The sequence below is a fragment of the Salvia hispanica genome, chromosome 6 (assembly GCF_023119035.1).
Source record: "Salvia hispanica cultivar TCC Black 2014 chromosome 6, UniMelb_Shisp_WGS_1.0, whole genome shotgun sequence".
Lineage (NCBI taxonomy): Eukaryota > Viridiplantae > Streptophyta > Magnoliopsida > Lamiales > Lamiaceae > Salvia > Salvia hispanica.
Window position 1 is genome coordinate 3,948,034 of NC_062970.1, and position 70,728 is coordinate 4,018,761.

The 70,728-nt window shown below is 35.7% G+C and overlaps 9 protein-coding genes and 1 long non-coding RNA gene across 14 annotated transcripts in view; 6 read left to right on the plus strand and 4 right to left on the minus strand.

The window, feature by feature from the left end:
- Positions 1 to 8,080: 8,080 nt before the first annotated feature.
- Positions 8,081 to 11,148, plus strand: LOC125193771 (probable LRR receptor-like serine/threonine-protein kinase At3g47570). Its single transcript, XM_048091646.1, has 2 exons — positions 8,081 to 10,706; positions 10,808 to 11,148. The coding sequence occupies exons 1-2, from the start codon at positions 8,081 to 8,083 to the stop codon at positions 11,146 to 11,148; spliced, it is 2,967 nt and encodes a 988-aa protein (XP_047947603.1).
- Positions 11,149 to 12,753: 1,605 nt separating this feature from the next.
- On the minus strand, positions 12,754 to 13,789 carry LOC125193774. The gene is made up of 2 exons (XM_048091648.1): positions 13,133 to 13,789; positions 12,754 to 13,083 (listed from the first exon to the last, which is right to left on the minus strand). The coding sequence occupies exons 1-2, from the start codon at positions 13,787 to 13,789 to the stop codon at positions 12,754 to 12,756; spliced, it is 987 nt and encodes a 328-aa protein (XP_047947605.1).
- An 837-nt stretch (positions 13,790 to 14,626) lies between these two features.
- On the minus strand, positions 14,627 to 16,893 carry LOC125193775 (adenosylhomocysteinase). The gene is made up of 2 exons (XM_048091649.1): positions 16,108 to 16,893; positions 14,627 to 15,657 (listed from the first exon to the last, which is right to left on the minus strand). Exons 1-2 carry the CDS (start codon positions 16,816 to 16,818, stop codon positions 14,911 to 14,913), a joined length of 1,458 nt encoding a protein of 485 aa, XP_047947606.1. The 5' UTR covers positions 16,819 to 16,893; the 3' UTR covers positions 14,627 to 14,910.
- Positions 16,894 to 24,953: 8,060 nt separating this feature from the next.
- On the plus strand, positions 24,954 to 27,929 carry LOC125194130 (serine hydroxymethyltransferase 4-like). The gene is made up of 4 exons (XM_048092180.1): positions 24,954 to 25,691; positions 26,366 to 26,756; positions 26,849 to 26,950; positions 27,443 to 27,929. The coding sequence occupies exons 1-4, from the start codon at positions 25,014 to 25,016 to the stop codon at positions 27,685 to 27,687; spliced, it is 1,416 nt and encodes a 471-aa protein (XP_047948137.1). The 5' UTR covers positions 24,954 to 25,013; the 3' UTR covers positions 27,688 to 27,929.
- Positions 27,930 to 31,806: 3,877 nt separating this feature from the next.
- Positions 31,807 to 34,088, minus strand: LOC125192706. Its single transcript, XR_007171457.1, has 3 exons — positions 33,798 to 34,088; positions 32,424 to 32,561; positions 31,807 to 32,207 (listed from the first exon to the last, which is right to left on the minus strand). It is a non-coding gene; the product is annotated as an uncharacterized LOC125192706 (long non-coding RNA).
- Positions 34,089 to 36,814: 2,726 nt separating this feature from the next.
- LOC125193776 (protein trichome birefringence-like 34) lies at positions 36,815 to 38,437 on the plus strand. The gene is made up of 5 exons (XM_048091650.1): positions 36,815 to 37,140; positions 37,222 to 37,396; positions 37,473 to 37,666; positions 37,804 to 37,968; positions 38,104 to 38,437. The coding sequence occupies exons 1-5, from the start codon at positions 36,815 to 36,817 to the stop codon at positions 38,435 to 38,437; spliced, it is 1,194 nt and encodes a 397-aa protein (XP_047947607.1).
- A 1,551-nt stretch (positions 38,438 to 39,988) lies between these two features.
- Positions 39,989 to 45,204, plus strand: LOC125196504 (Werner Syndrome-like exonuclease). 2 transcript variants are annotated; one of them, XM_048095037.1, is made up of 7 exons: positions 39,989 to 40,277; positions 40,357 to 40,703; positions 40,895 to 41,050; positions 42,694 to 42,824; positions 42,928 to 43,086; positions 44,544 to 44,654; positions 44,808 to 45,204. In XM_048095037.1, the coding sequence occupies exons 1-7, from the start codon at positions 40,234 to 40,236 to the stop codon at positions 44,865 to 44,867; spliced, it is 1,008 nt and encodes a 335-aa protein (XP_047950994.1). In that variant the 5' UTR covers positions 39,989 to 40,233; the 3' UTR covers positions 44,868 to 45,204. The 2 variants fall into 2 exon arrangements, with proteins under 2 accessions (XP_047950994.1, XP_047950995.1); XM_048095038.1 differs by having other exon boundaries at positions 40,362 to 40,703.
- A 14,572-nt stretch (positions 45,205 to 59,776) lies between these two features.
- LOC125194218 (UDP-glucuronate 4-epimerase 6-like) lies at positions 59,777 to 61,746 on the plus strand. Its single transcript, XM_048092325.1, has 2 exons — positions 59,777 to 60,399; positions 60,567 to 61,746. Exons 1-2 carry the CDS (start codon positions 59,926 to 59,928, stop codon positions 61,458 to 61,460), a joined length of 1,368 nt encoding a protein of 455 aa, XP_047948282.1. The 5' UTR covers positions 59,777 to 59,925; the 3' UTR covers positions 61,461 to 61,746.
- A 2,697-nt stretch (positions 61,747 to 64,443) lies between these two features.
- Positions 64,444 to 66,423, minus strand: LOC125192174 (glycine-rich RNA-binding protein 4, mitochondrial-like). 2 transcript variants are annotated; one of them, XM_048089679.1, is made up of 6 exons: positions 66,322 to 66,423; positions 66,035 to 66,169; positions 65,866 to 65,934; positions 65,055 to 65,161; positions 64,676 to 64,742; positions 64,444 to 64,596 (listed from the first exon to the last, which is right to left on the minus strand). In XM_048089679.1, exons 2-6 carry the CDS (start codon positions 66,156 to 66,158, stop codon positions 64,571 to 64,573), a joined length of 393 nt encoding a protein of 130 aa, XP_047945636.1. In that variant the 5' UTR covers positions 66,159 to 66,169; positions 66,322 to 66,423; the 3' UTR covers positions 64,444 to 64,570. The 2 variants fall into 2 exon arrangements, with proteins under 2 accessions (XP_047945636.1, XP_047945635.1); XM_048089678.1 differs by having other exon boundaries at positions 64,444 to 64,742.
- Positions 66,424 to 69,633: 3,210 nt separating this feature from the next.
- The window catches only part of LOC125196217 (6,7,8-trihydroxycoumarin synthase-like), a 1,937-nt gene continuing 842 nt past the window's right edge, over positions 69,634 to 70,728 (plus strand). The window contains exons 1-2 of one of the 3 annotated variants that reach the window (XM_048094641.1): positions 69,634 to 70,524; positions 70,622 to 70,636. In XM_048094641.1, coding sequence (XP_047950598.1) covers positions 69,673 to 70,524; positions 70,622 to 70,636 — 867 coding nt within the window. In that variant the 5' untranslated portion in view covers positions 69,634 to 69,672. Of the gene's footprint in view, positions 70,555 to 70,621; positions 70,641 to 70,728 lie in introns of all 3 variants that reach the window. The other 2 variants (XM_048094642.1, XM_048094640.1) reach the window with 2 other exon arrangements.

Sequence of the window (70,728 nt, forward strand, 5' to 3'; positions counted from 1 at the left end):
AAATTTCAGCTCTCACAAGCTGTAGGAATTTTCGAATTCCTCTCCTATTCCAAAAAGGATTTCTTCTGTCTTCTTTATTTAAGTCCTAGTATTCTAGTAAGATCAGCCCACACTGATATTGGGATACAGTTCGGGAACCAGAGAGAAGATTTGTGGTTTAGTACTCAAAGCATCACGTGGAGAAGAAGCTAGCCATCTTCAATTCTTTGGAGAATTAATTAGGTATTTTTCTGCTCCGTAGAAAAGCATGTTTTAGGTTTCAATATTCTTAAAGCATGATTAATTCAAGTTATGAGCATGATACATGTGATAATTACGCGAATAGCTTTTGTCTAAATAATCTGCTAAATAGATCTGATTATTATGTGATTTTAATCGCAATTGTTGAACATTCTAGCTGGTTGCTTCTTCGTCAATTGTAGTCGTAATTGTGTTGTTTTTACTGTAAGCATGTACGTCTTTTGCAGTTTATATGGTGAGGTGTTTAGTTGTTTCTTAATAACAATCTTAATCGTAATTGTTGAACATTCTAGTTGGTTGCTTCTTCGTCAATTGTAGTCGTAATTGTGTTGTTTTTACTATAAGCATATACGTCTTTTGCAGTTTATATTAATGTTTTTATCTTGTATTAAGATTAAAGAAATACATATCTGAATATAATAAATACTCCTCCCTCCATCCCAAGATATTAGACTCATTTCTTTTGGCACAAGAATTTAGGAGGTGTTATTTAGTAGTGTAAGTGAAGTTGGTAATAAAGTAAATTTTCACCATAAATAGAAATGGCTCAAGTATATTGGGGCCCCCCAAAGTGGAATATGAGTCTAATATCTTGGGATGGGATGGGGAGGATACTAAAATTGAATAAAACGTTAGGGAGTATACCCCGTACAAAATTAAAGTACTGTAATCTATAGCAACATGAAAAAGCATGCGTAGGTACATCCAAAAAGCATAAAAATTAATTGAGGTAGATAACAGAATAGTACTATATCCCACATGCACAATTCAGATATAAAGTGTTAAAAGATTAGTACCCAACCCAATCCCAATGTCCAGGCGGAACAAATCACCTACTCAATAAATGGTGCATGAGTGTGGAGTAGGAATTGTACTCTATAATCACAATAAAATAAAATGGACCCACCATCACTTATAAAAATTGCTCATGTTTATAAGATTATTTTATTTTGTTGTGAGTGTGGTGTAGGAATGGTGCACCATTTGTGGAGTATGTGATACGCTCCAGTGAAAGTGGGGATTAATGTTGTTTTGTTGAACATTTTAATTGCTTCTTCGTATCAGTTGCCTTAAAGATGATAATCAAGAGGGGTATAGGTAGATTGGTGAGACATTTGGATGTAGAAAGTAGAGATGTATTTCTTAGGGTTGGGTAGGTACGATATACCTTTCCGAAACTATACCTTACCGTAAATTCGATATGTGAAAAAATCACACCTTTACCTTACCGAACTTTACGGTATATCGAACTTTGATATACCTTATTTTCGGTATGGTGAAATTTTATACCGATACTATACCTCATTTTCGGTATATTGTACTGAAGTTTGGTATACCGCACTTTTGCTGTAAACCTGACTTTCAACATCAATGAAAATAGGTAATTTGAGTTTTTAGAATATTATTTATATTTTATAATTTTAAATTTTTATTCATAATTATATTTATATTTCACAATAAATTTCATAATCTAAAAATATACTATAAAATATATTTTATATATAATTATATTTGTATTTTACAGTATATACCTTAATTTACGGTATATACTGAATTCCGGTATGCAGCGGTATACCGCGGTATATGAAAGTTCATACCGTTACCTTATCGAGAGATTTCGGTAAGGTACCATACCGTACCAAAAATCATGGTATACCAAAAATCTCTGATACTCAACAGTCTCAACTTGTCAAGAAATTCTTTGAATACTTTAGGACTCAGCGCCTTGGTCAGAATGTCCGCAAGTTGTTCCTTAGATCAGACGAAAGGGAATTCGATAATGTCACTTTCAAGTTTCTCTTTGATAAAGTAACGATCGACCTCGACATGCTTAGTTCCTTTCCTGAAATGCTGATAGTTGCTTTATTGTAAAAAAAATGACTTTTCCGCGTAGGTGAAAAGTCAATTTTTGTTACCAAATCTCCTAAACCAAAGTATTTCCATCAGGTCATTTTAGATCCTTCGAATTTATGCTTTCGCACTTGATAGGGCTACAACTTTATACTTCTTACTCCTCCAAGTGACTAAGTTACCCCCAATAAATGTAAAGTATCATCTAGTAAATTTTCTGTCAACTGGCTTGCTTGCTCAATCAGCATTGGTGTAGCCATCAATTTTCAAGTCTTCATTTTTTTATAAGAAAACCCCATAACTAGTTGTCCCATTTAGGTAACTTACAATCCTCATGGCGGCATCCATATGTTTTTCTTGCGGCTGGTGCATGAATTGACTAACAAATCCAACTGCATGTGTGATGTAGGGCCTAGTGTGAGAAATGTAGAAGAGTTTTCCTACTAATTGTTGGTATTTCTCACGGTCTGTAGGCTTAGCTCCATCCACAATCTTCAGTCCAAGGTTAGGTACCATTGGAGTTTCGGCGGGCTTACAGTCTAGTTGGCCTGTTTCGGCAAGCATGTCAAGTACATATTTCTTCTGCCTTAGGAATATTCTGTGCTTCGATCTTAACACTTCAATTCCTAGAAAATACTTCATTGCTCTCAAATCCTTCATCTCTAACTCCTTGAAGAGGTTCTTCTAAAGATTTTGGATTTCTTCGACATAAATGATTAAACATGTCATTTTGCCACTGCCGGGACTGGTAGACCGGTAACCCCCCAATCACCCATTGGGAGACAAAGTCTATCGGCCCAGCTTAGATGGGTTGGCCGATGCTGGGGATGCCGCTGGGGATGGTGGAGAGGACGCCGACGAGTGAGCCGGGCCGCGTGTTCAAACTTCAAGCTGGAAGTTTTTTTTTTTTTTAATTGTAGTAGTTTTTTTTATTGAAATATGTTTGAACTTTCTCTATTTTTTTTTTCAATTTATTAATTTTGTATTTGTCATATTTGATAAAATGAATGAAATGAGAGGGCTATGATGTGTTGTTGCTAGGCTGTTGTTGGGCTAAAGGGTATTAGCTAGGCTGTTGGAAGGGCATGATGATGTGACAGAAGAAGTTTTGGGTTGCACTGTTGCTAGACTATTGTTAGACTATTTTTCACTACTGTGGATGCACTTACTCTATTCAGCATTATCATTTATAGTGTGTAACATGAATGCAGCACCAAATGTAATAGGTGATTTCAAGGAGTGAACATGGAGCAACTAGATTGCATATTTTCGGTCAATGATAAATTTATTAGCATCACATACATAGAATAATTATATTTTTTTTACTATTTTAATACTATTTCTATCATTTTTCAACTATTTTGATTTGATTTTGTTTATGTTTTAGACCATCCAAAATTTCTCTCCGGCCACTATGACACTTATTTCCTTTTTATTTATTCTCGGATGATATTCATTTCTCTTTTCTATCAACTACACCATTTTTCTATCACATGACATTTATTTGTTTCTCCCATGCATGTGTATATATATATATTTAGGATTATATCAACTATTGATCATTGGATCTCGAATGAAATAGCAAGATGAGTAAATTATGGATGTGCAATACATTTCACAAAAGAAATTAGCAAGAAACTAGCAGTTAGTAAGAGTAAATTATGGATGCCTATACATTTCACAAAAGAAATTAGCAGAGAATGCGACTTAGTTTTAGAAATGGTGATAGAGAGAATGATAGATAAATTACAAAATAAAAAGGGAAATTTCAAAAGCAAAGTTTGTGATGCTGTGGTCAATTTTAGTTCCCATCTCCCAGTGTGTGTGATATAGGTAGGGACGTCAATTCAACTCGAAACCCGTGGGCTGGCCCGAACAACCCGGTAATATGAGCGGGTTAGGGCTGTAATTTTATCACCCGAATACAAAATGGGCTAAATGGGTTGGCGGGTTAAACGGGTTGGCCCGCACGGGTTGCGGGTCGGCCCGATGGGTTGTGAGTTTTAATTATAAAATATTAAGTTTTAGGGGTTTTTTATATTTTTGAATCCTCAATCTTCATTCTACACAATCATTAGTCTTATTCAATCTTCATTCTATACTTTTTCACTCGATTCCACAATATCAGCTTTCAAGTTCCATCTCAACTCATTATTGCACCGTCCCATCATCTGCTACTAGTGTCTTACCACCACCAAAGCCAATCAAGATAAAATTAAGAACTAACCCTCAAAAACTTAATTTATTTATCATTTTAATAATGATTCATGTAAGATATGATTTTTAATTTTCATAAAGAATTAGTTACAAACAATGCCATAATAATGACACGAACACAAGCTTTAATTTATATTGTAGTTGATCGAGATGAAAGGCTTCTTTTCAAGTATTATTGAAGAAAACTATGAAAATTCGAAGATTTTATATGATTATAAACTAAAAAGAAGAAAGTATCTAAAATTTAAAATCATTTGATAGAAGAAAATTTTAATACAAAGAGATTATTTTCGAAAGCTTTTAGGCCCGAATAGTCCGATGGGTTAGCCCAAAACCCGACGGGTTAGGATTAGGGTTGAAAATTTATGACCCGAAAAATCCATAACCCGAATGGCCCGCACCCAAATAGCTCGGTGACCCGAGAGGGCTGGCCCGAACCCGCACGGGTTAGCCCGATTGACCTCCTCCCTAGATATAGGAATTCATTTTCATATTACATCTTATTTTTAAAGTTTTGATCAGCACTTCTCTCTCTCCTATTATTTGTCATTAATTACCTGTATTAGAATACTAATTAGGATTATCAAAATCTTAGTTAAGATGATTATATATCAATTGTAGTCGTTAAATGCAATCCTCATACCTCTTTCGGTTTCATGCATACTAATGGTTATCACTATTCTCAATTTCACGTAATAAAGAATTGTAAAAGAACTTTTTGAATAATTAAATTATAGTAATAAAAATTAATAAAAAAGAGAAAAATGGGAAATATATATTAAAGCTACCGAGCAACAAAGTTATATTGAATTATCGTGAATTATGTGAGAATCATGAATCGAAATAATAATTTATATACTATGATTTTGAAGAAAGATTAGGATTCTCGTTAATTAGGAGTACTATCTTTTGATAAAGAAGACTTTGATTTGATTTTCATTAATTGATATATGCATATATTCGTTTAAAATAATACTATTAGCTAGGATATGTAATATATAGTCAAAATATAAATTGTAATTATGGAAAAAAAAACATAGGAGAAATATAGCATAGAGATTAATTAGAGACATTATGTCTCAAAATCATTACCCTAATAATCTGCTAAATATTTATAACAAATTGAAAAAATATGGAAGGTATAATATCTTTTTTTAATTGATAATATTCCTTAATCTTCCTAGACAAACCACTACTAATCATTTCCATACATAAAAATCGAATTAAATACATTAGAATATATAAATAGAAGAGGCAGAAATTTTAAGTTCATATCATTAGCAAAACCAAGCACCATTTCATCAATGGCTTCATCAAACAGATTGTCTCAAAGCATTAATGTTATTTTCTTTCTTCTATCCATTTGGAGCACTCCTCAAGTCCATTGCCAAAGCAACATATTTTCAATTTCTGATTTTGGTGCCATTTCCAATGCCCAAACAGATAGCAAACAGGTACATATACCACTTATTTATCTATATTCTAGTATTTTGTTATATATATATAAGTCCAACTTAAAATTAAACATTTTGACTTCAGCACGAGATTTTATACAATATTATTTTGCGATTTTAACGCAGGCTATTTTAAATGCATGGAGCAAATCTTGTGCAACTAATGGGGGCACAATTGTTGTTCCAAAGGGAAATTATCTACTAAGTAATGTTGAATTACTAGGGCCATGTGTTGGCACCACCAAATTTGTACTAGATGGAACCCTAATTGCCCCCAACGTCCCTACTCCCAACATCGACTACTGGATCAGGTTCCGCGGTCTCGATAGCCTCTCCGTATCTGGCACAGGCACCTTAGATGGAAACGGAGCCTCCTATTGGAAAACCAACCACCCCGACATGATAACGGTACATCCCTTACTCCTCTCTAATAAAAAATTCAATTTTTACATCATTTTTTAGTATACGTCTCATAAAATTTTTGGAGCAGCTAAATAGTACACACGTATATTAACCCTAATAACGATCCTAACCCTAACCCTAACCCTAATTTACAGTCAATGGTGTTTGAGCATGTAAACGGCGTGAGCATAAGCGATATCCATTCCATCAACAGCAAAAAGTTCCATTTCAGCATCCACAACTGCAACGGCGTAGCCATCACCAACATCCACGCCACGGCCCCGGCCAACAGCCCCAACACGGACGGCATCCACCTCCAAGCCTCCAGCACCATCACAATCTCCGGTTCCAGCTTTGCCACCGGAGACGATTGCATCTCCATAGGAGAAGGAGTAACCAACGTGAACATCACTCAAGTCAACTGTGGGCCCGGCCACGGCATCAGCATTGGCTCCCTAGGGAAGTATCCGAATGAGAAGGAAGTCCGTTCAATTCGTGTCACCAATTGCAATTTCACAGGCACGCAAAACGGGCTGAGGATCAAGACGTTTGGGCCTTCGCCACCGGGCCTTGTTTCGGATGTCAGATTTGAGGGCATTAGGGTGAATAATGTGGACAATCCGATCATCATCGACCAGCATTACTGCCCACACTCGGCATGCAATGGCGATTCGAGTGTTTCGATACAAGGTGTGAAGTTTATCGACGTTCGGGGCACATCGAGTGCACTGGTTGGGGTGAAGGTTATATGCAGCAGATTGCAGCCGTGCAAAGACATTGAGTTGACAGGAGTTAGCTTGACATACAATGGGCAGCCAACTACTGCAGTTTGCTCTTCAGTTAATCTTAACTTTATTGGAATTAATCAGATTCCTTCAACTTGTTCATGAGATTATGTATTACCCCTCACTTACTTATAGTCTCACAGGTGTGGTAGCTTTGTTTTTTTATTTCTAGCATATGTGACAAGTATTGGTGGACCAAGGGAGTATTTTATAAAAACAGTATCTAAAATAAAATAAAAATAAAAATAACAATACCATCCATCCTACACAAATTAGGATCGATGGTTAATTTTCTTGAGTCAAATTCAAGCTTATGAAAGTATTTTTTTTTAAATGATGGAATTGATGGTTGCATAATCTATCGTTTAGGTCAGAACTTCTAAGTCAATTCTGAACTACGATTTTATATTCATAACTGAAACAGTAATTGATTAATTAATGGTGTGAGAATATAAAGTGGTTTTATAATATTGTGACCATAAAGACGAACGACAAGATGGTATGTTTATGATCTGTTAAGATTTAGTAGTTTATTGTTATTATTATAAAGATGGAATAGTTTATTGTTATAAATATAAAGATTGAGTAGTTATTGTTGTTATTATAACCTCTTTTGTCTATGACCTTTGCTATTTTGATATGCAACGGTCAAAGTAACGTTTTTGTGCATTATTTGCAAACTATATATATAGTATATACATATAATCATATTATTGGTGTAATTGAGTTTATGACTTTAGGTCTAAGAGATACTCACTTTATTACTAGGCCATTCATAAAAGACAAAGTAAATAGTTTTTAGTTAATCATATTGATATATAGTAGAACTGAATTTATGACAATCATATTACAATTATATTTAGTTTTACTAGTATTACATCACAATCATATTTATCAGTTAATTTTCTGTCCCCATTTAATCATCCAACCAATTATATCTGTCAAAGCTCAAATAAATGAAGTGGCAAATTGAGATACAATACATTATCTTAATCAAAGTCAACTTACTGAAATAAATGCAACATTATGGAGCTATTTCCAAAAGAAACAAAAAAATTAAAATTTACAACTATAAGTAGGCATACCTACATTGCATCTATCATCCAAACCAAATCCAACTATCTAGCATTCATGGCAACACCTTCACTCCTTCGTTCATTTCCAATTCTAATCAACATCTTCTATTCCATAATCTTCCTTCAACATACATCATGCCTCAACAACCAAACCGATTTAGATTCTCTACTAGCAATCAAATCCGCCATCACCAATGACCCATTCGGAGCTCTCGATTCTTGGAACGAAACGACGCCCTTTTGCCTTTGGAACGGCATCCAATGCGGCCACAAGCACAACGATAGAGTCGTTGGAATAAACTTGAAGTCTCGAGGCTTGGTTGGATCCCTCTCTCCTCACATAGGTAACCTCTCATTCCTTAGAACACTTCATCTCCATAACAACACATTTCATGGCCCCATCCCTCAACAAATTGGCCTCTTAACAAGGCTCCAATCCCTCATTCTTGAAAACAATTCCTTTGTAGGTGAAATACCTAAAAACTTATCTCAATGCTCCAATCTTTTTCATCTAAGTTTGGCAGATAATGAGCTCTCCGGCACCATACCACCCGATCTCGGGTCGCTGTCAAAGCTCAAAGCCCTAGTTTTATCTAGAAATAGTCTACAAGGGACAATCCCTCCATCTATAGGAAACCTTACATCATTGAAACAAATTTCTTTACTAAGTTGTGGGTTGATAGGAGAAATCCCATCATCATTTTCACAACTTCAAAGACTCACATTTGTACAATTAAGTGACAACTTTTTTACCGGAAATATTCCATCTCCTCTCTTTAACATGTCATCTATTAAATATTTCTTCATTGCATCTAATGAACTTAGTGGAATATTGCCCAATACCTTAGGTGTCACACTTCCTAATTTAGAAGGCCTATATTTGTGGGGCAACAACTTTAGTGGTCCAATCCCAATCTCCATAGCAAACGCCTCACTTCTTGCACACATAGACCTCTCTTTGAACCATTTCGAAGGACAACTCCCACGAGTTGGTGCCTTAACTCTTCTCCAATCCTTCATCTTCGAGTCCAATCTTCTTGTAGACGACATGAGCTTCATCACCTCGTTGATCAATTCGACCAAGTTGGAAGCCATCGGTGTGTCCTACAACAAGTTGAGTGGCTCCTTGCCCGACTCCATTGCCAATCTCTCTACTCGGCTTAGTTCCTTATTCATTAAAGAAAATAGGATTCAAGGGAGAATTCCTATAGGCATTGGCAACCTCATTGACCTAACTAGCTTTGATTTTTCTTACAATGAATTCCATGGTCCGATTCCAACCACCTTTGCAAAGCTCTCATCTTTGATCGAATTTAATGGACGTGGGAATAGATTGACAAATTCACTTCCAAATTCATTTGGGAACTTCACTTCTTTAAGCACTTTAGACTTGTCTGAAAATAGGTTTTGGGGTAACTTGCCTTCAAGCCTTGGGAATTGCACCAATTTGGGGAACTTGGATCTCTCATCCAACAATTTTACTGGCTTAGTGCCTCAAGAAATTATGTCCCTTTCATCACTTTCTATAGCGCTCAATCTCTCTCACAATAACTTTGAGGGTTTGATCCCTTTTGAGGTTGGTCAATTGAGGAATCTTGGGACATTAGATTTCTCACACAATAGATTTTCCGGATTGATTCCGGAATCTTTAGGACAATGCACGAGCTTACAAAAACTTCATCTTGAGGAGAATCTACTACAAGGAGGGATTCCTGCAGGAATGAGTTCTTTAAAAGGTTTACAAGATTTGGATCTTTCAAGAAACGATCTTTCTGGGATGATCCCAGGTTTCTTGGGGAATCTTGATCTTGAAAGGTTGAATCTATCATACAATAAGCTGCAAGGAGAGGTCCCAACAATGGGTGTTTTCAAGAACAAATCTTTAGTTTCTGTTGATGGGAACAAACTCTGTGGAGGGATTCCTGAGCTGAATCTTCCTCCTTGTTCACACATTAGAAAGAATTCAACTTTGCTTAAGATCTTGATCCCGACTGTGGTTGTTGGGGGCGTAGGCCTCGCGTTGTTGATCATATTCATTGCTTGGAAGCAAATGAAATCGCATAGGAATGTGACTTCTGCAACCCATTTCACTGGCATTGAGATCATGAGGCTTTCCTACAACGATCTCATGAAAGCAACTGAAGGGTTTTCTGAGGCTAATATGGTTGGATTTGGGAGATTCGGGTCGGTTTACAAAGGGATTCTTGAAGATGGGGAGACACAAGTTGCAGTGAAAGTGCTAAATCTGTCAGTTAGAGGAGCCTCAAAGAGCTTCTTTGCAGAATGCAATTCTTTGAAGAATGTGAGGCATAGGAATGTGTTGAAGATATTGAGTGTGTGTGAGAGCATAGACTTCCAAGGGAATGAATTCAAAGCATTAGTTTATGAGTTTAAGGCCAATGGGAGTCTAGAGAAGTGGTTGCATCAAAGTGGGAATCTTGAGTTGATCCAAAGGCTTAATATTGTGATTGATGTTGCTCAAGCAATTGAGTATCTTCATATTGGTATAGGTTCATGTGTGGTTCATGGAGATTTGAAGCCTAGTAACATACTTTTGGATGAAGATATGGTTGCATATGTTGGTGATTTTGGATTGGCAAAAATTATTTCGGATTTGGTTTCAACGTCGCATGAAAGTAGCTCGGTTGCGATTGCAGGTACCATAGGGTATGTTGCTCCAGGTATGGTTATCTACTTATCTTACATTTTTATGAAATATAATATTTCTACTAAATATGTTGAATTTATGTATGTCTTAGTGATTTACTATATTGGTTTTCAGAGTATGCAACCAACAACTTGATTTCCACTCAAGGAGATATATATAGTTATGGAATTCTAATCTTGGAGATGTTCACAAACAAAAGACCAACAGACGAGGAGTTTAAGGATGGTGCAAATCTTCATAGTTTTGTTAGTGATGTGTTGTCAAATCACACCACTATTACTATTGAGGAAATTGTCAGTTGGAGCATTGATCAAATCAACCCTAAAGTGAAAGATTGTTTGATAAGGATACTAAGGATTGGGGTAGCTTGTTCTAAATTTGAGCAAAGAGATAGAATGTTGATTGCCGATGTTGTCAAGGAATTGTGTAAGATAAGAAATTTCTATCTCTCTTAATTTATTCATGTATAGATTATTTTGAGAAAATTATTACATGTGAAGTCTTTTGATCCCATTTTTGGAATGTTCTTTTGCTAAGAAATCACCTCGGCTTTATTTATTGATTTTTCTTCTCTGGATTGGCTTTTAAATCTATGTATCTATATGTGCATGCATAAAAGGAGTGGTTTGACTAAATATATATGTTGTATCGATAAAATACATTAATCATTAAAAAAACTTATCTTTCTAAAAACAAAAAAACAGAGATAAATTACTTATGTAGGAAAATTTTGAAAAATAACCATAATTTAGAATGCAAAAAGAAAGGTTCTATAGCTTGAAGTCAGATGATCTAAATCTTTTGCTTTTTTAAGGACGTTTCCATTTGCTTCTCCTAATTTTAGTTAGAACGGCGAGAATAAGGACATTTCTTGCACATTAATTGGTGGGATAGTTAGAAGCACAAATTAGCATCCTTAGTTATTAAAAAAATATTATTAGTCGTTCTTCTTTTTATTGGATTTAGGAGTACAATAAATTAGCTTAGGGATAGTTTTAGCTTAAACTTCAATTAATACATTGTTCAAGCCTTATAAATTGGTTAGTTGACATTTGACAATTTGCTTTGATAGTGAATTCTACCATCAAAAAGTCAATTGTCAACTGAACTTTTTTGTGTGAAATTTCACCACTATAAATTTAGTGATATAACATAGCACAGTTTATCAGTTTATAAAATTTTCAATTTTATTTGAAATAGGCAAGAAATATTATTCAACAAATATAAAGTCTTGACATTTATATGCAAGGATATTGTGGAGTTCAAATTTATGCTTGGACCAAGCGTTGTATTGGGTTGATAAATGCGTACTCAACTATATTTTGGGCCTGAATCTAGATTCTAGGATAATGGGCCATGTATGGTTTTATCGATTAAAATATATCATATTTTTCCTAAAATATCAATAAATGCCATGACTTCAGAAAAAACCCTCTAATCTCAGTTTATATAAAAATTTTAAGTTTTCTAAAGAGATTCAGTTTTACATCAAAGAATAGAGAGTTATCTAAGAGCATCCACTATAGGTGGACAAGTTTTGGTGGACAACTTTTTTTTTTTTCCATAGCCCCATTTTATTTGTCCACAGCCCCAAAAAAAAGTGTCCGCAGCAATAGTGGACACTTTTTGGTGGACAACTTTCACTTTATTTTTCTTGTTGTATTTTTTAATTCAATCTACAAATTATCGGACTAAAAATAATTCGAGAAAAACGGCTAGTGCAATAAAATTAAAATTGAAAACTAAATTTTCGTCGGTTTAAAGTGAGAGGAAAATTACAACGAAAATTTGATCCACGGAAATCACACATGTTGTTCATGCTACGCCGCCTCCCCTACGTGTCCAGATCTCTTCAATTAAATCGACCTGGAGTTGGTCATGTGCTGTGCTCCGGCGTATATCAGCGAAACGTTGGATCAGATATTCATCACTACGTGGTACACCCATCTGTATCGGCGCGGAGGCAACACCGTGACTTGTACTTGCACCATCTTCCGGCGCCCAACGTTCTGCAGCAAATCCTTCATCTTCTATTATCATATTGTGCAATATGATACACGCTACCATGATATCCGCGACATCATCTTCGTGCCACACTCGTGCCGGGCAGCGTAGAATGGCCCATCACGCTTGGAGCACACCAAAAGCTCGCTCAACATCTTTCCTAGCGGCCTCTTGTTTGCGCGCAAAATATTGTCTCTTCGCGCCAGCCGGTTGCCAAAGTGTCTTGACGAATACGGGCCAACGAGGGTATATTCCATCTGCGCCAAATAGTATCCCCTGCGATACTGCGTGCCGTTTGCTACAAAACTGATCTCTGGACCCTCTCCCCGGCACTCATCATTGAAGATAGGCGACGATCTGCAGAACGTTGATGTCGTTGTTCGAACCTGCAACACCGAAATATGCATGCCAGATCCGCAAACGGTAGTCAGCAACGGCTTCGAGGATCATCGACGGATGTTTCTGCTTGAAACCGGTAGTGAACTGGCCTTTCCACGCCACCGGGCAGTTTCTCCACTCCCAATGCATGCAATCAATGTTGCCCATCATCCCGGGGAAACTGTGCACCGCACCGTGCATATCTAGCAGTCTCTGGCACTCATCAGGGGTTGGCTTTCGTAGGAACTCCGGACCAAAGACTTGCCGAATGCCCTTACAAAACTGCCGGAGCACAGTTAGACTAGTCGTCTCACCCATCTGTAGGTTTTCGTCGAACATATCAGCCGGTCCGGCATAGGCAAGCTGCCTAATTGTAGAGGTGCATTTCTGCAAAATAGAAAGCCCGATCCGGCCAGTGCAATCCCTCCGGAGCGTGAAGCACTCGAACCGGTCCGCCAATGTCGTCGCTATATGGGTGAATAGCGGTCGCGACATTCTGAAACGCCGACGAAAAATCTCAGCCGGGTAACGAGGCTCATCGCTAAAGTAGTCGGCCATAAGCCGCTCAGCCGCTCCGACATGGTCTCGTGGGATTGTCCGACGATGACGAATCTCACGAGGGATCGCCGCCGCCGCCGCCGCCGCCTCCTCGTCGGCCTCCCTCTGCACCTCTTGAATCAAAGAATCCCATGCTTGATTCCACAAATCATCCATAAATTGAAAAGTTTTAGAGATAGAAAATTTGGATAGAGAGTGAAGAAGTGTGTGGAGAGAAGATGAAAATGGGAGGAATATTTATAAAAAAACATTTATAAATTCGAAATAAAAAAAAAAAAAAAAAAAAAGAACCGCCGCGACCGCCGTCGCCGTGCAATAGATAGGCGCGGCGGCCGCCGCGCTTCTCTCTCATGCGGCTCGTCCTCGCCGCAAAGCCGGCGATGGCCCTTCCGCCCCAGCCAATTCGTCCGCCCCCGGGGCGGTCGCCTAGTCCACTATACGCCGGCGCGCCGCCCCTATAGTGGATGCCCTAAGAATACTGGTAAAGACATAAAATGGTATGATCATGTCTCATTGTTGTTGTTGAATTGTATTCCTTTTAAGTCTCTTTAATTATTTATATCATTCTTTTTTCTACTTTATTATCTCTTAATTTATTACTTAAATATCTTTCTTATTTTATTCTCACTTAAAAAATTAAACACTCTTCCTTGATTTTGTGTTCAAAAGAACCGCCACAACTACAGACTATTGTCATGTTACCCGCAGCAGAGGTGATTGAAGGATCAAATCTTTAACAATAATTGGTTATATTTTATACTCCTAGTATTTTATTTTATCAGCTCAATGGGTTCAATATGCACGGAGATCTTTGGCTAATTGTTATAAAGACACATGATTTTGACAATCAACCAGATGGTTAACAAAAAAAAGTAGGCAGAATATCACAATGACAATGCGGGCGAGGCAAAAGCCAAAGCCAATCGATAATACTACTCTCAGCTAAAACTGACAAATTGTTTAATTGTTTGCAAAGCTACTAAACACACTTGATTTCCGGAAAATAATAAGTAAAATTCTTCTAACATATTAGAATGATATATCATTTCATCTCCATATATATTGATATAGATGCCAAATCTGCAGGCAGCAGCTTCATCTTTTCTTAGAAAACTCTCAAAAGAAAAACAGAAAAAAAGAAATAATCAAACCACCGATGATGACCAAAGTTCAACCTCCCAACTTATTTTCTCATCAAATCAAATCCAACTCCTAAATAGCTCGATCATGATGCTGATCAAAGCGTGCTGTTTTCCCCCAACTCTCATCATCCTCGCTCAGTACCTGTAGTGAGCCGGCTTGTATGGTCCCTCAACGGGCACGCTGATGTAGTCAGCCTGGTCCTTGGACAGCTTCGTGAGCTTCGCACCGAGCTTGCCGAGGTGGAGGGCTGCGACCTTCTCGTCGAGGTGCTTGGGCAACACGTACACCTTCTTCTCGTACTTGCCGCTGCTCTTCTCGTTCCAGAGCTCGAGCTGGGCGATGACCTGGTTGGTGAACGAGCACGACATCACGAAGCTGGGATGGCCAGTGGCGCAGCCCAAGTTCATGAGACGTCCCTCGGCCAAGACAATGATGCCGGTCTTGGTGTCGGGGAACACCCAGCGGTCAGTCTGGGGCTTGATGGTGATCCTCTTCACTCCGGGGAAGGTCTCAAGGCCGTGCATGTCGATCTCGTTGTCGAAGTGGCCAATGTTGCAGACTATGGCATTGTTCTTCATCTTCCTCATGTGGTCGAGCATGATGATGTCCTTGTTTCCGGTGGTGGTGACGAAGATGTCAGCCTCGGAGACAACGTCCTCGAGGGTAAGGACCTGGAAGCCCTCCATGAGAGCCTGCAGGGCGCAGATGGGGTCGATCTCGGTCACGATCACACGGGCACCACCCTGCTTCAAGGCAGCAGCACAGCCCTTTCCGACATCTCCGTAACCACAGACAACGCCGACCTTTCCGGCGATCATAACGTCTGTGGCCCTCATCAGACCATCGGGCAATGAGTGACGGCATCCGTACAAGTTATCAAACTGCACAGATCAATAAAGTCATCAGTTAATTAGTAAAATATTATCCAAATGTTCCTTTGAAACTTGAAATGAATCATACCTCACCCTAATTATATGCTATTTGATCATAATTGGAGAAATGAATCATACTGGATCCTTCATCTATGCTATTGAATCCTAATCATACTAAACCCTAACATTTAGGCATAAATTGACTATGCAGATCTATAGATCTGGAAACAGAGTAACACGTGAAACAGAGCAATAATGGATCTACATTTTAAATTTAACGATTAGAATTGAAATGAAGATTGTTGATGCATTAAAACATAATGAATGAGATCGATATGATTTAGGTGACCTACATTGAATTAAATTATAGATCTATATAATTGAGCATATGTAGATCGTGGATCCAATGCGGCATTAAACTTCTAGATCTAGAAAAAGTAGATCTGCCAGAAATCATACCTTGCTCTTGGTGACGGAGTCATTGACATTAATGGCGGGAAAGAGAAGAGCGCCGTTAGCTTGCATCTGATACAACCTCTTAACTCCGGTGGTGGTCTCCTCAGAAACTCCAACGATTCTATCCTTCATCTTAGTGTACTTCAAGGGATCGTCCTTCAAACCGTCTCTGATGATGGTGAGCACGATCTGGAACTCAGCGTTGTCGGTGGAGGTCGGATCTGGCACCTTCCCGGTCTTAGCGTACTCCTCCTCGGCTTTCACGCCCTCGTGGATGAGGAGCGTGGTGTCGCCGCCGTCATCGACGATGAGATCGGGTCCGCCGCCGGGGCCCCAGTCGAGGGCGCGCTCGGTGCACCACCAGTACTCCTGGAGAGTCTCGCCCTTCCAGGCGAAGACGGCGGCGCTGTCGCGGGCGATGGCGGCGGCGGCGTGGTCCTGGGTGGAGAAGATGTTGCAGGAGCACCATCTGACCTCGGCGCCGAGGGCGGTGAGGGTCTCGATGAGGACGGCGGTCTGGATGGTCATGTGGAGGGATCCGGTGATTTTGGCGCCCTTGAATGGCTGGGAGGGGCCGAATTCGGTGCGGCAGGACATGAGGCCGGGCATCTCGACCTCGGCGAGCTCGATCTCGAGGCGGCCGAAGTCGGCCTGGGACATGTCCTTGACCTTGTACTCGCGGCCGGAGGAGGTCTTCTCGATGAGAAGCGCCATTGAGAGAGAGAGATTTGGGGAATTTCTGTTTCTTCTTAAGGAGAGGAGAAGAAGAAGCAGGAATTGCAGTACACAAGTGAAGGAGTGTGGAGAGGATATAAATAGGTTTGATAGTGAGAAATGGACGGTTGAGATTTTGAGGGTTTGGTGGATCTGAGATTTGGTAAACTGTTGTTGGTGGATTTTGGGTGTGTGCTTTCTTTTTCTTTTTTTTACATATTTTTAATAAATAAAATGCAAGGGGATTGGTGAGGTGATCAATAGTTAAGCACTTTTATAAGTATCTTAAATTTTATAATGACTTTTTTATCATTGTATTTTATCTATGCAGGCTATCAAAAGAGGACTTGATGTTTTGATAATCAGGTTAATTATAACTTTATAGTTCGATTGATCATATAGTTCAAAGTCTCCAACTTAAAAATATACACAAATAGCAAAAATTTAGTTTTGGTGTTCATTTGAATATGAATGAAAGATGACTTGGTCCATCAAAGGTTAATATGAGATTCTTAAAAGATCAAAATGGGTAAATTATTGATTTTGTCATATATTGTGTTAGCATTTTATTTGAAAATATATTACACTATTTATAATCGTCAAAAATGTCTTACACTATAATTTGTAGGTTAAATGTGAGGATGGGTTGTTCAAACAGTTGGAACAACTATGTGACAAACTAGTCGTTGGATTTGCTAATAGCTAGTTTTGTACTAGCTGCGTATATTTTTTCATCATCTTGGTGATAAGTGATAGTCGCAACACTAACTTGTAAGGCAAGTGTTACTTTATTTGCGCACGATAAAATATCTTACGTATTTCATTTAAAACATTTATTTATTTAATTGTTATATTTTAATTTTAGTATTTTTATACGTGTGGCATAGAATCTTCTAATTCATTTCTTTCATATTTAAGTATAAATGAAATTAATATAAGTACTTATTTCATTCACGAAAAATGATCTTATAGTACTCCATTCGTTACCTGTTAATTGAGTCATTTTTTCATTTTAGGAAGTTTTGTGATAATTGAATCATTTTTATATTTGACAAAAAATAATAAATTTTATTTCCTATTCTATTCTCTCTTTTACTTTGTTCTCTTTCTACTTAACACATTAAACATTTATTTTTTTAGTCTTCGTACGAAAATAAGTGACTCTATTACAAGGAATAAGGAAGTAGTGGAGTATTTTTTCTATCCACCAAAATTAATCTAGTATGAGAATTTTCTCAAAATAAGTTATTTTAATATATCTAACACTATTTCAATCATTTTTTTATATTTTCTCTCTCGTGATTTACCAATTTTCTATTAAAATTTGTTCCGACCACTATGAGGGCTGTATTTTGTCAATGGGCGAATGTGAAATTTGAACTCGCATTTCTACTAACTTTTCCCGCTGACATTTATTTTACATTTCTTAAAATATTACTAAACCAAATGAGACATTTTCTCGTGAACAAATTATCAATATTGATCAAAATTTTAATTATTTTTTATCCCTTTTGTAGTAGTCCATAATTTTGCTACTCTACTAATACTACATCAGTTCATAACTTATGAGGAGTATTCTTGAGGTAAAAACTGAAAACTAGATCCATATTAGGCAGTGATACAACTATTTCAGATATCACTACTCAGAAACCTCAGTAAAAACATGGTCGTTCTAAATTATAATAGGATGATGAATAGGATGATGAAGATATTTATTCGAGTACATGGTACAGAAATATTGTATACATAATTAATAAATGTCGGTAATGGCATAGCACTATATCGAATATGTGTGAGATCCAGATCTAGTTTTTGCTCAACAGATCCATCTGTCAATGGTCCCATTTCATTTATTTCATTCTATAAAAACAAAAGGCACATACATATACTATCTCTCACTCACTTTTTTTATAGCTGTCGGTGGATCCCTCGGTGAATGACTGAGACATTTTAATTGGCTAAAATCTTCAAATATATAAACATGACTTTGATTGGAGTGTGATTCTCAATATTTGTTGTTCTGATATTTGTACATTTTCATCCCTAAAGCATTAATACTTGTAAGTCAAAATCTTAATTCTTTTTATTGTTGTTGTCGGTAGTGGACTAGTGGTGATGGTGTACGATATAAATACACCAATTTTGGTTGTAGATCTGACTTCTTGGTTAAATTTGAACAATGAATTTTATTTGGGGGATACTGTGACTCCTTGCAGATCTCACTTTTTTTGAGGGGGAGGTCCCTTGATTGTGAATTTTCAGTTATAAAGTTATGTCGTTAATAATTAATTTTACACATATCAACATCGTCTTTTTGGTATTTGTGGCAAATGTTTGAACGTAGAATCAAAATTGCAAAACGTTAAAGTTAATGATTTGTTAAAAATCGTATATTGATTGGATAAATAATTTGTGGAAGTATACATTTCTTTCAAACTTCATGAAAAATAATTCTGGTAAGGGTTAAGTAAGGATATGGCCAAGGAACATATGCGGTGCTTTATCACTTGGATGAGCACCCCTTTCAGCAAGTTTGATGAGAAGCTTTGGAGCTATATGCTCTGCGTCATCACGTGGTCAATTTCAAATATTCAGTATAAGGTTACTTTCTAAAAATTAGAATCAAATTGTGAGCTTTAGAAGAAAAAAAAAACACTTATTCAGCATCTTCGTTGATAAACAAAAAATTGATGCCTGAATTTCACTCTATTGGTGTATTCCATGATCGGTGACTTGAGCGACATCAGAAGTTGCACCAAAGGTAAGTCCGGGTTCTTTGTTGAATCCCCTTATTTGTTTTTGTGTTAATTAAGTATTCCATGTTTTCTTGTTGTACAGGGTTATTTCGTGTGTTTTTGTTGTTTGCAACCTTTACTTTGCTTTGTGTTTCAGTTTGTTGTCCCCTTGTTGAAAGTGTTGCGATAGGTATGGTTTTCTTCTTGATTTTGGTTTGGTTTTGTTAAATTTTTTGGACATTTTCCGTTCATTAATTTTTTTTTTACTTAAACTATTGCTTTTACCAAGAAGTTTCTGAAATACTAACTAAAATAAATTATACACATTCCCTTGTATAATTTGCGGAGGTCATCAAAAGTGCAATCTTGTAAATTGTACTATGATAACAATGCAATGTTGTGTAGTGTTGTATATGTGTGTGAATATTAAAAAGAAACTAGACCTTAGTGGTACGAAGGTGAACAACATGACATGTCTACTAAAACATCAAACCTTAATAAGGCGACTATTTTCAATAATCATATAATATAAACATATATTTACGTGTGGATATTTAAATGCTTAGTTGGAATGTAGTGCTTTGGTGGGGGAATATACGCATAGTCGTAGTGCTAGATCGCCTACTTGTTTAAAGTTGGTGCGTGAAACATTGACAAATTGCTTGACTTCATTTAATTGGATAAGTTGTGGTTGAATGTTTCTTCAAATATGTTGGTAATAAGTTCTTAACGTGGCGTATTCGTATCAAGGATATTTTGGAAATTAATCCAATGAGGGTGATGATTATAATTTTAACATTTTTGGTGTTTGGTAATGTAAAAGCTCTACTCACCAACTTTCCTCTCATAAAATACTATAGTTATTGTAAAGAGTTGCTTTTGACAACTACTTTAATAATGCATGCTATTGGGAAAATTGACCATATAACCTAAAATAGCTAGTAGTATTACTTTCTTCAATAGAAAATAGTTTTGATGGTAGAAGACATTAAGAATTGATAAATTAAAAATAGAGATAGAGAGGAAAAGTGGTTAACATATTGTTAGTATAAAGAAACACGTCTTATTTATTAAAAAGAAAAATTTATTATAAATAGATAGAAATTAATTTTAATAAATGAAATAAAATAAAGAATATAATTATTTTTTGTGAACTGAAGTGGTAGTATTAATTTACTCATACAGTCAACAATATAAGTAGTAAAAGTAGTTCTTCAAAAGAAATTTTGTACAAGTAATAAATTTAATGTATTCTATAATAATTATTTTATACTATTGTTAAAATTATTTAAGTATTATATCACTTAAAATTTTTAAATATTATCTTTTAAATTAATCCAATATTCATTTTATTTGGAGCTATTTTTCAAAATTAATTCAATATACACTCCTACTCTACGTCAGAATTGATTATCCAACAACCCAATGCTTACAGTTTAGCCACGTGGCTATCGATCCCACCAATATCTCTCTCACCCAACAATAGCCGACACTATGGTTTACCAAGAATCAACCATGGCCGATGTTGATTGATAATAGTAATATTGGAAAATTGCATACTTCGTAATGAAAAAAATAATCACTTTAATCTAGGGGTGGTTAGGTACGGTAAATCTTACCGAAACTACCATACTGTATACGTTACCATAAATACTGTGTACGAAAAAGTCATACATTTATCTTATCAAAGTTTTCAGTATATCGAACTTCGGTATACCTTATTTTCGGTATGACGAATTTTCATACCGATACCGTACCTCATTTTCGGTATACCGTACCGAAGTTCGGTATACTTTACTTTTGCGGTATACCCGAATTTCAACATCAATTAAAATAGAAAATTAGAGTTTTTAGAATATTATTTATATTTTATAATTTTAAAAATAAATTAAATATAATTAATTCATAATTATATTTATATTTAACAATAGATTTTATAATTTAAAATTATATAAAATATATTTTATATATAATTGTGTTTATATTTTTGTGGTATATACCTTAGTTTAGGGTATATACCTTAATTTACGGCATATACCGATACCGCGGTATTTGAAAATTCATACCGTTACCTTACCAAAATCTTTCGGTAAGGTATCATACCATACCGAAAGTCACGGTATACCGAAAATTCGGTATTTACGGTATTTTTTCTGTACGATAAGGCCGGTATTTCGATATTTCGATATTTTTCCCAAGCCCTACTTTAAACTAGTGATTACACTTTACACTTCATTTGAAATATAAGTATATTCCAAATTCTGTTTTTTATACTCTACTTATTTCATAGAAATAAACTGAATTTTTTTATTCCGTAGAGATAGTTATCTCTATTTATACAAACTTCTACTCCCCTTTTATTTTTTATCACTGGTGAATCTCATCATACATTAGAGCATCCGCAACTATAGCGGCGATCAGGCGGCGAGCAGCGATCCCACGACCTCCCGGATCGAGAGTTTCCATCCCTCCTTCATTTACGGGCCCCCGCCGCTCGTGGACGAAACGGCGGCAGCCGGCCGCGAGGGCGGATCCCCCTTCGCCCGCGAGTCCAGGTCTCCGCCCTCCCACCGCCCCACTCGCGCTACACTCTCCATTCGCGTAACCAAACGGCTTCGATGTTACAGTCTTCCGAGAGTGGAAGAACGCCACCGACCCCACGAGAAGAGGATTCTTCGAGATGCTCGAGAGCATGCGTGCTGATTTAGAGATCGCGACGAGGAGGCTGGGGTTCGCGACGTGGCTCGAGATACCATGGGTGGCGCGGCGGCGGCGACGGCCACGGCAGGAGGGCGCGACGGCGATGAGGAGTAGAGAGTTGGCGCTCGGTGTTGAAGCCCTTTTTTTAAAAAAAAATCATGTACTTTTTTTTAAAATCTTTGTACTTTTTTTTTAATGGAACGGATTATTTTTCCCGTATATGTCGTAAATTTAATTCCGTATATCGCAATTTTAATTCCGTAAATGTAGTATATTTTGAATTGTTTTATTGGCTCATATGGCCTAAATCGATGGCAGTGTTTTTTAGTGTTGCGACGTGGAGGAGAGAATGGCTGGCCTATGGTGACCTATTAACCATTGCGGATGCTCTTAGAGCACTCCCAATGGAGGTGGAATTCGGCGATAAATGCGTTCGCGAATTATCGCGCCATTGTGGCAGTCGCGATAATTCGGCGATAATGTTACCGCTGCTTGCGAGTGGCGATTTATCGCCGGATTATCGCCGCGATCGCGCCTTGTGGCGAGCTCGCATATCGCGATTTTTAAAATTTTTTTTTTTTTTGGCGAACGGCTATTTTATCCCGCCCCTATAAATATTTCATCCTCTTCCTCCATTCATCACCCACGAAACTTCATTCACACAAATTTTCAATCTTTTTTCTCTCCATCTTTATTAAATGAGTGCCGACCAACGGCTTTGGATTTGGCATGCTTATTTTGGTATAGCCGGGTCGAACAACGACCTAAATGTTCTCAATTCCTCGCCCCTTTTCAACGAGCGGATCAACGGATTAGGCCCCTCCATCGAATTCACGGCCAATGGCAATGTGCATAACATGGGTACTACCTGGCTGACGGCATCTATCCGCAATGGCCCGTGTTTCTGAAGACGATCAGATGCCCACTCGGAGATAGAAGAAGGTATTTTGCCCGAGCGCAAGAGTCATGCGCGCAAGGATGTGGAGAGGGCATTTGGGGTGCTCCAATCGCGATTTGCACTGGTAAAGGGTCCGACGCGCTTTTTCTACCAGGGGGATATTGCCGATATCATGTATGCGTGCATCATCATGCATAACATGATCATCGAAGATGAACACGAAGGCGTCCTCGACGTCACCAACGACCCAAGTGTTGCATCATCGAGTCACGGTGTCTCAACCGAGTCCGCCCGCCAGGGTGTACCGCACAACGAACATGAACGGTTCCAGGCGTTCATGGACATACACCAGAAGGAGGCCCATCAAGCACTACAACACGATATCATCGAAGAATTGTGGGCAAATAGAAACCGCGCCCACCGCCCTTGAATTTTTTTTTCTTTGAATTTTTTTTTTGATTTTTTATTTCCATTCGTGTACTTTTTTTTTTTTAATTTTCTTCGTTGTAATGTGTACCCGTGTTTAATACAACGAACTTTATTACTATTTATTTGATTTATCTTTATAAATTAAATAAGCTAGCTTTATTATATATAAAAATAAAACAATTAAATTAGTGATGATGTAAAAATGAAATGTTGAGTTAGGGAGAAATAAGGGAGAAATAAGGGAGAAACCATTGTAGGGGTTGGCTAAAAACTGGGGATAAAATGTGATGCTGATGTGGCATGTGATGGCAGAGGAGAGAATGGCTGGCCTATGGCTGACCTATTAACCATTGCGGATGCTCTTACACTATAAAGCTATTTTTTCTCTCTCTTTTACTTTATTAATTAAGGATAAAATTTGTATCATCTCTATATTTTAATGAATGGAGGGAATACATTACTACACACAGAGAAAACATTAATTATTAATTTCATTAAAAATAATAGTAATGTTCAATATTGAAAAACGGAGACAACCTTTGATGTAAGCTCATGTTTGTGTTTAAATTAAGTAACCGTTTGATTGGACATAATTTCATCAAATACTGAATTTTGAAAATATGGAGTATTTGTTTATTTTGTGATAGTTCAGTAAATATTTAATTAAAAATCATAAAGTTGGTGTCTTTTAAAGTCTATAGATTGATCCCCGTCCTTATTAGTAGAGTTATTAATAATCAATACTTATATTGACGATCGGTTCAAATTGCTAAAATGTTTTCTTCCAATAAAGAGGAAACATAACTAAATCAGGAAATGGTTACATTCCTAATATTTACTCGAAGTTCAAATAGCCCCTAACCTAGTTCTAGGTATATAAATATTACTAACATACATACCTAATTTTATTCATTACAGATATTTAATGTATGGATTGACAATTTTCTTGTGATATGTCATCAAAAACCCAACCATGCATTATCTCATAGCTTAAACCGACTTATTAAATCGATAAATACCAGTAGTAGGATTTGGATTAATTATACAAGTGAAACTAACTACAAATAATGAAATTTAACATGATATTCATGGCTATTATTTTTAAAAATAATAGTACTAACAATCTCATAAACTATTGTAATAGTTGAGAAAATGAGATAAATCGAGTCGCATTAAAATTTTATATGCTAATTACAAATTTTGGTATAGAATTAATTACAATATTGCCATAACATTTTTACAAATGAAAAGGAACTACTTTCAACATAAGATTTTTTTTGGTTGCACCAACTACCCAAGGGCATTACAGTCATTTAAACTGCCACCGCATCCACCTTATAAGCAAACCTCAACCGCTCAACTTCCCCACTCTTCACTCTCTTCTCCTCTCCTTCTCTTTCCCCAATTCCAATTCCATTTCCACCGCCGCGAAAATGGATCCAGTCTCGGAGTGGGGCAACACCCCTCTTTCCGTTGTCGACCCCGACATCCACGACCTCATCGAGAAGGAGAAGCGCCGCCAATGCCGCGGCATCGAGCTCATCGCCTCCGAAAACTTCACCTCCTTCGCCGTCATCGAAGCCCTAGGCAGCGCCCTCACCAACAAATACTCCGAGGGCATGCCCGGCAACCGCTACTACGGCGGCAACGAATTCATCGACCAGATCGAAAACCTCACCCAATCCCGCGCCCTAATCGCCTACCGCCTCGACCCTGCCAAATGGGGCGTCAATGTCCAGCCCTACAGCGGCTCCCCTGCCAATTTCGCCGCCTACACCGCCGTCCTCAACCCCCACGACCGCATCATGGGCCTCGATCTCCCCTCCGGCGGCCACCTCACCCACGGCTACTACACCTCCGGCGGGAAGAAGATCAGCGCCACCTCGATCTACTTCGAGAGCTTGCCTTACAAGGTGGATCCGAAGACGGGGTACATTGATTACGATCGCCTCGAGGAGAAGGCGCTGGATTTCAGGCCGAGGATGATCATCTGCGGCGGGAGCGCGTATCCTAGGGATTGGGATTATAAGAGGTTTAGGGCAATTGCTGATAAGGTTGGGGCTCTGTTGCTGTGCGATATGGCGCATATTAGTGGACTCGTTGCTGCTCAGGTACTACTCGATTTATATCAGTTTTGGATTAATTCGATTTTGTTAATGACATTTGATTTGATTTGTTTGGATTTTGAGCTAAGCGTGCACTATTATCGATTTTGATTTGTCGTTTTGCTCTAAGTTGGTGGATTATATTATTATTTTGTTTGAATTGATGATCTTTTTGTTTTCACATTGTAGTTTGAGTGTCTATTGTGGATCTAGAATGTATGCTTATTGATTTTTTTATTTTAATTCATGGCTTTCGAATACATAAATTAAAGTATTTACTTCCAATGCAGATTAAATCACACATAATGTATGAAATGATTGATTTATTAATTAATTTGGTGTTAAATGTGGTGGAATAGGTTTTGCTTGATTTTTAGTTATTTTTCAAGTGGTGTTCAACTGCAGTATGTGCATTTCACTTGTTGTGTCCATTAAACTAGAGTTTTCTTATGAAGCTGTTTTTCCTTTCCAGATTAGATCTGTTTAATGTTTATCTACATTGTGATGGTTTTTAAATCTTGAATCTCTTTACTGTTGTTACTTAACAGAAGAAAAGGTTTTGAAATCCTCATCCTGTAGCTAACTATATGTAATTAATTTCTGAATGAATTCACAATGCTATAAATGTAGCAACTTGGTGCTTCAATCTGGTAAACTATAACTTCGGAAAATTTTTGTAGGAAGCGGCTGATCCTTTCGAGTACTGCGACATAGTAACAACTACCACGCACAAGAGCTTGAGGGGTCCTAGAGCTGGTATGATCTTCTACAGAAAGGGTCCCAAGCCAGCCAAAAAGGGCCAGCCGGAAGATGCTGTATATGAATTCGAGGACAAGATCAACTTTGCAGTGTTTCCCTCTCTTCAGGGAGGACCACACAATCATCAGATTGGTGCTCTTGCTGTGGCCTTGAAACAGGCGGCGACACCTGCCTTCAAGGCATATGCTAAGCAAGTTAAGGCCAATGCAGTCGCTGTAGGCAACTATCTCATGAGCAAGGGATACAATCTTGTCACTGGTGGAACCGAGAACCACTTGGTTCTATGGGATCTTCGCCCTCTTGGATTGACAGGTAACAACTATGGTTTTCGTTTTTTCATAAAATGATATTAAATTATTCATAATTTCCATTTGTGCACCACTCATCTGCTGGGGTTTCTTCAGGTAACAAGGTTGAAAAGCTCTGCGACCTGTGCAACATTACTGTTAACAAGAATGCTGTGTTTGGTGACAGCAGTGCACTTTCCCCTGGAGGGGTTCGCATAGGTGAGCATCGTTATATCTTGTTGCTAGTGGTTAATCACTGTTTAATTTTAAGCATGTATGAAATTTCAGCATCGTCTCATTAATCAGAGTGTAAGTAATTCCAAGAAATTGAGTTAGCCTTCTGTGCAATGTTGGAACTTGGAACACAAAAAAAAAGTTCATTTTTCCAAGTTTCTACTATCATTTCTACTCTAGCTGTGTTGAATTTTACAGTACAACTTATTTGAAGATGTGTTACTATTTGATTATAGAATAACGTTGTAGAATGTTTTTTGTTTTTGTTTTTGTGAAACAAGGTAGAGTAATTGGATTATGGTGTGAGTAACTGTGTGTGATGTGTGTACAATCCATAAAAGTATGTGGTGGTTTAGCCTATATTGGTTTTTATTTATCTTAGCTATCATTCAAAATAAACATTACTGCACAGTATGAGTTACTAGATTGACAAACCACTGAGCCTGAGATATTGAAGTGTTGAATGTTGCATTTCAGGTACTCCTGCCATGACCTCTAGAGGTTTGGTTGAGAAAGACTTTGAGCAGATTGCTGAATTCCTACATAGGGCTGTGACCATCACATTGAATATCCAGAAGGAGCATGGCAAGCTACTGAAGGACTTCAACAAGGGGCTTGTTAACAACAAAGAGATCGAAGAACTCAAGGCCGATGTTGAGAAATTCTCATCCTCATTTGACATGCCAGGGTTCAAGCTGTCTGAGATGAAGTACAAGGACTAAGTCAAAGAACTGATCATCATCATCATCATCATCATCATATCTTCTTATTATCAGTTTCCACAATTGTTTTATAATTAAATTTTGGCTCTATTCACCTGATATGCAGTTTGGTTGTAAGGAATAAGTTATGTATCAACTAAGTGTTTCGGTTTTCTACTGCTATAGGCTTTGATGAATTTTATTGTGTTTTTTGAAAGTTGTAGCTGGTGATGGATGATTGAATACTAGCAGTAATTTGTTTATTCTTGGCCTTTTTTGAGTAAAAACTCTCAGCCTTATTCAGTGATTTCTGCAACACATATTTAACAATTCCACACATTTCCAATTATACTAGGTTTTGATCACCGCAAGTAATTGCAAAATTATTAATTTGCATTTTGCTGCAGTTTGGATTTCTTTATCACATTTCCAATTATACTAGGTTTTGATCACCATAGTACAAGAACCTCAATTATACTGTGTTGGCTGCAAAGGAAGAAAACATGGAACATAATTAATATGCGCTCAAATTTACAAAGCAAAGAAGGGTTGAAAGCAAGCAAGAAAAGGAGAGAGATGCGATAGTACTTTTCAGCATGCTGCCTTTGGCCGATAAGTTGAGCAAACCGCTCATCGTGAGTAATAGCTGAAAATTCTCTTGGCCTCTTCTATCCTCCATTATTCTGATTAGATTACAGGAAAACAATGATGCAAATGAGAAATGATTTTGCTGATGATCCCGGTACAATGCGAGTCATGAGTTAAATGATTTGTCTTCCTTGTCAGGACGTCATGAGTTAAATGACTCATCTCTCTTTTGGTGTAAATCAACTCTCGTTCTCTCTTACTTCATTGCTTTATTCTCTCATTTCTCCTGCTTTATTATCTTCCCATTTAACTTATCAAACACTTTTTTCTTAATTCTTGTGCCAAATGAAATGCCCCATAGGTAGTACTTAATTAACACTCCCTCCATCCTATTATAAGGGAGACGTATTCCTTTTTAGGCAGTTCACATTTCCTTTTATGGCAAAAAAGCAACACTCTAATTCAGCGATGACTATTTAACTGCAACCAAATTTCCGACTTAGCAAATGAAAACGGTTACCATAACTCAGACCATAGAAAGAGCAGAACAGCAAGTTTACTAATTCAGACATGCCTATACAAGAAAACGTAAATTATTAAAAGCTCAACGCATTTAGGAAAATAACATTGCACAACCAAAAAAACAAGTGAAAGTTCTCTAACAGAACGAGAATGAACGGCTAATCATGTTATGCATTTATATCGACACATTACCCCAATACCCCAATCAATCATTATATATATACCGAGACAATATTTATTGATATATGATTTATAAATGTAGATAAATGTCTTCCATATCTTGGGGGTATTTCGGGTCGAAAATTTATCCAAATAGTGAAAAATATACCATGAATGTAATTATACCAAATTTCAATGACCTCTCATGCTACTTTAAAGTCCAGAGAATATTTATGTCCAATCCTACGTGATCAAAAACTGTTATTGTAGTCACTCTTTTTTTTTTAATTCCACGTGTCTAAATGGTGTGGAGGACATTCAACTTGCCAACTACATAACATGATTACAAACCTATTTAAATTATTAGTCTGAGTTATCAATATTCTTGTAGAACACAAATATACAAAATTGGAAATACTATGTAGTTAAAAGATTTTGAGACATAAAATTTAGGAAATTGTATTTAATGAGTCAACTGAAAATAGAACACAATAAAATAAGCTAAGAATAAAGTAAATAATTGAAGAGAGCAATGTAGAAGATAAAATCTATGCATTGTATAGGAAATAAATATACTTTACAGATCTTCATTTGCTGGGAAATTAATAAAGTTTGCCATTATAATATTGGGAAATTGTAATTAATTTTCGCACGAATCAATGTTTTTTTGGCAAACTACATTTAATAAAGTTTGCCAACAATAAGTTTATCAGGTTTTTATCATGGTATGTGCCAGACTATTTATATAAATAGACACGCATACATAGTTTTAACATATAATCAAGCAATATGGTTTCAGTGACTCAATCTTTTTGTATCGTTTTCCTCCTCATTTCCGCCTTAGGTAAACTAGCACTCAAATATTATAAATTGAATATTTTGCTTGTTAAGATAGATGTTTTAAAATCTTCGTGGTTATGAATATTAATCGAGCTAGCCACTCGGTTTATGAATTCTATCAATTTATAATGTATGTGGTGTTCTCTCAATATGTTCATCTGAGCTTGAGTTAGATACAAAAGTTTCGTCCTATACTCCTATTCTATTTTTTCTCAATTTATGCAGGTTGGTTCGTCAATTTTAAACAGAATTAGCATTCCTACCCATAACATAATGATACTCTTGGTTATATAGGAAATGGTAAACAACCAATTTTGTTTCATCGATTGAGCGTCTACCCAAAAAATCCCACTATTACGTAATTACCATTTAGTACACATTGTTTCATTTTGGGAATAAAATGTCCCGCAAAACATTTCTGATGATTAGGATATCGTTGAGGCAGCCAAAAAATAAAAATGACTAAATTATGTTGGAATTTCCATAAATAGAAAAATGACGGAGTGGGTATTTCACTTGACAAAAAAACATGAACATGAATTAAGGAACACATTTCATAAATATTTGATATAGTATTTAATAATAACATATATCAGATATAAATTCCACCTCAATGTTTCCAAATAAAATATGTAAGCATGGATTTGGTTCGAATTAAACAACTCGCCCTTTCTCGAAAGAATATTAGTATGAGCTAATTAGTTTAAAAATTCTTGATAAGTGCCGGAGTGCTACTGCAGGCGTGCCACCTTCCTCTGTCCTCTACCCTCACTTGCACTCGCCCGAGTGCCCCTCCAGGCTCGACGACATGCTGATGTCTGCTTAATAATTTCCGCAACTCAAGTATTTTCAACAACACACGAGAATATTGTTGGTTTGAGCTAGTATAATAAAAGGTATACGTGTTTATTTTTGTAATATTTAGTTATGATATTGTCTGGCTAGGTAGCGATAAAATGCAAACTCTAAATATTATACAAACTCCAAACTATGACCTGGACCGTTAGAAAATTTCAACATATGACAAAAAAAACACAGTATCAACTATTGACAAAGTATTGACATTTTTTTTGCTACTCCCTCCGTCCTATACGCACTATTTCCTTTTTAGTTCGTCTCACAAGAATATGCACTTTCCAGATTGGAAACTCTTTTCTCTCTAATGAGGTGGGACTCATTTCCACTAACAATAGTTTAATTGTTTTTTCTCACTACCTCGCTCTTACTTTACCAATTTTGCATTAATACTCGTGCCGAATCCAAAGAACATATTCTTTGGGGACAGAGGGAGTATTATTTTGTCATCTGTTCATGATCATAGTTTAGAGTTTGTACAATATTTATACTTTACATTTGATTACATCCCTTGTCTAGCTATTATATGTTGTTTGATATAGAAAATTGCTTATCTTTTTTGGCTCTTACGTCGATTGCAATATGCCCGTAAACAGAGGTGATTCGTTGGCTTCGGACATGAGTCCTCCAGTCCCTTCACTGGAGGGAGTCATCCGCAATGTTGGCAATGTTTAATGAGGGTATGACCCTTATCGATTGATCGACATCCGAAGATCAATAATCGGGAAGATAGTTTTCTCGTGACGAAAATCTCGTAAAGCAAAAGGAGATGGTTTGTTAGGGTTTTTTGCAAGATAAAAGATAATTAAGAGATAATTTTATTCATTCATGGATTATAAAAGAATAATAATGTCTTTTATTCATAATTCTAGGTTCTAGATTTGATTCGACACTCTTATGTGATCCGGGAAATAATCACAAAGAATACTCAGAAAGAAGCTTATAGATTTGCTCGAATCATCAATTATGGAGATCAAAATAAAAACTTACCATGCGAGAAAATAAATATCCTAACTTACCATTCAAGAAAATAAATACCCTAACGCACCATGCAAGAAAATAAATACCCTAACTTTGTCCCGAACACACTTTTTAAGGATAGAAAACTCTGTTGATCGCGGCAAGGGGAGAATTAAAGAAGCTGCGAAGAAATAAGAACATTGGCACTATTGGACATGGCTCGCAATAATGAAAATAACTTGAATAGATTCAAAGTCACATAAACTCGAATGGAATAGTATCTCAACAATACGTGTACTCAACTGAAATACTATGCTAGCAGAAGCGTTATGAGCGAATGACATCATGTATGAAGACATGATGCATTCAAACAAATATCTATCAACATAAACTCGTCATCTTAACTCAAACCAGTCAGTCGATTTCAACAATAAAGCCTGCAACAAAGGCAGTAATTGAGTTTATGATCTGCCAATTTCAATTCAGAATATTATGCGTTGGAACAAATTGCCTGCTTTCTGCAGACAAGGGAAGATAACTCTGAGGGTGTAATGTAAGAGAATTGGTTTTTCATAAATTTCATCCACTGTAGAAGAGATGCAAACCTTTCTCAGGACCTGTAAATCAACAATGGCTTTTCATAAATTTATGCAGACACATCAGTTCTAATTTCTAAATGGAGTAGTTGTGTCTAAGTATACAAACTTTCACATAATTATGATTTTGTACATAATTTCTAAATTATTAGGTGGCTTCTAACCATATGATACTCAAGATGAAGTCTAACAATCCGTACTAGTTTATATCAAGATCTGAAGTTTTGTGAAACAAACCATTCTAACGCAACTAGGAACTCTTTTCGGCTTCCTTCTCCTGATGCCGCCAAGGATTGAGAGCGTCTCTCATGGCCTGAGCTTCAGGCGAACTCTCCCAAGCCCTCTTCTCCGACTCCAAAACTGCTACTTTATCGTCTGCTTAATTTAGGAAAAAACATACAAGAATATGCTAAAATCAGTAGCAGAAGAGGTTCTACTCACTATATAACCAGCAAAGAAAAATGAATTGAATACACTACAAGCATATTGCAACACTGACTCTGTAAGTTAGTGCTCTCACATAAGGTATCAGAAAACGAAGTTGACTAAGTGGATGCACTACAACTACAATTCTACAAACATGTACAGCTAAAATAACTCAATGGATTTGCATTGGTCAATTAAAAACTCAAACATTATGCTGCGCTGTTCTGAATCTAATAACAAAATTAACTAGTAAGTAATTCTTAAATTCATTGCGTTATGCCAAAAGGGATAGCCATTTCAAAATTTAAGTAACTCACTACCCAAAGGGCTTGTTTTCTATGCATGAAAAGGGTGTGATAGATACTTATGATATGCTAGTATCTTGTTTGCTAAAAAAATTGAAGTCTTGATAAAGCAAGGCCCCAATATCTATTATCAAAATACATGAGATCATGTATCCAATATAAGAAGGTGAGATACATAAAAGAGAAGATAACTATACCATATATTAGTTTATTATCAGACTAAACTACGATAATTTCACTCTCCTATATGTTCTCATAATGTAACACATCTAAGCAAACATAACAATATTGATACCTTATATGGTAGAAGACATCATATTCAAATTCAAACATATCAAGCTTTATCCCCAACAAAGAAGCCCTAAGTGAATTGGCCCTAAGTGAATTGACAAAACCAAGTCATTACTCCACAACTCTGTCAAGCTAGTCAGCTAGATCTACTAGAATACAATAGCATACTCACTAAACTCCCAAACCCAAACGGGCACTAAATTTCAATATCATTAAATCCAATCTTCAAACTTAAGCACAATACTTCAATATAGTGCATCATTGCAGCAATTTCATGTTCAAGATTAAACTCTGGAAGCATAATCAAAGCATTTCTTTTTTCACATTCTTATACATTAGCCTAATTTCAGAGGTATCCAAATCACCAACAATAGACCAGGGGAAGAAAATCAATAATTCCAACATCTCCCTGACAACTACACAATTAAAATTCATAGCACTCAAATTCAGGAATGGCTTCTCACTGTTGATAAACACAATCAAAAAGAAAATCAAACAAAGCAAATACACAGATACACAAACCCTGAATGTGTGTGTTGGTGCGAGTGGGAAAATAAAAGGATGGAAGGAAGAAGGAGGGATCTCACACAGAAACCAGTTTTGATCATGAAAAGCTCCATTGAACCTCCAACCATCGCTGACCCAACTGCTATCTTCAAGTACCAATCCCAGAACTTCATCGCTTCTTCTCTCTCAGTTTTCCACAAAAATACTACCTTCACAAAGTAGGCATACAATATCAGCAGCGGCTGCTCAAATCGGTGGCGGTGTTGGAGCAACGGCGACGCGAATTCACCGCCGACAACTCGAATTTTGCGAAGGCAGATCGCGTGTTCACGGGATTGACGAAGCTGTGTGGCGGAATTTTATCAACTTGGGCTCAATTAAGAAGATGTAATTTAGCTTCGATAACATTAGGCCCAAATATTACTCCCTCCGTCCGAAAAAAATAGAGCAATGGTGTATGACCCGAATTTTAAGGTGGTAAAATAAGAGAGAAAGGAAAAAAAGTAAGACAAGAGAAGAAAAAGTAATTAAAAAGTAGTGTTAGTGAAACGACGTGCAGAGTTATTATTTGTTGAAAACTTTCAATAAATAGTAGATGTGCTCTATTTTTATGGATGAAAAAGTATTTATTTACTGTCGTGCCCAAAGTAAATTGTAATTTAATTTATATCACACGTTATCATGTCCGTAACATGAAGTTGGGCTTGAATTTTTTTGTACTCCCTATTTCACATTTAATAAGCATCTCTTGTTATTCCAAGTACTAAGCATAAACCGAAACTTCTATTGATCAACCGAAGACGTCTGAGACTCGTTTGATACAAAAGATGGGATATAAGAAGATATGTCAAACAAGATAAGAAATACGGGCTTCATGTCAAAATATGCAAAAATATGATTTTTTTCGGTAAATTTGTATTATATATTAAATAACATGGCTTAACTTGACAAATTAGTGAGATACATAAACAAGGTTAATGTTATAATTTTGGTAAGATTAGATAGGGCCCTGGTCTTATATTGAGCTTTGAGTTAAGCTTAACTATGATATCAAAAAATTAAAAATATCCATATATAATTCTCTATCTTGGTATTACTAACTTATCAAACATACCCTATAGTATATCAAATGAGCATTAGCAACAAAGATTTTTTTTTTTTTGGCTTAACGTTCGACGCCCTTTCGAGAAAAACTAAAAAAATAGAAAAAATGGGGATATTACACACTTACCATGCAAAAAAATAAATACTCTGACTTACAATGCAAAAAATAAATACCCTAACTTATGAAAAACATACTTGGAAATGATCTTTCAGCCGAATTTGACATCGAGGCCCCGAGCTTTCCATGCAAGGTTCACTTGTCGATGCGTCGTCATCCTCCAACAAGGGATCTGCGTCGTCTTCATTCACGGTATCCTCTGCTATAAAGCCTAAAGCTATTGGAGAAAATTTTTGCACATAAAATTCATTTGTAAAATTACTCTTCACGATTGAAGGCCCAAGCAGATGAAGACGAAGCTCAAAACGACACAAACATTGCTTAGTGGAGTTCATATAAAGGTGTTTCCCGAGTGACTAATTTAGTAGAATCACCGGCTAGTTTTCAGTTTTTAGTTAAGCTTTTTCTCCAAGCTGAATTGAATAAAAAAACCAATGTTTGAAAATTATAACCGAAGCGTATCAATTTATTCACATAAAAAAAATCTGAATTGAAAAACCAAAATTCCACAAATGTATTCGAAAAACTGAAATTCTAAAATTATTTTTCTTGTATTTACAAAAACATATGTATCTCGTATCAATCAATTAACATATCTAAACAATTACAATCCTCATAAAATCTAAATATCATAACATGCCAAAAAATTTAATTCAAATCAAATCGAAATTCGAAAAAACCCAAACCAAATCGAATAGGATATTTTGATTTTTTGCACTAGACATAGCAGCCGAAGAGAAATAGGATTTCACATAAATTGAAATCTAGTTCTCAACTCTCATGCTCTCGAAGTAATGCAAAAGATCCAATGTATTTTGCAAAACCAAAGAAAAACTCAATCCTTGAAGAAAAAGAAAAATGCGGCACTTGGATACAGAGGCGAAGCCATGCATGAATATGGCAATGGAGCCCTCGATAGATATATTTAGTCTCGGACGTTAACAACTCTATCATTAGGTCAACACACACATAATCATTTAATGGTTGGTCTCACTTATTATGTATGTGAGTGTTGTGCTCTTAGGGAAGGACAAAGAGTAAAAAATAATAAAAGTGGGTCCGGGCCCACATCCATGCTCTTTGGCAAGAACATGGATGTGGATGCTCTTAACCGTGGATACAATAGTCTCTTTTTAATTGCAAATATTTTTACTTAATAAACTAGTAAATTACCATTATACCCCTTGAGTTTGTTAAAAATTAATAGGGGACGATGTGTCCCCAATTGATTTCCACTGAAAAATGAAATAGCTCATTTTCAATCAAGTATTTATGGATACGATCAAAACTATCTAGATTTGTCCTAGATATGACAGATCGTCAAACGTAGCTCCTTGAAACGCCTAAACTTTCAACGGAAATTGAAAAAACTCATTCAAGCCTAAACTTTCAAATGAAAAAAAAGGATAACTTCATAATACGAGTATAAATCATTATTATATTGAAAATTGTTACAAGTTAAGATCTCAATCAAAGGCAAGAATTCAAGAAAGATCAAGAAGAATAAAATCAAGAAAATTTTTGTCTAAATTTGAAAGTAATATTTTCCTTCAAAAAATGTATGAACCTCATGTGCAATATAAATTTAAGTTACTACTTTCTATAATATTAACGATGAGGTTAAACACTAAGGAAAAAGTTTCTATAAGCAAAACACCAGTTAATAAAAAAAAGGGGAAAATCAGATTTCGTTATATGACTTATATGGATAAAGTAATTAATTGAGTCATTAATTTTATGGAACGATATCAAAAAGAGATACTTATTTCCCAACTCAATTAAGCTCATAAATTAAACCACATGTAATATTAATCACCAACACATATAAAGATCCAATTTAAAACTTAATATTATCGTAAGAAATAAGAAGAAAAATGATGGCTGTAGGAAACAATACAGTAAATTGCTTTCACATGGTTGCGCTGATCATGTTTGCCTTCGCCATTGCTTCTCTTTTTCGATTAGACAAAGGTGTCAACGTTGTCCGCCTAGACAAACCGATTTTCTCCAAAGCACAACAAAATGCAACTGAAAATGGCTGCGATTTGTTTTCCGGGAGATGGATATACGACACTTCATACCCTCTTTACACCGAGGGAAATTGCTCGTTGATTGGGGATCGCTTTACCTGTGCGAAATATGGGAGAAAGGATTTAAAATATCAGAACTGGAGATGGCAACCACATCAATGTGATCTTCCTAGGTAAATTAAAAAGTACTTATGTCTCTTTTATTGGAGAAACATTTGTATCATACTATATGATGTATTTTTTTGTTGAATTAGGGTTAATGGGACTACATTGTTGAAGAAATTACGGAATAAAAAACTTATATTTGTAGGAGATTCGTTAGATCGAAATCAATGGAGATCTTTGATGTGTTTAATCGAACCATATCTTCCACCTGCTACGAATAAAACATTGGTCTCGGAGGGAAACCTCAAAAAGTTATACGTAGAGGTACTCTTATGTGCAATATCTTTTATTTATTTCTTTTTCTTTTTCTTTTACTCTTATTGTGATGGAAGGTGTGAAGGATTACAACGCGACCATTGGATTTTATTGGTCGCCGTATCTCGTGGAGTCAAGCGCAGACCATGTAGGCGCAAGCGCACAACCAGGACTGACGGTGCGGATTAATTCCATCGAGAAACATGCGCGGCATTGGAGTGATGCAGATATACTAATATTTGACACATTTCTTTGGTGGGCTCTTAAAATTGAAAGCATGTAAGAATTTTTTTAGTTAGAACATTAGTTTTTGTATGAACTAGCTTAAAGGTATGAATGCAATAGAGTATAGTGTTGCTTTTGCTTTATTATGCTATTTTTAAATATTGTATTTTCTCACACATTTTTATTTTTCATGCATCGATTTCATTTCACAGTCCTGATGCAGTTTACAAAAAAGTGGAATCATCACAAAGTCCATTTGAAATTGCTCTAAATACTTGGTCAGAATGGCTAGAGTATCGTATCGATCGTAATAAAACCAAAATATTCTTTACGAGTTCATCACCTATTACAGTCGGGTACGGTTTAACCATATGTATATATGTTCTCACAAATTTTTAGTTTTGATAAGAAATTACAAAGATCAACTTTCACCTTGTACCCTTAAAAAAATTAATTATCTAAGCTTTTTGCTAAATATACGCTAATTGCAGAGAAACGCCTTGGGGTACTAATCTTGGATGCTACAACGCAACAGAGCCGAGAGCTGATGATATGTATTGGCAAAACCATCGAAGAGATTTGATGAAGGTAGTTGAATCTGCGATAGAAAATCTCAAAGAAAAAGGTGTAAAAGTTGATTATTTGAATATAACACAACTGTCATGTTATAGACAAGATGCACATCTATCTGTATATACTCTACGTTACAAAGATGTAGGTTTCAAGCTTCGAAACCCTGCCAAATCAGACTGTATCCATTGGTGTCTTCCTGGAGTTCCCGACGTTTGGAATCAGATTCTCTATGCCTATATTATTAAACCCTAGTTTTTATTTGCATGATTTTGTTTTCAAATCGTCTTTGTAAATTTGAAATTGAACGGATCATTTTATCGTTTCTAACTTTCTACTATGTTTTTGTTCTTATAGAGTGTTCATGTTGTAGCCAGGAAAGTGATAATAATTAGAACTAAAGAAATACTCCTATATACATTATCTATTATGTATGGCGAACATATAGAAAGTTACTATGACCTACTTTTTACTAATCTTTTTAATCCCATTTTTACTATACTCCCTCCGTCCGCCATTAGGAGTCCCATTTATGGACGGTACGAGTTTTAAGAAATATTAAGAAAAATTGATGGAAAAAAGTTAGTGAAAGAGGAATCCCACTTATATATATTAGTTTTAAGTTAAATATGAGTGAAATGAGTTAGTGAATGATGACACCATATTATCATTTATGGTAAATGTGAATCGGAACTCCTATTCACGGACAGAGGGAGTACTTCTTAAAACTCTGTCCTATCAAATATGCTCTTATATTGGTGGATAGAAGAAGTAGATTTTGAGAAATATTTTGATCACTTAAAGATGTTCTGACTCAGTTTAGGGTTTAGGAGGTGTAGCTAAAAAGTAAAACATACACTCACTACGATAGACAAATTCATAAAGGTTGCATTATATAGTACTCCCTCCGTCCGATAAAAGATGTCATACTTGTGGGACGACACAAGATTTTAGGAAGTTTTGTTTTGTGTATCAAATGGAGAGAGAAAATATATTTTTTATATTAATGTGAGAGAGAACTTTTTTCAAAAATAGAAATGTTATATCTTATGTGGGTTCAGTAATATTTTGGATATTTGCCACTATATTTAGTAGTAACAAACTAGGAGTCCTCTTGTGCTTATAACACCATAATTCAAAACTAAGACTAAAGCTACACTCTTGGATTTTGAAATGAATAGATATTAAAGCTCACAAATTTTAATAAATAGTTGACAAAATATCAACAAGGTAATATCGTCACTATGTTATCATATGATAATCAAAAAAAGTACTACAAAAAAATATCAACACATATTTATTGATATTTTATCTACACTATATTGAAATTTTTAAATTAAAAAATTATTAAATAGCTAAGATTTAGTCTTAATTTGTGATTGCTAATTAGGTAGCAATTGATCACACCCAACAAACGAATTATCTTTTTATTTGTTAAAAATTTATAAATTTGTATAAGTATAAAAATATTAGGAATATTATATTACAAAATATGGTCACATTCTGATCAATTTTAATATTTAAAAATGAAATACTATTAAATTAAGAATTTTCTTATTTTCTCAATCATCTAAAATAACCTTTTTTATATTGCTAAATACTACAATATCTTTTTATTAAAATAATTATTTTTATTTTTTTCTAATTTATTTTATTTCACTGTTAAAAGTTAGGTTGATTGTCATTTAATATATACAATGAATAGATCAACAAAATTAAAATTTCATAATTCAATAATTTTATTTTAAATATAAATCCAAAATATCAACAAGAAGTTTATAAATCAGTTTACCGGCGAAAGAAACCTTCCCGCCGCCGCTCTTGTCTCAATTTGAAATTATTCTTCTCGATTAATCGGCGGCAAAATCGCCGATTAAACCCATTTCCGGTATTCTATTCTCACCGATGAAACTCGACCTCCTTCCTTCCTCGCGACTTCTCTCTCATTTTCTTAATTTATCCCACGGCGTTCGATTCGCCGGTTAGCCGATTTTTAAATCTCCTCGGAAACTGCATTTTAGGGTTTTATCGGAATTCAAAACACACAGAAAATGTCAATGCGTGGAAGCCTTCGACAATTGAGAAGCCTCCTCTTGTGAGTCCAAAAACTCTTCCCAAATTTATATGCTCGGTCATAATTGAGTAATTTTTTCACTATAAATGATTATGTGTAGTGTAGATAGCAGATACGAATGCAAAGTGCCCGCGCAATTGGGGAAGATTTTCGAAAGGGGGAAGGGGATGGAAATGCCTAATTCGGATTCCGATTGGGATTATCCCCTCACCGATGAAGATCTCCGCGCAATCGACGCCGTAATTTCCTCCGTTAAGCGCCACCGGCTCGATGATGATGCCTCCGCCCGCTCTCCGCCCAAGCTACGGCGGCGGTTGCCCAGCTCTCTCTTTGCTTCTCAGCAGCAGCAGCAGCAGCAACGGGGTTTGAACATTCGAAATTCCCCCTTTTCTTCTTGCTCTAGCCGCTGTTATGGTAGAACTAGATCCCCGGTTTCACATTTTCAAGGTATAATTATTTTAATCTCGTATCCTATTTTATATTGAAGTTCCTACGTGCATATAGTCAATTTAGCTGCCATTTCTGTTGGTGTGTGAGACCTGTTATTCCTTTATCTTCCTGTGTAAAAACAATTGTTTTATCAGCCCTTTTCTTTTTTACCTTCAGAAATGATAACCTTGTGCTTTGTTTTTGCTCAGAGGTAAAATTTGGAGGTCGTATTGTGTATAGCAGAACAACGAAAGAGGTAGAAAGATCTGCACAGGAGCTTCTAGATTTTGTAGAAGCTAAGAAAAAGAATGGTAGTCAGTGCTACCTTGGTCTGGATCTCGAGTGGAGACCCTCATTCAGAAGAGGTATATCCTACGTAGTAACTACAAGAATTAGACTGAACTGATATGCTATAATTATTCCATTTTTTTTTCATAATTATGTGAGGCCAAAGGTGCCAATTTGAATCTGAAAATGAATTCAAGCACATGAGCAACTTGATGCTATCATCATAAGCGATAAGATGCAACTAGGTGATACCTAGAAACCTTCTCATCGGAATTGATTGTAATTATATTCCATGGAGCACTTGTAGTGGGTTGTATTAGGGTCTTAGGGTTATCAGAATGGGCCTGTCTGTCCTGGCTTATCCAGTGGGGCCAAGAAGTAATTAGTGGCTTCTCGTGTGACCGGGGTATGCATTCATGTCCTTGGTGGTTGCTATATGTCATATGGCGAATGATGAAAATACATTTTATAATTTGTGATTATGTGACTGAGCTTAGTCAAAATGACCTCAAATAACATGAAAGTGAAACAAAATGCTTCTTTTGTAAAAGGTTTCTAGACTCAAGAGTGATCCATAATTTTTTATTGATCTTTATACCTTCAAAATGAAATTGGAGATGGCTCAAGAAGGCTCTCTACTCTCTAGCTGAACCCCCACCTTGCTTATTTTGCCTCAATCAACCCAACATGTTTATCCTTTTTCAAGTTAAGTACTCTTGCACAATGCCCAAGACAAATGAGTTTTCTTTCCTATATAGAGACTGGAGATATATATACCTGTAATATCAGAGATTAGTCCTACATCAGAAATCCATGGTCTTAAGGCTCCTTTCAATCATTAATTCTAATTTAATGCGCGTTTAATGTTTCATTGTTGGAATCCTATTTTGCACTTCCTACTTTCTGAACTAAAAAATAGGAAGGAGACATACACCAATTGATAAATTCTAAACAATGTACAGGGAAACTAGATGTGGTTGGTGGAGAATCTCAGATGTGTATGATAAATTAGGATACTTTCCACACCATAAGCTTTGTTATCAATGGGACTCAAAATTAAAATTTTCATAACTCTTCTATTTTTTTCCACAATTGTTTAATTATCACTGATTCTCTTTATTTCTTTTCAATTAAATTGCTACTCCAAAAAATATAAAATAAAAATTATAGAAGTTCTTTAGATAATGAAATGAATTGCACATTGACCATTTCTTGTATATGCATTTGAACTTTTGGTTTTGGCATACCACTTATGTATTTATTCTATTTATTTGTGCTAAATATAAGTGATTAATTTCAATTTTTTTCTGAAAGTTTTGAGTGAACCAAAATATTGTGTATTACTACTTACTAGCATGCTCTATCTGCCAATTTTGTCATTGCTTATGTACATTATGCCCAATTTACGTCCACAAATATATGGCTAGATGCTGAATCTTATCTTAGATTCTGCAGCCACATTAACTTGTTTAGGTTTGGAAACAATCATATTCACAGGAGTAAGCTGGGCTATTAGGAACCAGTATCACAAGAGTAAGCATCAGGGATACATTTGAGAAGGGACAAAATTTTGAAGATGTCAGTGTGTTTGTGCTTCTTTAGGAATGGGAACTTTATTTCATATAAATTGTTTCAGTTGGTTATGTTGGGTGTGTTTTTTTCAACTAGGACGTGTGAACACAAATTGTCTAGTCCATAAATTAAATTGCCATTTTTGCAGGTGTTTCACCTGGGAAGGTTGCAGTTATGCAGATATGTGGCGATAATAGCTGTTGCCATGTGTTGCACTTATTTCATTCTGGAATTCCTAAAAATTTGCAAAGCCTTCTTGAAGATGACACTTCCTTAAAGGTACTGATTTGCATATTCAAGTATCAGAAACATTATTTGAAATTTTAGTTACATCTTTTATATTCTTATTACAGTCTATCATTTCTGCTTCATATGTGCATAGGTGGGTGCTGGCATTGCAAATGATGTAAGAAAGCTTTGGAAAGATTACGATGTATCAATCAACACTTTCCAAGATCTTTCTGATAGAGCCAATCAAAAGCTTGGAGATCGTAAGAAGTGGGGTTTATCATCTTTAACTGAAATGCTGTTATGCAAACAGGTACTTGAACAATAACTCTGGAAACTTTTCATTTTGGAGAAAATTTGAAAACTTGCAATCCGAGATTATTTTCTTAGTTGTACTACAAGGGTGGTCGGCTGCGGATGTGTAAATGCATGAAATGATCCTATAATCACATATCCTTGGTTGGCCCTTAGAGGTCCGTTTAGGCCAAAGTGGAGGTAGCAAGGGCTACCTAACATCTAGCCTCTTCCTGACTGTTTTGCATCATTGTTTAAAGGATAGTTGTCATTTAAATCATAAGTTTGCGTTCATTTGTAGTCAATCCTTTAACCTTTTGGACCGGAAATTAAAATCGTTACTTTTTAATGTTTAACACTTGTCCCACAATGATTTTTGGGTGTTTACGTGTATCAGTTTAGATGATGTGCCGCTTACGTGTATTTGTTTACATTATGTCACTGACTATGTGGCACAAATGTGTACAAAACAATGTTGTTTTGGTTTCTGAAATTTTGATATTACAAAGTTCTCCAAACCATGGCTTTGCCCATCTCTCTCTCTCGGAGGGCATAGCTTGACCTTCATGACGGCCATCACTTCACCCCCCAACTTCCGACGGCATCATGCTGCCAGCCACCAACATTCCTGTCACATCCCTAAACCCTAAAAGGAATATAAAAATTTCTTATTTATACAAATATCACAGTTTTGAGGATCACCAACCGATTTTGTTTTTTTCACTGGACGACAAATGTATTGTCCATTAGGAAACTCTGGATGACACATCACCCACTGTTTTCACCCAAGATTGGATGGGTGAGACAATTCTGAAATATTAAAATGTTATGATTTAAATTTTTGGTTTCAAAAGTTATGAGATTGACCATGGTCAACACAAAGTTATGATATAAATAGCAATTATCCCTTATTTAAATTCGATAAGCTACATGATCATATATACATTATCATGTTTAAGATTTCTGATCCCCCGACCATGACCTATGAATGGCTAGGGTAAGTGCTGTAGGCAAGAACTAGGTATAGAACCCCCCTGATCTTAATCAAGCATCTTAGAAATCAGTGTTTGTAAATAATTTTTATTTTTAAGTTTACCTGTGCAAAGTGTGGTGCATTCTGTTGCGACTACAGCTGCATCCGGATTCTGCCACAAATTAAAATGTGCATATAGCCTTAGATGCCAATACTGTCATGTCTTGTATGTAGACCTTGTGTTTTTCTAATTAGCTCATGCTTTCACAAATTTAGCAAATGCAGTTCCTTACATATAAATTATGATTTTAGAGTCATACTGCTCGTATTTTACTTGGATTCTCAGCCTGCTTTAAACTATTACACGAGTTCCCCTGCTATGAATATTATACGGTGGTAATAAACAATGATTGCATGCATTGTTCACTTGAAAGCGCTGATTTGTTATCTTTAGAATAAATTCAACTTCGACCTACTCTAACTAGTGTGATTGATTCTTGTAGCTCCCCAAGCCAAATATACTCAGGCTAGGCAATTGGGAAGTTAATGTTCTATCACACGAACAATTAAAATATGCTGCCGTTGATGCATACGTCTCTTTTTACCTTAATCAGGTATACTTATCCTCAATTGTGTACATTGAGCTTTCTTCTTCCCCTTTGTCAGCTTTCCCGTGGCTGTCTTATCATATGTATGAGATCATCTTTTGTACTTTTTATATATTTCTTGAGCTTTTGTCTAGAAGTAAGTCTTCCTACCTGCTCCAGGTTTTGAATGATTTACCAGATCCTGTGATCAATGAAACAACGCAAATGGATGCCACATAAACGACACCGATTTATCATATATTTATTGCACTTATATCATCTCCAGCTATGTGCTACACAACTTGCATCCACAGTCCGTAATATATACGCCCCTGCATATTGCTGAGACTCGTTGCTATTCTGGGAGAAAGTATGGCTCCACATTCTGCTGGTTCGGTGGAATCCCCGTTTGTTTTGGGATAATGGACAATGGTTCTTAATCTTATAAAGAACCAGGCTTCTCGATTTTTAGACTAATTTATGTGATTCTTTCAACATTATTGAAGCACGGAAGAGTAGTGTTCTTCCGTGTTTCATATATTATGAGTCATGAATCATGAATATACTTTTTGCTGCATGGAACATACTAAAAAATATGAACATATAGTGGATGCTCATGTTTATTATTGATTATACAATGTCCTTACTAGGCACAAGTTAATGTGTTGGGACAATTGTAATAAACCACTTACATTCTATTGATAATTTTGATAGATAGATTCATGTGTGGATAGTTACGATGTAGTTCATTTGTCTTTCGGAAAAGAAAGAAATGAGATCATTAAAACAACTCATACAATTGAAATTATGTGTGCAAACTTGTTCTAGTTGTGTCTAAGTTATAAAGTCCATTTTTTGCAAGACGAGATATATCTATAGCTTAGAAAGGTATACGGATGAAAGTACGGAATGTGACACACACTAGCTTCTGGTTCGACTATTGGGCGAAGGATGGGTTCCTTGTAGGATTATTCTCTACGTTGTTCTTGTTGTTTTTATTGTTTGTCTTTTCGGATGAGTAATGTTGGTTGCATGGAAATAACCTATTATTCTACCTTTATATATGGGCGAATCTGGGTTCTACTAGTATTTTCTTTTATAAAAAAATGAATTTTCAAATATGTTTCTATACTGTAACCGAAGTTGGTGGGAGTATACAACATTAAATTGATATTAAGTATGTATGCCCCTTGAGAAACAATTAATAATTCACCAATCCATGATTGAATACAAACTTCGATTGCAAGGAATAATCATCTCAAATAAAACAAACTTCACCAATTTCTTTAATTTCACTATCTTATAGTAGTACAAATTGGAAAAAATGGCATTAATTAATCAGAAATATGGTAGACATTAAATGAGGGTTCGTTCCCAACTTCATCGATTTGATACATTGTTTTGATTGAAGGGCATGTGTCTATTGGATATTGGGAGTGGGGTGCCTCAATTTGAAAGATGATAACCAATTTAACGAACATAATGCCATGTGAGTGGACCCAATTTAAATAAAATGAAAGTCTTTTTCAATCAATGATCTATATGTCTATATTCATTTTTGAGATAAATGGTCTATGTATTTAGGGTGGCCATGTGGGGGTATGGGATGCCATTTGCAAATGGACACAATCCCATTGGTGGAGTTTTGTGGGTAAAATTATTAAGATATAATATTCTATTAAAGTATAATCAAGTAATAATCATATATTTGAATGTGTTTGGATTTAAAGCGATCTTATAATACAACCAGAAATTATAACCACGTCATCAATTAGAAAATTAAGTAGTGAGGATTGTTGATCGTGGTATATTTTGATTTTCACCCATGTCATTTTACTTGCTTGTTTTTATTTGCCGTGAAAAAGTAATTATCGTTGGTTGTAGATGTTGCTTGGCGTGGTTGTGTGTCAGTTGCTTTTTATTGTGTTTCTCGTTGACAATCTAATGCTTTGTTGTGATTAGATAAGACTTGGCATTTGTAGTTTTTTGTTGTTCGGAACGTTTAGATTTGATTTTTGATACAACTTATCTTTTATCTTTTTATGCTGCTTGTTGTACTTATTCTTACGATAAGTTTATAGCTTGCCAATGGTCTTGTTTAACCATTTTTTTCATAAAAAAGGATATAAGTCGTATATGATAATGATATTCATCTTTATTGTTTACTACAAAAACCAAATCAAATTATTTCTGATTTTGAGCTAATTGACAGACTTGAATCAAGACTTCTTTGGCCAATTGAAATAGAAAAAAATGTTGAGTTGCTTTCAGAGGCAGACATTAGAAAGTTACAGCCACTAATAAACTCGTGTCGACTAATCCTATCAAATCCATAATTATCAACATAAATTTTGTGATGTATCTTTGAAGCTATGATAAAAAAAAGGCACCATGGTTAATTAGTTTATTATAGGATGGAAATCATATATTAGTACTATAAGATCTAATTTAGCACAGCTTATAATTAATGATACGTACGTACATGACGTGTCAATCTTATCGTGTCTGTGAATCATTGCAAAGTATGATTAAAGATTAGTGGAGTACTATAATTTTATTTAGAAGATAGTCTGTGAACTAATTACTTTACTAAGTATTACTTACTCCATATACATAGAGATTGGATAAATTCGTATTATAAAACAAAATATATAGTATAGTCCTAAAGTCATGTTAATTTACAGTGATTTTATTACTTAATGAATTTGTGTCCATGAATTTGGATTTAACATAGGGTGGAAATTTCATTGTTTTGAATTCATCAATTTTCACCCAACGAAATTTATCATGTTTCACGAATGATACATCATGTGTTCAAACTTTATAGTTCCTATACTTTAAAATGAATTTTATTCAATATAGAAAAATTTAACAAATTTTATAAATAACATAGTAGAGTATATAAATTGCCATTTAAATGCCTTAGTGATTTAAAATTTATCTGAGTATGAGATTGGCACGAAAAACAAAGATTCACATGAAATCATTCAATTCTTGCCAGAATAATAAAATAATGGTAGCACGATTTTTTCAATGCTATTAATAATAAAATATATCATTTTCACAAAAAATACCCAAATTTATATATTTGAAAACTTTGGCTATTAAGTAGTATATATGTATATGCGCGTTATAGCGTGTATGCATCTATTATTAAGAAAAAAAATAATTATGAGGTTAATTATTGGTGGTAGACAAATTCAGTGGGAAATCGCAAATTAATTATTCTTTTAGGAATAACAAAAAGTTCACATGGATAATAATCAATCACGAAAGAGACTCCAACTAATATAGAGGACAGTAGTGTGCATAAGTCCTCTAAAAGTCTAAATAAAATACCCTACGACCTTAATAATATTATCTTTTAATTCTGTCACGCACAATGGAGGTCCATAAAAATATTTAATTTTATTAAAATAAAAAATGTATAAAGAAACTTGTTTATTCGAAAAATTATATGAAATAGAGGTTCATTCTTTTCAATCCTTCTAAAATATAGTTTAGTTTCTTATTTCTAAATGTATGTTATTATAATTTTCTTTTACTAAAATAATCATATACTCCTAATAATTGTGGATTTACGTTATAAATAAAAAAATGATTAAAATAAGTAAAATTACGAAAGCTGAGATCATGGTGATGTTGATAAAGTTTATCAAAGTAATCTGTCGGTTTGTTATTAAATTTATATAAATTCCTGTATTTATTACTCTTGTAAGTGTAATCCCTCAAATCATAGAAAAAAGTGATAAACGACATCCTAAAATCATAATTAGATGACTAAATTACCCCAACAAGTTTGTAGAAATTGCAAAATTGGATATGAAAAAGACCTTGATCTGCCGACATTTTTGCCTAGCGTGTGTTTCCGACATACAAGAGAGAGAGACGGTTGTCAAATTTTCATAATCGAATATATTAGAGTAGATTTCTTACTTTACGTTGTCAAAATTTCAAAATCGAATATACTTTCAACTTCTAACTTTAATATAAATTATTCATTCTCATTTTTCCCTTTGCTGCGTCAGAATTTTAATTCATCCAAAACTATTAAATTATGTGTGCGATTACAATTTACTTTTAAATAGTATGAGCAACCTTTGTTATCCATTTATTAAGTTTGTCCTTATTTTTTTCAATTAATAATTATACTTTATACTATTTCAAATTGATTAGTTTGATTGAATTCTGACTAGTTTAGTTAGTTTAGTTATTTGAAAAAACTAGAAAAGATTATAAATACATGAGCAAGAATTCTATTTATAAATGATCACCACTGGACTACCAATAATTCTCTACGTAAAATCTCATCGCATTGTTAAGCCTTTTTTTTTGGGTTGTAGTTGTATCATGTTGTTCCAGCTTGGATACTGTCCACTAGTGACTAGTATAAGATTTATGCAACAATCCAAACTAATAACAAAAAAAATCTCATATAAGTAGTATCTCAAATGATGATACAACATGAAAACATCAATCAAGAAACGCAGTAAACACACATCAGTATCGCTAAATAACCATTCAAAATACTAGCAGAAGACATTCAACTAGGGGTGGGTCGATACGATATATCGTATCGAAAACGTTGTATCGTGTATCGTATCGAAAGTTTCGATATATCGAATTTCGATATAAAAAAATTTCATATCGTTATCGTATCGATATTTCGATATATCGATATTTTCGATATCAATATATATCGAAAATAAATTATCGATATATATCGTATTTTCGATATAAAACGATATATCGCGATATAAGGAAATTCATATCGTTATCGTATCGAAAACTTACGATACGATATCGTATCGTATCGAAAATTACGATAAATCGAAAATTCGATAATTTTTCGATAATTTTCAATACGATACGAGCGATATATCATTTTTTCGGTATTTTTACCCAGCCCTACATGCAACCAACAAAGCCACAAGGAAAGACAAGCTAATCAAAAGCAATACGGAGGCACATATCCGTGGAATCGGATCAAAGATTATACCTTCTCCAGTTCTCCTTGCATTTCCTAGATCCCGAGCCTTTGATGTCATTCAAATTTTCAATTAAATGTCCAAAAATGGAAATTTTGAGATTTAGCTACAAATGTTCTAGTTTATTTGCATGAATTTGCCGGACATTCATTAGATATAAATTTCAAAATTAATTGAAGGTTTTAGAGGTTACTTTTTCCGTTTCTTAAAAATAGAAATTTTTCATTTTAGAAAATGAATCTCACAATCCACTATTTTTTTTCTAAATATCTTTCTTATTCTATTTATTTTTTCTCTACCTCTCTTATAATTTAAAACTCATGCCATTTTCAAAGTCCCTATTTTTAGAAAACACAGTGAGTATTATTTACTCGTCATTCCATATTATTGAATATCCGATGACTAGATAAATGATTCATGAGTTGTGATTCTAGAGGTGGACAATTAGTTTGTTGATAATTCGTCACTCTTATTAAATTCTTTCCAAGTGATTAGTCTTCTCATGAGTTAGACTTATAAGTAGGGACTCTGTGGATTTGGATCCCCTGTCGTGGAGGAATCACAGCAGGGGTGCTGTGCCTCTCACATATCATTTTTAATTATAAAAATAACTTTATTTTTTAATGTTATACTTTATGAATAAAATATTGGAATGGGAGAGCACAACATCCCCTGCTGTGATTCCTCCACAGCAGGGGATCCAAATCCGGACTTTGTTTATGACTTAAGCCGTTTGTATTAAATTCTAGTATTAATTTTTTTTTTGGCTTTTTTACGTCATATTCCTTTTAGTTTTCGGAATTTCACTCTTATATGTGTTTGCTTTCAACACTAATATATCACCAAAGATTTTATGTACTGAGTTTTACGTTGATGTTGCATCAACAACCCAAATTGGGTTCAAAGATATTTTGTTTTGATATTTAATAATTTTCCAAATCTCAAATCTAAACTCGTGAAAATTATACACACTCTGGAGTTTGGTAAACATCAATCATAATTAATCATAGTTATGCCTAATAAAATAATTATAAACTGAAAGTTTGCGAGATTATCGAAACACTTTAAAAATTAGATCTAATTTGCAAGAAAATCCAAAATTTCGGATTTGAATTGCAATTATTCTTACAGAGGTCATCTCTAATTGAATGATAACTAACCAATATTAATTTCAACTAAATCATTTAAATAGAACATGGTGATTTCAAAACTAAATTATACAATCAAATCGAGGGACAGCTTTTCCTTCTTATCTTAACATTTATCACATCGATCGTCCTACACAACTTTCTACTACTTATAAAGCAAGTTGCACCTATCAATTCCAAATAGTCTTTAATGAATTTACTATAAACACCCACACCCACACCCACACCCACACCTACTCACACACACACTCTTATTTATTGAACTTTTATTTCCCTGTTTTTTTGTTAAGAAACCTCTGCAGAAATATGTGTACATCAAAGCAATTACTTCAATTCATTTTTGTACGTCTCATGTATTTTTTGTGGAAATAATTAATTTTCCTCGGAAGTACACCTTGAGCTTCTAGTTATGTATCGTTCTTGAAAAAGAAAATGAATAATTTTACTTTTTATAAACCTAAATTAAACATCATATATACCGCATCAAGTTATACACGTTTTGGCTTTTAATATGTAAAGTTGTGTATGTCTGTAATTAAAGTACTCCATTTCGTAGCTTAGGTGTATGCATAAACATGGCTACTTCTTTAATAATGTAAAGTAGAGTTGCTTGGCCAAGGTTGTAAATCATAAAATTATTGATATTTTGCACATAATTCATAGTGCAAAAACATTATCATTATATTTTGTATAAATCATACTGCCTGGCCAAGATTGTTAATCAATTAAAATTATTGTTATTTTGTGCTTGGCCAAGGTTGTTAAATCATAAAATTATTGATATTTTGTAGTATAAATTATAGTGCTTGGCTAAGGTTGTTAAATCATTAAATTATTGATATTTTGAAAATAAGGAAAATCAGTTTCTGAAAATCTCGATTATAAAATTTTTAAAATGATTTTCTGCCGACGCCCTTGGATTTTATAAATATCACAACTATATTATATTTTCAGATAACAGATAAGAGAAAAGCAAAGCAAAATATAAAATGTAGAAAGTGACATATGGAAAGCAATTGCTGGGTACATGATATTCCTTATTCCGTCATGCTTCCTAAGAGCATCTCCAATGGGTGATAGGCCAGCCATAGGCCAGCCATTCTCTCCCCTGCCACGTCAGCAACACCAAAAAAACCACCTACCACGTCAGATTTAGGCCAATAGGCCAGCCGCAATAAAAATAATTCAAAATATATTACATTTACGGAATTAAAATTACGATTAAAATACGGAATTAAATTTACGACACATATACGGAAAATTCATTAATTGCATTTAAAAAAGTTACATAGATAAAACACAATTACATGCATAATAAAGAAAAAAAACTATCGCCGTGCAATCCTCCGTGCCCACAACTCTTCAATTATATCCTTTTGGAGTTGAATATGAGCTTCCACTTGGCGCATGTTGGCAAATTCCTTGAGTCGGCCGGCTTCATCGAGAGGTACCCCCTGTCGTACACTAGGGGTGGCCGTTCCGTGGCTTGGACCGGCTTCATCGTCACCGACCCAACTAGTCGGTTATACGCCTTCGTCTTCGACGATCATGTTGTGAAGGATAATGCGGGCGTACATTATCTGGGAAACGCATCCGACATCCCACAAACGCGTTGGACCCTTAATTGCCGCCCATCGAGACCGGAGCACACCAAATGCGCGCTCCACGTCCTTGCGCGCCGACTCCTGTCGTTGCGCAAAGTATGCCTTCTTTTCATCACTTGTTTGTCTGATCGTCTTCACAAAGACCGGCCACCGAGGGTATATACCATCCGCCAAGTAGTAGCCCATATCATGCCGGTTGCCGTTGGCCACAAATGAGACGGCTGGACCGACGCCCCGACACTTCTCGTTGAAGAGGGGAGACGAGTTCGGGACGTTGAGGTCGTTGTTCGACCCGGCTACCCCAAAATACGCATGCCAGATCCACAGCCGGTAATCAGCTACGGCCTCGAGGATTAACGTGGGGTTCTTTGACTTGTAGCCGGTCGTGTAGGCCCCCTTCCAGGCAGTCGGACAGTTCTTCCACTCCCGGTGCATACAATCTATGCTTTGCCTAACATCCCGGGGAACCCATGCTTCTCCCCGTGCATCTGCATCAGATTCTGACAATCTTCGGGAGTAGGGCTTCGAAGGTACTGGTCACCGAAAATGGCTATCACGCCGTCACAGAACTCGTTCAGACATTTCAGGGCTGACGACTCACCGATGTGGAGGTACTCATCCCACATGTCTGCCGCGCCTCCGTAGGCCAACTGCCTGATTGCTGCCGTGCACTTTTGGATAGGGGTGTGGCCGGGTCTGCCAGCCGCATCGTGCCTGAAGCGGAAACACAGATAGTGACGCTCCAATGCCCGAACGATGCGCATAAACAACTCCCTGCGCATTCTAAAACGCCGCCGGAACATGTTGGCGGGAAACCGCGGGTACTCTGCAAAGTAGTCCTCGTACAGCCGCTGATGTGCAGCTACGTGATCCCGCGGAATCACTGCTCGGTGGTGGACAACTCGTGGAGGGCGAGGTATCGCCCTGCTGGTAGATCTGTTGTTCCACCATACGCATGTACCGCTCCATCCCGCGGTTCATGTAGGCCTCCATAGCCTCGTTCATCCTCCGTTCGTACTCCTCAGGATCCCCACCACTACCACTACCGCTACCACCAGCGTTACTCATCGCTCGAAGATGCTCTTGAACAGAAAGTTAGACAGAGAGAAAACTCGTTAAAACAAGTGGTGCAAATGAAAATGGTATGAAAATCGCGTTTATATATGATTTAAAAAAAAAAAAAAAAAAAAAAAAAAAAAAACGAAAAATCGCCGCTCGCCGGTCGCTGGCCGATCGGGCCTCCACAATGGCGGGTAGCCGATCGGCCAGCGACGGAGCGATCGGCCAGCCCACGCCGATCCGCTCGCCGAAATCGCGCTGGCCGATTGCAATGGTTCGGCTAGCGCGACGAATCGGCTAGCCGGTCGCTAGCCGACCATTGGAGATGCTCTAAAGCTCATTTGAAATTATAATAAACAGTTCTCAATTATAGAGAGCACATAATCTTTTGTGTCTTCATTTCAAAAAATATCCTAAACTTATACCCTTAATCCCTTATTATGTTTCTCTTCAATTATACAAAAAAAATTAATTGATGCTCCGCTTTTGATATAATTGATTTTTAGATGACTATATTACCTATATACTATATACTATCAATATTTAAAAAAATGTTCCCAACAAATGGAGCACCGGCGGAACTACATGTATAGAGGGAGGGGCTTTAGCCCCTAATGAATTCATTTTCAAAAAATGACAACCCCTCTTAAAATGACACCGTGACACCGCTTATACAGCAATATTACAAACACTACACAGCAATCTATAAATTGCTGTATAATGTGTCGGATGTTGCTGTTCAAGAAAAATTGTTGTATAAAGACCAGCACATTGCTGCCCGTCTTTTTCCAGATTTTTTTTTGCCACGTGGCAGCTTATTATTCGTCCACGTGTACCAATGATTGGCTAGAAATGGTGGTATGATGTTATTTTAAGGGATGGTAGCACCCTAACATGCCCCTATATATATATTATATAAAAGTCCCTATTAATAATCTAAAATACCTACAAAATTATTTTTAAGGTATTTTTTGAAAATTTAGCCTCTACTTACCTTCATTTCTGTGTCCACCACCACTAAAATGGAGCGTATATAAATCATACTTTTCCCAAATTTACGAGGTCTTTTTAAGAAAACATGAATATTGGGAAGAACAAAAATTACGAGTAACCCATTAAACTATACAATCCATCTTAAAAATCCAGTGGACTCATGAGTCGTGACTCATTGTTATGTTATTAGATTATTTCAAACGGGATGCAAATCAAACTTTTCCTAAAATTGAAGGTTATATAAAAGAATCGATGAAAGTGTTAGCTTGGGACATAGTTTGTGAATTATGATAAGCCCTTAATAGTCCAATTTCAATCATCAATAGTGGAAATATGTCCCCTGAGATTTAATTTGTGTACTTCTGCTATATGTTTTTTGGGAGATATATATGCATAACTCAAAGTGGTTAGAAAATCATGTGGTGTGAGGCATGAAACCAATAAATAAACGTTACACTGAATTAATGTTGGCACACACATCTGGCCGACATTAATATGCCCAAACACTATACAAATTTCCAACCAAAAACCTTCAAAAACAAGTACACTAAGAAAGCCGAGTTAAATTCAATCATAGGAATAGGCACTCATTTAATTCTCAATGGAATAGAAAAAGTACTACTAATATAGTGAAATTATATAATTGAGCACTGACCAACTTAATTTTCCATCAAGAAATTTAACTAACAATACTGATGAGAAAATTTTATTTTAAAGCTAATAATGTTGTCTCCAATTTTCAGCCTTATTTTTTCAAAAAATGTTCATAGATTACGTTTTTTCCTTCAAGAACCATCAATTTTGCAGATTTTTTTTTTATAATTTACATCCCACTTAACATCATTTGGAGTCAGCTTGCTGGATACTACTATATGTGGATTAGGAGGACTTTTTTGCATTTATAATATTTTGTGTTCCCAACTTTAAATGGGGCATAAATAAAAATTTTGAAAATCAGAGAGTTTTGAATTATATATAAACATAATAATTAAGTTGGACGAAGACATTTTAAAAAATGCTTAAAGTTGTGAGGGACACGAATATATATGAGAGAAATTATATTGACAATTTGACATGTCTAATTGTAATGGGGAAGACTTATTATTATTTAATTATATTTTTTTCTTGTAGTATTAATTCGACAATGAAGGGATTAGAAATTAGAAAACACACTAGAGACGGAATAAACAGGGCTGTCAACGTCTAAAGAGAAATTCAAAATGGTTTAACGTTGGAAATTAATGTGAGTTATTTATTTTGAGGGAGCGTCTTTAGATTTAAAATTGTAAATAGGTTCTTGTTCTTGAATTTCGATGGAACTTTTGATATGAGGTTGATGAATTTGCTAGAACTCTATCCCATGTATGACGGTCAAAATAGATTTTTCCCACAAATCAAAATACTACATAAATAAACACTGGCAACAATGTGGATTCAACATTCCACTAACATTATTTATATTCCATTTTTTTTTTCATTTTCTCTCTTATTTTACTATATGTATGATAAAAATCGGTGTAGCTGCAAACCTGTTAATTTTAAAGGATGAATGTAATATACATGGAATGATACATCATGGTTTATTATTTATAACATGAAGAGAATTTAAAATATTATACTACTAGTACATCACAATCAACTAAAATGTAAATAAAATCATTATTTAATCAAAATGTTCCAAAAGCGTTTTATATTTGTAATTTTAAGGTCTAATGTTGGAAGTGATGGGAGCAATTGAACAACTTACTAAGTTGAGGGACTGGTTTGCAATTAAGGAAGAGAAAGAGGGGTTTAAGGTGTTGAAGAAGAATCAGCTCACTTGATCAAATTGGGGCTGAAACCGTAAGCCATGGAGAGTATATATACATCTCTGATTCAATTCCTTAAAGTGGTTAATCAGTTAGAGTCGATTTTACGCTTTCTTTGTGAGATTATCATGTTCTTCAAGATCATCCGAGAGAATAAAGAGTTCTTGAGAGATTGTGATAGTTTGAGTGTGAATTGATTGTAATCTTCCTCTGTAAATTCATCTTGAGAGTCAGTGAATAAAGAGGGCTCATCTTCTCCGTGGATGTAGGTTTTTTTACAGCCGAACCACGTAATCCTTTGTGCGTTGTGTTTTCTGCTCTTAGTTTTCGTTCACCCGTTTTGATTTTGAATCTGCATCGCAATTACATCTAATTTTACAGTAAATGTTAAATCATATTTTATATAAATTTTTTATTTTGTACTCTATATATTATTAAGATAATAAAATTATTAGTGAAATATGGTGTGGCATAAAATATTGTGAATAGAGGATCTCATGTGAACATGAAACTAAAATAATCTAAAAGCCTAAACCACTGAATTTGTATAAACTAAACATGACCTCACTCAAAGAGTCCGTAAATTTACGTCTTTTATTTATTTCGATTTACCTAAATAATTAAGAATGCGTAATTCTTTTAATGCATTATGTCTGCGCAATTATTCTCATTTTTTCAAAATAATTTGTACAAAACTCGACCCCGCCGCGGTCAGTAATTAATTAGATAGTCCTAATTTGGATTAATTTTCAGCTAAAATTTATTAATTACTTTAAAACATCACAGATTTAAGAGAGAGTGCATCCCGATTCAAAATATGTCGCCAAATCAATAAATTGATACAGCATATGAACATGGTTTGCATAATTTTCTAGAATGTGAAAAAGCAACTTTATTAATAATTTAGTATAAACCACTTTATGGTCCAAATAATATGATTCTTTTGGAAAAATCATGATTTTCACATACAATATAGTACTATTTGACAATCTAAAGCTTTATTCATTGCTTCCCGGAAATATAATGCCTAAATTGCAATACTAGTGTCTTATCTCAATATTTTCTTGAAACTTCTAAGTTAAAATTTTTACTCTAACTCCCACAAAAAAAAAAAAAAAAAAAAACTCCTATTAAAGCACTCTGACCTATATGAACTGGCTGGTTCTCGAAGATATTAAAAATATAAAATGAACTAATAATATTACAATAGACAAAACCAACTTTCAGTCTGAACTCAGTGAAGATCTACATTAAATTCTGCTACGCGGTTCTATATTGGTCAAATATTATATCTTCATACTTTATTCCTTAAAATAATACTACTAGTATGTGTGTGGCGCTTCAAACTGTGTCGGTGATTTAAAATAAAATTCGATACAAAAAAGGAAAAAGAAAATGATATTCCTATGAAATTAGGAATATTTCAGTGTTTTGGTTTTGCAAAAATAAATAAATTAATAAACAAAGATATTGATTTTTGATCACCAGGCCATGTGACCCCAGTTAACGCCTGAATGAATTTGGCATTTCTAATAAATTATTATTAGTGATTAATTACTATACACATGATATGCACTACCTCCAATATCTAGGAATTAGTTGATATATTTCACGTTAATTATGGAATTTCCTAATAAAATGGATCAACCTAACATGTAATCTAGGCATCGAATTTAAGTACATTTATTGCTTTGAATTATTTTGTTTCATTTTATATAGTTAATATTTTTTCCTATCTACATGATCCTATACGAGGTTCCGAGTCTGTGATCTAAGTTCTTTAATAATCTCATATATATATCTAATTTCAAAATTAGAGCTTTCGAAAACAAATGATAATTAGCCCTATTCTCTTAGATGTTTTTTGAGAGTAGATATATAAAAACCTTAACTTATTATACTTAATAAATACGTATTTAAGATCTTATAGTCAAACTAAAAATGGACCCTTCGAGTACGTGGAAACTTCCCCCACATTTGGATATTTAATTACACAACTACATCATGGCCTACTTCTATACATATACTTTGATTATTAAGGATTTCGAATAAGCTAGAGTTCATATATACTACTACTTCTTTTCAAGATGTAATTTTTTTTAAGGTATGTAAAAGTGGGAAATGGTTCAAATTATAATCCCTAATTATTGCAGCAAAAAGACAATTCTGTCGTCTTGGCGGCTCCCACACTCTGGCCCGACATCATGTGAGGGGGTTCAATCAAGATACGCAGTAGTCCGTTAAGGGAGGCTTTAACCCAATGTGAAAACACATAGTAGTAGCAGTATTTCGAACACAAAGATATAAATATAATGTTCCCTTTTAAACGAATGATATTAAATAGCAAAATTTCATTTTTAGCATAGTTCTTTTTTAGAATATAAGATCAAGCAAACTAACTCTAATAAAATGTTTGAATTGATTCATATAGCAAAAACTACGAAAAACCCCACGATATGTACACGGTTTGACTCTCATAAATATAAAAAAGAAAACATGCACACAAAATCCAAAGTAATATTGGCCCAAAATCTTTGAAAAAAATCGTACATTTACCTAGAAAACAAATGTAACAAACCCATCAGTCCCAACTCCAAGTAGTATTTTCGTCACATGATTTATTGATATTAAAATGAGCACCGCAATTTGGATAGCTGGCATAAAGTCTTAGTGACATTAAATGCCAAGGGCCACTTTCATAATATATAATGAGATAAGGGGGAGTTTTCTAATTTTACTTGGTCCCCCATTTCCGGCATTGGCCCCCCTCTCCCTTTCCATCTCTTTCTCTCCCTTCAAATACCTAAAAAGAAAGTGCCATCCAACTAAACTCTACTCTACTAGTATCTCAATTTAGATAACCTAAACTACTTAATAAAGAGTAACACAATATAAGATAAACTTAATAGTTGAGGAGATGCCATAAAAATAAATAATTTGAGGAGATTGTATTATATTACTCCAAACTATTTTGTCCAAATTGAACTATATATATTCTTTTGGTGGTGAAAGTATCAACCAAATTCTGCATTGTACATGAATCACGCATTAAATCAAAACTAAAAGATACTCCCTACGTTCCCTCATAGTTGAGTCGTTTTTTCATATTGGAAAGTTTCCTCATAGTTGAGTCATTTTCATATTAAGTAGTAATTTTTTTTCTCTTTCTTACTTTACTCTCTCTTACTTTATTCTCTGCTTTACCCACTTTCTATTACTTTACTCTCTTTTACTTTGCTCTCTCTCTTACTTTTTAATCTACTTATTTAACATAGTCAACATCTTTTTCTTAAACTCCGTGCCAAAAATTTTTGCCTCAACTATAAAGAAACGGAGGGAGTAATACTCAACATTTCATTGCAAATTAACTAGTACCCCACTCCTTAGAAGAAAATTGTGGTACTCATAAATGTTGGAGGAAAATAAAATATCTAAATCGCATTTTAAAAAACACACTAAATAATTATAAAAAAATATCAAGATTTAAACATCATTAACCCCCCCCCCCCCCCCAAACTCACACACACACCACCCAATCTCATCTCTTCTTTAAAACCCAACCCCCCAAACACTTCCCTTCTCAGGGTTCACATAAAAACGAATCCACTCCCACCCCTCAAAAATCCAACAAACAAAAACACATTCATATCCAAAAAAAAAAAACACAACACCAACAAAAACAACCAAAACAAGCAGCAATGCAGTACGGCAGCAGCGTCGGCGGCGGCGGTGACACTAGCAAGACATCGAAGCTAGAGCGATACAACAGCTACATACGGCGCGTGAACAGCACGAAGCTCCTCCAAGCCTCGTCGAAGCTCCTCTTCCGGGTAACCCTACTCGTGGCTCTCCTCCTCATCTTCTTCTTCACCCTCAACTACCCTCCCCTCTCCCCCTCCAACCACGCCTCCCTCCACACCTCCAACAGCCTCCTCTCCTCCGCCTTCTACGGCGCCGGCGCCGCCTGGGAGAAGCAGGTCCGCCGCTCCTCCACCCCCCGCCGCCCCAACGGCTTCTCCGTCCTCGTCACCGGCGCCGCCGGCTTCGTCGGCTCCCACTGCTCCCTCGCCTTGAAGAAGCGCGGCGACGGCGTTCTCGGCCTCGACAACTTCAACTCCTACTACGATCCCTCGCTCAAACGTGCCCGCCAACAACTCCTCCAATCCCACCAGGTCAATTTCCAATTATTATATTTATATTCTATTTTTGCATTTTTATAATATATTTTTATGTACACTATTTTAATTCCATATGTCCCAATTTGATGAAATTGAGACTATTCATCGTGCAATGTTACATGAAAGTTTGAATTTGTTCGCAATTATTTTATCTATATCAGGTGTTTATTGTGGAGGGCGATATCAACGACGCCGAGCTTCTCCACAAGCTCTTCGACATCGTCCCGTTCACCCACATCCTCCACCTCGCCGCCCAAGCCGGGGTCCGCTACGCCATGCAAAATCCTCTCTCCTATGTGGCGTCCAATGTCGCTGGATTTGTCTCCCTCCTCGAGGTAGCCAAATCCGCGGACCCCCAGCCGGCCGTAGTCTGGGCTTCCTCCAGCTCAGTCTACGGCCTCAATACCCAAGTCCCCTTTTCCGAATCGGACCGGACCGACCGGCCGGCTAGCCTCTACGCGGCCACTAAAAAGGCCGGGGAGGCAATCGCCCACACATACAACCACATCTACGGCCTCTCCATGACCGGCCTCCGGTTCTTCACGGTCTACGGACCGTGGGGCCGGCCCGACATGGCGTATTTTTTCTTCACGAAAGACATCCTCCACGGCAAGGACATAAACGTGTATGTCACGCACGAAGGGGACAAGGAGGTGGCGCGTGACTTCACGTACATCGACGACATCGTGCGCGGCTGCGTGGGGGCGCTCGACACGGCGGAGAAGAGCACCGGCAGCGGCGGGAAGAAGCGGGCGGCGGCACAGCTGAGGGTGTACAATCTGGGGAACACGGCGCCGGTGACGGTGGGGAAATTGGTCGGGATTTTGGAGAGCTACTTAGGCGTCAGGGCTAAAAAGCGCGTGATCAAAATGCCGCGAAACGGCGACGTTCCGTTCACGCATGCTAACGTGAGCCAGGCGTTTAGGGATTTCGGGTACAAGCCGACGACGGATCTCGCCGCCGGATTGAGGAAATTCGTCAAGTGGTACGTTGGGTATTACGGCATCGAGTCGAGGGTAAAAAAGGAAAATCAGGAGCAGTCAGCGGATGATTAAGGAACGTGTTGGTGGGGGCCAGTTCTTCTTTTTTAAATTATATTTTTATAAAGGGAAATTGTTGTTTGGTTATTTGCAATTTATAGTAATAGGAAAATAGATTTTAGATCTGTGAATTTGGGGTTGCAATAAAGGATCCTATGAAATTAGGGTGAAAAGAAAAAGGGGGTTGGAATCTGTACACTGAAAAAAGAAGTGGTGTAGATCAACCGGCATCAATTGTATTATTATCAACTGTATAATTTTGTTGGAATAGTAAGGAGGGCATCAAGATTCTTCTTTTAAATAATTGTTTTTGGTAGTGTATGTTTGTGTGATTTGGTTTTATTTAATCATGGTGCTCAAAATTGGATTTGTGTTGCATATATTATGATGAAGAAGAAGATGGGGTTGCATGATTGTTGTCTGCAAACAGTTGTTAGCAATTGATGAAGGAGGTGGGGCTAGGCTTAATTTGGACGTTTTATAGTGGGTTTAATTTTTTTAAGTGCTAATAATAATTTTTGTGATGTTTCTCTATCAAGATCCAGCTGTTTTAGATGACTACGCACCACTCCATTTCTTTGACTATTTAATAATTATACATATATATTGATATTGATTCAACGTCGGTATAATATAAGCTTGGATGATGCTATAAGATCGAGAGTTCAATTTTATTAGTTAGTTGTTGAGTCCAATATCTCTTTTTTGATTAATTTTATGTTTTATTTTAGCTTTATCTTTTTCTAGTGGGGGGAACTTTCTTTTGTCTATAAATAGGGAGTATTTGCTTTGTTGATTTTGAACATGTCTATTTTTTATTTAATACATTAGTGCCAACTCTATTTTGCTTTGTAGGCAAAATCTAGTTGATTCACTACTAAAAAGTTTTTCGGGCTATCGACTAAGTAGGATCACTTCACAACTAAGTAGCTTCTTCATAAGTACTATTAATAAAGTCGTAAATTAGTACATTTTCAAATAATAATTTATCTCAATAGGTACTAATAGTACTACAGTACGATTTTATATTATTATTATCAAAATTGATGTTTTATTAAACCACTTTCTATAATATCCCAACTTCAAAATAATAATGATTTTAATATACTATAGTAGTAATTTAGGAACAAAATTAATACTCTGTATTCCACAAATTTAGCTACCCCACAGCCACAAAGCATATCCTACTAGAGTGAGAATTATCCTAAAAAATATCATAAAACTACTCAACTAACCATATTTCAACTTTAGTTTGATAGAAAATTAGCTTTTAAATGGATGAAAAAAGTGTAGTAGAATAATGAAATAGTGGGCATCTTCTAATCTGGAAGCTATAGAAACACCCAAAAAGCAGCAGTCAAAAATCATGGAATGCTTCATCTACTAGTAGAAGCAGCTGTGGTCAGTCTTGAGGAAAAAAGCTGACATAATTTACAAGAAGTTTATAATTGTGTCTTTACTATTTCAAGAAATGGACCTCATAGTTTTGAGTTACATCCCTTCTGATTTGTTGCCCCACCAAAGCTGCGAATACATTCAATAATATACTTACCACACTCCCTTTTACAAATCTATTGTCACAAATTTGTTGTCATCCAGTGGGAAGCATCTCTATGTTAGGAAGATCGATAAAAAAATAGTTTATAATTAATCAAACTCTGAATTGTGGTTTGAGGTTCCATAAGATTAAAATGCATAAATATTTATACATTTAATTTAATACTATGATATAATTAGTTGATGCATAAATATCGACATATGATCCTGTTATGTTGACATCTACGCTATAAATGTCAACTAAATACAGTTAACTTACAAATGTCTTCTGTTGATATCTATATTTACATGTCAACTACATTTAGTTGACATACAAATGTGTTCGTGTTGTCTTCCATATATCTAAAGGTAGGACACAAATTTTGTTATAATTTTGAATCGTTAAACTAGTTGAAATACGAATGTCTTCTGTTGAAATCTATGTAGTTACATGTCAATTACATTTAGTTGACATACGAATGTGTTCGTATTATCATCCATATATCAAAAGGACATTCGTATTATCATCCATATATCAAAAGGCAGCATGCATAATTTTGAATCGATAAACTTAGAAGTTCATATTAAATGTAATGGAACCCACGCCATTGAAATTATACGTGATTGAGTTTGAATTTAATATGTTTACATATGTGATGACCACTGATTAACATTTGATTAAGAAATTGTCACTTGTATCAATTCGCAATCAATTGCAAATTGAAAACTCTCTCTGTAATAATAGTATGAATGTGCTAGCATTTAAATAGACTAATGTAGCAAAAGGATGTACTACAATTTTTGCAAAATAAACATTAGTTATTTCAATTAAGCATTCGATAAAAGAGAAATCGATAAAATATTGCTCCAAAAAAGGGAAATAGACAAAAAATTACTATAGTACGTAGTACTTGTTACACTTCTTTGTAAGTACTAGTAGATGTGCTGTTATTCTTTAGAAAATTAAAAATAAAATTATGTACTACTACATAATTTTGTGATCCGACACTCTTATTAAATATTTTGTGGTGTTTGTAAGTTGTAACCAACCTACTCACATTCTTCTCCGACCAAGGAAAAATCATGTCGCAGGTGTGGGGGTGGTTTGTGCCTATGTTCAAGAACTGAAAAACAAAATTGGCTCTGCCCCTACTTATCTTCATTCACTATAGTCCAAGTCAAAATTCTCGGCCAACTTCATACGTATAGCTGATTTATAATTTGGCATCTTACAAAGAAATTCAAATTACCAATTAAGTGATCCAGCTCTGTACATCGTTTGAAAATTATATTTCTAAGTTCAATATTTAAAAATATTCAAGCAGAAAGCGATCAGCCATACTACTCTTCAGTATCCAGATCAAATATTTTTGTGAACAAATTACAGTTCGAATTGGTATTAATTTTGTTTGATGGAACATTCAGTTAAAAAAAATTGAAGGAGAAATAGTAGAACAGAAAATTGAACAATATAATACTAATACTCAATGCATAGCCAAAAGTTCCCAAACAATCATACACATGAATATTCGGATTCTATACTACCATGAAAAAGGTGATAAGCAAAGTTTACGGCCACAACGCAACGATCAGAATCCTTTTGAACTTCTCACCCCTATAAAGATGGTGAAAGAACAAGCTCAGAATTATAAATTAGAACTGATCATTTGATCCACGATCACCACCATAATTACCACCGAAACCAGAGCGAGGACCCCTTTCCTGTGCATAACTGACACGGATGTTCCTACCATTCAACTCCTACATCATAGGAAGTGGCAACATCAGCAAAGGAGGAGAGTCTTAACAGTTAACAGCAAGAGAGTTTTTTTATGATAGAAATATACGTATCATGCTTGGATCAGAATACTTGGTCATATGAAAATAGGACTAGCCATGTCAAAATCTATTAACTAGAAAATTTTGGCATGTTGAACTTGCACCAAATTAAAAAGGTGGGTAAAATTTTTGATGTTTAGAACTCTTGCTGAGTTAAAAATTTAATATTATAAAGGAGCGTTTAGGATTTAGGACCTAGAGGGAAAATAAACATTCTAAACACCCTAAACTCACCTGCCCATCCATGGCTGAGAGTGCTGAAGATGCATGTTCATCACATGAGAAATTCACAAAGCCAAATCCTCGCGACCTCCCAGTTTCTCTGTCAGTGATAACTCTTGCTGAAAAAGAAGATAGAAAATGTGACGATGCAATCATAACAAAAAGTGGAGAGAAGGAAAAGAAAATCCAGAGCCAAGCCACACCTCAAAAACCAAAGAAAAGTAATAGCCTAGAATACATGAACCAGCCCATAAACCATTGTCATTGCCAATTACTTAAGTGAAAACACCTCAATTCACACGACTCATAACTCAAAGCAATGAATCCATGCTGTTATAACTTCACAAAACAAATGATACAAATCCCAATTTTTGAAAAATAAACTGGTAAGTTCTCACACAAACACTAAAGCAAGCAGATGAGATTTAATCATTTTGTCGTGCAAATGAATTTCCTTGAGAGATCAAAAGAATGATGCAAATACTTTGCAAATGGATAACAAAACAAAAAACACTATATCTGCCCAATTGAAGACTCCTAAAGTAACACAATAATGAAAATCTAATAGGATTCTCAATTCTGACATGACAAATATCTGAAACATTGAAATATCACCAAACAAACAAGCCCTCAAATCAAGAAAAAATTAACCTTTTGAACCCATAGTTAATTACGGAACACATGATTTCTATGTTATACATGAACCTTTCTCATTTTCACCCAAAATAGCATCATATATAGACACACAAGTCCATTTAGAGAAAACACATGCTTCAACCCTGGCAACCACAAGGTAACATTGGATCTGTTATATTTCTCTTACCCTCTGTAACTTCACCATAGCAGGTGAAAGCATCTTTCAGAGACCGGTCATCAGTTCCATATGAGAGACCTATAGCAGAACATAAAGCATAACACCAATGAACAAACGAATTAACATCAACAGCACAATTATTGAAAAAGGTAAGATAATTGCTTTGAGAAAATGAAACCTCCAATAAAAAGCTTCGAGGACATGCAACGGATAGCATTAAACATAGAAGACTGAGCGCTCATTGCGCTGCTCGCAGAAATGCTTTGCCTCAGTGTGGATCCGAATTTGTTGAAGCACGCCATTTTACAAGAATCTGCAAAAAGGAATAAATGAACAAATTCGCCTATCTGAGCTCAAATCAGCTACAATCACTCTCTAACTACAAGAGTGACCATGGAATTAGAGAATTCAAATCGAAGAAATCACTCACGGTATCTACAAAATGGAAGGAAAGGGAAGAATTACCTGGTTAGGGTTTTAGACAGAGAGGGCAGAATGAGGAGTCGGCGCTAGGGTTTAAGATTGATTCGTAAGCAAGCAAACATAGAGGTGATATATATACACAGATATTTTTGCGAAAATGGAAAATATTTATTCGGCTTTTCAAAAATATATTATTTGAATTTTTCTAGTGGTTAGCCGTTAGAGATTGTCCATTTAATTAATTTAAAATCACATTATTTCTCTAATTCCAGATATTATTTTCTCTATTAACTTATCAAAGTAATATTACTCCACATAACAAATTGTGAGTCAAAAATTTGGGATGGCAATAATACTATTAAATTTTTATAAAATATTGTAGATGTATCCCAAAAAGAAGAATAGAGATCTTTAATTTTTGACAGTGTAGATGTTTCAAGCTATTTAATCCTTATTTTTTGATCGTTTGCTTATATTTTTCGTTTTAGTATTCTTCGCCATCATTCGTCGCATTTCATTTATTCAAATTCATGAGATCAAATTATCATACTGCCTTTCATCATTTTCAATTTTACATTGATTTTCCAAACTACCGCCATATTTTTATTCTTCATTCACAATTTTTGAGTTAAGTTTTTAATAGTATATCTCCAAACAATTGTCATAAAAGTGAATAGTACTACTATAAAACACCAAATGAATCACCAATTGCCGCGCAAATGATCAATGAGATATGGCATCAATATCTAGAAAAAAAAAAAACATGAATCATGACATTAATTGACTAACAGATATATAAAAATATTGCAATAATATCTCGAGGATAACAATATAAATGGCAATCATCAATTGACTAACAGATGTATAAAAACATTGCAATAATATCTCGAGGATAACAATATAAATTGCAATGCTTGTTTCGAGCAATCGCACAAAACACTTGATTGTCAAAAAATACGTGTGATAGAACTGAGGCCACACTCTCGGCTTGACTGATCATTGCCACATTCACGGTAGGGAAGCAAGGTTCACACCACTGAATTAAAGTTTGTCACTATAAGATATTGAATTTATTAAAGTTTGTTAATCCTATATTGAAAAAGAACGTCCTTTAATCTTGTACTCTCTCCTTTTATATGGAGGCATTTTTTTTAGCGCAGGATTTAAGAAAATATGTGTTAAGTGGTTAAGTAAAAGAAGAATAAAGTAGGAAATGAAAAAAGGTAGAGAGATGAAGAGAGAATAAAGTAAGAGAGAGTAAAGTAAGTGAGAAAAAATGTGTTGACTTTTACTAAAAAGAGAAATAATTTTTCTACTATGGGACGTACCATAATGACAAAGTGACTCCACTACTATAGAACGGAAGGAGTAGTATTTAAGAGGGTAAATTATTACGTAAAATTATGTGCACAAGCGATAGGTTGTAAAGACGGCACACGCGATAGGTTTAGGGGACGTACCATAATGACAAAGTGACTCCACTACTATAGAACGGAAGGAGTAGTATTTAAGAGGGTAAATTATTACGTAAAATTATGTGCACAAGCGATAGGTTGTAAAGACGGCACGCGCGCACCATTGCTGCTTGCACCACCAAAGTCGGGGTTGCGTGCCGCGAGCGGGTGCCTTGGTCTTAGATCTTGGATTTTGACAATTGGTCTTTGGATTGTTCTTTTGGCCTAGTCGTTGGGCTTGAGGCTTGGTATTATTCGGGTCTAACTTATTTTTAAAGACTGTGAAAACGAACTCAAACATAACTAAATTGCTAAAATTTGCATTTGATGCGTAGCCCAACATAACATGACAAATATGCATATGTCTTGACACGTGTAATTGTCAACATTCATACATCCACATAGGGTCATCCAGGTAAATCCTTCAATGACCAACGACGTGGGACATATGCAAATACATCGTTTCCAGATTCATGCTCTACACACGTCCAACAAACGTCTTTGAAAGACACATGTAACGTGTGTACTATCGATCAGCCGTTATACGTGTGTTGTGCTGGCAGACTTGACTTTGCACTAATTTCAGAGGATCCCCAATGCAGCATAGACTACATCTATAAATTGGGTAGTGATTCGATGTATTTCCACACTAATTCACCTTATTCACAACTAGGGATGTCAATCGGATCAACCAGTGGGTTTCAAGCCAATCCTCCTTAGGATCGTCAATGGTTCCCCATCACCCCCATGTTGAGTTCGAGTTATGGCTAGTTGCCGGCCAACTTCCAGAGCTGGGTAATGGCTAGTCAACTTGCCAGGCTAGTTGCCAGCCAACTTCCAGAGCTGGGTAATGGCTAGTCAACTTGCCAGGTCCACAGGGGAAATTAATCCCAGGTTGCGCCTCCCAGGGGTCGAACTCGTGACCTCTAGGATATGGACGCGGTATCCTTGCCCCTTTACTGCTAGGTTTTAGGTTAACTGGGTGCGGGCTAATCAGGTTATGCTTTTATCGAGTTGAAAATTTAGCAGGCTATATTTAACGGGTTAGTCAGATCAACCCATGAGTTGTGAGCTGCACTGACATCCCTATCCACAGCATAGAACACATACTCACTCTATCTGCATTCTTATTATCGAAGTTCTAGCTTCACCTCCTCCAGGCATCAAGCAAAAATAGTCATTTTATCTTTGGAAACGACATGACTGATTCGGGAGTGTTACCAGGTATAATATGATTATCTATTCTTTTATTTTGTGATAGAAATAGATACCGAGACAAAAATCAATTATTTGAGGATAGAATGAAAAATGAAAAATGAAAAATGAAAATTGAGAATTGAGAAGAGTGTTACGGCGGATTACAATCCGCATTAATCAGTCTTCGGCCAATTCACACACACAAACAAATATTTGAAGTTCTATTATCAAGAATTGCTACACTGCATGCTACTTGGTGACTTTGATATGTTATGGCTACAGTATAACAACTTTCTAAAAATAACTTAGAATAGGCCAAACTATAGAGCAATCGTGCAAGAATAAAATTGGCGGTGAAGGTATCCGTTTCCTAAATTTAGCATATGATTATGATCAAAGTTTTTGTCGGTAATATTTACATGCTAACAGAAAATAAAATATTAGCAACAATTCGTTAATATTGATCCATTTCTTCTTAAATACGATTCGTTTTTTTTTTTATTTCAATAATATTAAGATATGTTACCATGTGCGGTGTACGTGTAACGTGTCTAAAAATTTTAAATTACGTAAGTCGGAGGATTGTACTACATGTCACCATGTAATTAATGAGTTGTATATTAAGGTTTTAAACTATACTCTTTTCGGTGTGATCTAATTTTTATACTCCCTCATGATCAACTTATGCACACCTTATCAAGAGAAACACAAACAAACATTCCATCACCATGTCACTATTTCTATGGATATCTCTTCCCTTAATCTTACTATACCTTCTCCACAAAACCACCAAACCACCAAACCACCAAAAACCCTCCCACCGGGCCCGCCACGCCTCCCGTTGATCGGAAACCTCCACCAGTTCCTCTTTGCCGGAGACCTACCCACATATCTATGGAAACTCTCCAAGAAACACGGATCCATCATTCACCTAAAGCTCGGCTCCATCTCTGCCATCGTCGTCTCTTCACCAAAACTAGCCAAACAAGTGTTAAAAATCCAAGACTCATCGTTCTGCAGCCGGCCCACGTTTCTAGGGCAGCAGAAGCTCTCTTACAACAACATGGACATGGGCTTCTCTCCCTACGGGGACTACTGGAGGGAGATGAGGAAGATGACATCGATCCATCTCCTCAGTGCGGGGAAAATCCAATCCTTTCGTCCCATTCGCGAAGAGGAAGTCTCTCTTATGATCGCCAATATTGGGAAGATTTGCGATGGTGAGAGGGAAGGTGGGGTTGTGGATTTGAGTGAGATGGCTCTCTCTTTAGGAAGCAGTTTGATATGTAGAATTGCTTTTGGAAGAGGGCATGAAGATGAAGAGTCGAAAAAAGAGAGAAGGTTTGGGGAGAGTTTGAGAGAGGCTCAAGGTGTGTTGGCGTCTCTATGTGTATCGGATTTCTTTCCTTGGTTGAGTTGGGTGGATAGGTTGAATGGATATAGAGATTGGATCGATGCAACTTACGAGAAGTTGGACGTGTTCTACCAAGAGATCATCGACGATCATCTTGATCCAAAGAGGAAGAGCGAGAACGAGAACGAAGAGGATATTGTTGATATATTGATCAAGCTTAAAGAGGAGAAATCTCTATCAGTTGATATCAACATCAAAGCTTTGCTAGTGGTGTTATAATGTTATAAATAGAATTCAATTTCGTAGTAATTTTTTTCATGTTTGTTGTTATATGCAGGTACATATAGTAAGGGTGGGTAAGGCCAAAATTTTAATCTACTCCATGTCTATATATTATGAAAAGGATTTGTCTATTCTATCATTATCAATCCTATGATTGATGCA

Bases quoted from the DNA above. Each gene is read 5' to 3' on its own strand.
- LOC125194130 (XM_048092180.1), top strand. From the start codon at position 25,014: ATGGATCCAGTCTCGGAGTGGGGCAACACCCCTCTTTCCGTTGTCGAC. The intron at 25,692-26,365 runs GTACTACTCGAT...AAATTTTTGTAG, and splicing joins GTGGACTCGTTGCTGCTCAG to GAAGCGGCTGATCCTTTCGA. The intron at 26,951-27,442 runs GTGAGCATCGTT...GTTGCATTTCAG, and splicing joins CCCTGGAGGGGTTCGCATAG to GTACTCCTGCCATGACCTCT.
- LOC125194218 (XM_048092325.1), top strand. From the start codon at position 59,926: ATGCAGTACGGCAGCAGCGTCGGCGGCGGCGGTGACACTAGCAAGACA. The intron at 60,400-60,566 runs GTCAATTTCCAA...TATCTATATCAG, and splicing joins AACTCCTCCAATCCCACCAG to GTGTTTATTGTGGAGGGCGA.
- LOC125193775 (XM_048091649.1), bottom strand. From the start codon at position 16,818: ATGGCGCTTCTCATCGAGAAGACCTCCTCCGGCCGCGAGTACAAGGTC. The intron at 15,658-16,107 runs GTATGATTTCTG...TGATCTGTGCAG, and splicing joins ACTCCGTCACCAAGAGCAAG to TTTGATAACTTGTACGGATG.
- LOC125193771 (XM_048091646.1), top strand. From the start codon at position 8,081: ATGGCAACACCTTCACTCCTTCGTTCATTTCCAATTCTAATCAACATC. The intron at 10,707-10,807 runs GTATGGTTATCT...ATTGGTTTTCAG, and splicing joins CATAGGGTATGTTGCTCCAG to AGTATGCAACCAACAACTTG.
- LOC125192174 (XM_048089678.1), bottom strand. From the start codon at position 66,158: ATGGCGTGCTTCAACAAATTCGGATCCACACTGAGGCAAAGCATTTCT. The intron at 65,935-66,034 runs GTTTCATTTTCT...GTTCTGCTATAG, and splicing joins CTCGAAGCTTTTTATTGGAG to GTCTCTCATATGGAACTGAT. The intron at 65,162-65,865 runs GTAAGAGAAATA...CTTCTTTTTCAG, and splicing joins CTATGGTGAAGTTACAGAGG to CAAGAGTTATCACTGACAGA.
- LOC125196504 (XM_048095037.1), top strand. From the start codon at position 40,234: ATGTCAATGCGTGGAAGCCTTCGACAATTGAGAAGCCTCCTCTT. The intron at 40,278-40,356 runs GTGAGTCCAAAA...GATTATGTGTAG, and splicing joins CAATTGAGAAGCCTCCTCTT to TGTAGATAGCAGATACGAAT. The intron at 43,087-44,543 runs GTACTTGAACAA...TGATTCTTGTAG, and splicing joins AAATGCTGTTATGCAAACAG to CTCCCCAAGCCAAATATACT.
- LOC125193776 (XM_048091650.1), top strand. From the start codon at position 36,815: ATGGCTGTAGGAAACAATACAGTAAATTGCTTTCACATGGTTGCGCTG. The intron at 37,397-37,472 runs GTACTCTTATGT...GAAGGTGTGAAG, and splicing joins TCAAAAAGTTATACGTAGAG to GATTACAACGCGACCATTGG. The intron at 37,667-37,803 runs GTAAGAATTTTT...TTTTATTTTTCA, and splicing joins GCTCTTAAAATTGAAAGCAT to TGCATCGATTTCATTTCACA.
- LOC125193774 (XM_048091648.1), bottom strand. From the start codon at position 13,789: ATGGATGATTTGTGGAATCAAGCATGGGATTCTTTGATTCAAGAGGTG. The intron at 13,084-13,132 runs GTTGCTGACTAC...TCGGTGTTGCAG, and splicing joins CGTCGATGATCCTCGAAGCC to GTTCGAACAACGACATCAAC.